The sequence below is a fragment of the Rhinolophus ferrumequinum genome, chromosome 18, assembly GCF_004115265.2.
Source record: "Rhinolophus ferrumequinum isolate MPI-CBG mRhiFer1 chromosome 18, mRhiFer1_v1.p, whole genome shotgun sequence".
Classification (NCBI taxonomy): Eukaryota; Metazoa; Chordata; class Mammalia; order Chiroptera; family Rhinolophidae; genus Rhinolophus; species Rhinolophus ferrumequinum.
In genome coordinates, this window is record NC_046301.1 from 55,869,616 (window position 1) to 55,941,704 (window position 72,089).

Here is a 72,089-nt window from a genome sequence, read left to right on the forward strand (position 1 = left end):
GCCCACTTTAAATATAAATACAATGATAGGTTAAAAGTAAAAGAATGAATAAAGATATATTATGTGATCACTAATCAAAAGAAAGCCAGAATAGCCATATACATATCAGACAAAGTAGATTTCAGAACAAGAACTATAATCAGGCATAAAGAGGGATAACACATAATGATGAAGGAGTCAGTTTATCCAGGGAAAACAATTCTAAATGTATGTGCGTCTAATCACAGAGCTTAAAATACGTATGGCAAAACTTGACAGAACTGAAAGGAGAAATAATTGACCAACTTGATCAACTAGAACATTATATTCAATAGCTGCAGAATATAGTGCAGAATGTTCTTTTTCAAGTACATATGAAATTCATCAAGATGGACTATATTCTGGGCCATAAAACAAGTGTCACAAAATTTAAGAGAATGGAAATGATACAAAATCTCTAACCATAATGGAGTTAAACTAGAAATTAGTAGGCGAAAGATATCTGGAAAATCCCCCAGTATTTGGGAATTAAACAACACAAGCTAAATAACCCATGGGTGAAAGCATAAATCACATACAAAAAAGAAATATTTTGAACTGAATAAAAACAAAAATACAATATATCAAAAACTATAGGATGCAGCTAAAGAAATACTTAGAGAGAAATTTATATCTTAAATACCTATATTAGAAAAGAAGGAAGGTCGCAAATCAATCATCTAAGGTTCCACCTTAAGAATTTAGAAAAGGAAGAACAAATTAAATGCAAAGTAGCTGGAAAGAAAACATAAAGAGCAGAAATCAATGAAATTTAAAATAGAAAGAAAATAGAGAATTGTTTATCTGGATAAAGATATAAAAACTACAGTACCCCATGGATGGTGTTGAGTTTGGCTTCCTTGGAAGTGTTATGCAGACTAATGCTTCTCAAACTGGCCACGTGATATTCAGGGACATGCAAAGTTGCAAGATAAAATTTGCATACTTCCTAGGGTACAATTTTTACTTGAAAGTTAGGGGAAAACATTGTTATAAATATAAAAATCAACTGTAATATACAGATATACCTAGATCTTTTTTATTATATTAAAAAGATATAATGTAAAATTTGCCATCTTAACTATTTTTAATTGTTCAGTAGTGCTAATTATATTCACATTGTTGTGAAACAGAACTTTTCATGTTGCAAAACTGGAACTCTGCCCACTAAACAACACCTGGCCTTTCCCCTTCGCCCAGCCCGTTAACCACCATTCTACTTCCTGTCTCTATGAATTTGACTGCTCTAAGTACCTCATATAAGTGGAATCATATAGTATTGTCTTTTGTGATTGACTTATTTCATTTAGCATAAAGTCGTCAAGGTTCATCCATATTATAACATGTGACAGAATCTCCTTCCTTTTTAAAGTTGAATAATATTCTATCGTATGTGTATACCACATTTTGTTTATTCATTCATCCACTGATGGACACTTGGATTGTTTCCACCTCTCGGCTCCTGTGAATAATGCTGATATGAACACGGGTGAACAGATATCTCTTCAACACACTTCCTTTAATTCTTTTGGCTGTATATCTAGAAATGGGATGGCTGGATCATACAGTAATTCTATTTTTAAATTTTTGAGGAACTGCCATGATGTTTTCCATGGCAGTTGCAAAAATGTGCACAGAATTTTAAAGAAGAAAACAAAGGCTTCTAGGAATTCACTTGCTTACAGAGAGCTAAACTTTGTCTATAGTCCCCATTCTCCAAGGATCAACTTTCAATCTCTTTTACCATGAGGCTCACCCTGGTGGAAAAGTTTGGAAAGTTCTGGTGTAGTGGTTAAAAACATGACCTTCAGAATCAGTGCCAACTGGATTTCTGAATAGCAGATCTGCTATTAATTACCTCTGTGACTCTTGGTAAGTGGCTAAATCTTTTGAACTCTTAGTTATCTACCCGCAAAATGAAGATTCAATAACTAGTATAGCTAAAATGTTTAGCACAGCGCCTGGCACATGGCTAATGCTTGGTAAGTAGTAACTAGTGATATGCTATCATTGTTCTCTGTAATGACACTGAAGACAGTTTCCTCTTCATCATGACAGTGTTACCATAATGTCTTTCTCAAGATATATTTCCAAATATCTATCATGTTCAGCCTTATTTCTCTTCAGGTAAATTTTCCATGTATCTCTAATAATTACTTGGATGTGATGTTTACAAATTCTCAAATTTGTTTCATTCTGTTATAGATGCTTTCCAGTTGGCCTACATCTTTATTAAAATGTGGTGCCCACTCTCATGTACTGCTTTTGTGAATCCAAATGGGTTCAACCATGTTAGCAAACCATTTGGCAGTATGTAACATGACCCTTCAAAATGTCCATACCCACACACTGATACAGTTATTTTCATTCTAGGAGTTTATTTTAAATATTCTCAAATACAAAGATGTATGGACAACAGTGTTCACTGAAGTGTTAAATGTAACATAAAAATGCAACTATGATGAATATCTAGCAATAGGGAAATAATGTAAAAAGTATGGGACTGTTCTACAATGGTTATTTACGTTTTTTTAAATATTATAGGAAGCTTGATTCTGCAACCCATTTGAAATAAAAATAGCATTTTATAATTTTAAGTGGAAAAATAGGATATCGAATTATATATAATTCAGTAATTCTCAACCATATGAAATTATACAGGCATAAACACACCAAAATGCTAATTGATGTGTTTAGTTTTTCATTCTATTGAGATCTTATTATTTGCCAGGTATCGTGCAAGGTTCTGAGGATACAAATATAAACACAGTAAAAATTCTTATTCTAAAATGTCTTGCAATCTAGATGAGAGAGAGTTTTAACATTGTGATAAGTCATATAACGGAAGCGTTGTGTTTTAAGGGCGTGAAGCAGAGGGAGGGCCTCAGTTTTCAGTGAGGTGGGAGGAGGGTGAGCGGAAGAGAAGGTGGCTGAGAAGAACGATGTCTGAGCTGACTTTCGGAGGAGCGCTAGGAGAAGGTCAGGCAGGCAGAGGATGGGAAGGAAAGGGGGGGCGGGGGGGAGCCTTCCTGACTGAAAGAACAGCAGGTCCAAAGACGGGAATGCCACGTGGCATTCTGGAAGTGACAGTGTCTCCCGAAGCAAGGATTTATGGTCACGAGGGGATGTGCCAGAAGCTGGAGGTAGAAGGGTTGGCAGGGTCCAGATTCTTCAGGTGTGTCCAGGCGGGGTGAAAGTTAAGGACTGTGGGCTTGGTCCTGTGAGTGTGCAGGAGGATGTAAGGATGTGAGCAGTACACTTGTAAGTAGGAAGGTCACCCCAGAAGCAGAGAGGAAGGGGCTGTGATCAGAAGCAGGGAGGTGATAAAGAGGGTACAGAAGGAGACCAGGCACGGTGAGAGCCTGAACTAAGAGTGTGACGGTAAGGGGGTAGAGGGAAGGATTGAAACAGGAAGAATCAGCAGAATTTGGTGACTGAATGGAGAGATTTCCAGGTTTCTGGCTTGAGCAGATGAGCAGAAGATGGTGCTATCATTAAGATGAGAGTATGGAAGGAGGGGAAATTTCTGTAGGGGAAGATTCAGTTGGGGGCACTGAATTTAAAATGTGATTTCTTTAAATAATATAACTAAGCTGACTTCTTGACTACAATTAAGTTATAGAACTTGCTTAGGAGCTGTTTTTCATTAATACCATTAGGGAGCATTGGGTCTCTGTGTTTAATAACCCAAGCTGAGGAGACCAATCCTGCTAAAAGTACATAGGCAATCTCAAAAGTAGTGACTGCAATAATATCCTTATACGTGATTGAGTTAAATTTAAGTCCCAGCTATAAAAACATATAAAAATATATGCTTGAATGTAGACTAATTCATTCTAAATTATAGCACATTAATTTGCCTTGAGCATAACTTCAAATTATCATAAGTCATTGCAGTTGCAAGGAGTTTGTTTCATGCATACGTGTTTTGTTTGTATAATGCAACTTTAGATAAAGACTCTACACTTCCCCACCTCCCCTATTGCTAGGTGTAGTCAGTTTACTGGTTTCGGGCCAGGAAATGGAAATTGTACCTATGATTTCCAGGAAATTCATTGGAGGAGTGTGATCTTTTTCTTGACCTTCTCATCTCCTGCTGCATTGAATGCGGGTGTGATGGCTGGAGCTGGAGCAACCACCTTGGATCCTGAGGTGAAGGTGGGAAAATAGGTATGCATAGGGGCAAAATAGGGTGGCAGAGCCTGGATCCCTTACACTATGGTCACCAGACCTACTTCCGCTATATCAAAGAGAAATAAACTCTTTTTTCAGAATTTTTTTCTGGCAGTCACAATTGGATCTAATCATATTGGATTTAATTTCTGTTTTCATTAGTCACATTTGTATAAAATTTTTGTCCTACCCACATCCTGAGATTATAATGCACTAAAAGCACTGGCATGATGGATATAAATAAAAAACTTGTGCTCTTTTGGGAATAAATTATACACCATCAACTAAAGAACAGATGATAGGTTCCACTGTTGTTGTTTGCTGGGGGCGCAGAAGAGGGAGTCATTAGCCCAGGCTGAGTGAGAGTGACATCTAAGCTGAATCCTAGGCATAAGGAAGCTGTTGTCAGGTATGGAAGAGGTGTGGAGAGAGGGCATTTCAAGGATGATACAGAGTCGGTAAAGGCAATGCTTGTACAGCTTCCAGGCAGTGCTCTCTGGGAGGCTAGTGCATTTAGGGAACAGTATGTTATCCAGAGGGACCGGATTACCGGGATTACCGGAAGATGAGCCTGGAATGAACAGGCCATTAGTAGGGGCTTGATTATCAAACTAAGGAATTTGGACTTAATCAACAGGTAATTAAGAGCCATCAAATGATCTGCAAAGATAAGAAGTCTATTCATAGCTTGCCTGACAACGATCACACAGTTCCATATTCAGAACACCACTCTGTGGCCAACAAAATAGTGAAGGGACTCCCTATAGGAGTATTATGTCATTACCACTCTTTTCCAAAGAACTGAAACCATTTTAGGGGCTAAGAGGTCAGAGTTGAGGGAAGGAAAAGAGGGAGAGAGGGAGGGACACACACACACACACTCAGAAAGTATGTGTATGTGCGAATGTTTAATAAAAGCTCCAGATGGTAGACAAGGGAGAGAAGAAAGCCTGAAGACTTGTATCAGAATAGATTTCAAAGGAATGGAAGGAAGAACCAAGATGAAATTTAAAAAGTTTAATTAAGACCCTGGAACACTTACTGCCTTAGGGAAACAGAAAACTGTCTCTACATTGATTTGTAGTGAGATCTTCACACTTTCTTCCTTGGTCTATTTTTGTGGCTTCTATGTGTGCAGGTTCGTGGTACTGGATGTTAAACACTTTTTTGATTCAGTTTCTAGAAATGTTACACGTGGTATTTATTAAATTTCAGATTTACTCTTTATAAATACACACGGGAAATTTTATAATCTATAAAATTATATTTCGTACTGGGGACAAGAGAAGAAAATGGACGCGAAGTGCCTACAATGTGCTTACTACGTGGCTGGCATTGAGCCTGCATTGAGCCTGCATTGCGTCATTTGGTTTACTCCTCACTGGAACCCTCTGAGGTAGGCATTCGGCACCCATTTCACAGAGGGAGCTGGGGGCCTCCAAGATTGGGGATGGTGCCTGGGTTCTTTCTCAGTGGCAGAACCAGGATTTGAATTGTAATCAGCTTGACTACAGAACCCATGTGCTTTCCAAAACACCAAAGAACATTCTGTCTCTGCCTTTCACAGGCTGAGAGAACGTGGGCAGGTTGTGAAGGTGAACTATTACGTTGGTGCAAACGTAACTGCGATTTACAAGGATAAAAACAACGGCAAAAACCGCCATTACTTTTGCACCAACCTAGTAACACCCTTCGTCACTCCACCATGATGTTGACATGATTCTCCTAAGTTACATTTTGAATTCCCAAGGAGAGCTTCTGAGAACCTTGAAATAAGACACCTTCGTTATTGCGTGTTAAGTTTCTCATGGGAAGGAAATATAGCATTTGTATATTTTTTTTCTTGTTGGTAGTTTTATTTGGATGCCTTGAATCTATGCACACACACAAAAAAAGATTCTTCTGAAGCCACTTGAAATGCTCTGGCCTCAGAGACTGAAGGAATAATAGTAATTGTCAGTCAGTTTAAGTCACTGAGTCTCTTTATGTGTAAGCCACATGCTTCGATGAAAGGTCAGGAGTGAAGTCCGTGACCCGTATGCAAAGCTTTAAGAACATAGGAACGCCTCGTTACTCTGCTATTTTTAGTTTGCATCAGAAGTCTTGAATATCTCAAATCAAACAGGACAGTAATCTGTTGTTTTTTTTAAAAAAAAAAAAACTTTTAAAATTCAAGAAAAATATTTGAACACTTATAGTAATCTGCATTTAGTTTTCTTACTTCCTTTCCTGCCTGGGTATTTCATGAAATTGTCATGTACTTGGTATTATGAGTAATAATAGTATTATGAGTAATAAAGCTCTATTATCAGATTATGTGACCCTGCAGTAGAGATAAATAATGGCTGGGAAATGGAACATCGTGTTTTGTGCTACAGCCCAGAATCCCAGAGTGCACACATTCTGGCGTCTATCTTTTCAATCTGAACTTCTAATATTCCTTTTTGCAAAGCTGTTTTGCCTACCAGTATAATGTCCATCACAAAATATGTATTCCCAACTCCGCGCCTTGCTTCCTGCTTGGAATGTGTTCCTCTTTCATCTTCTTGCTTCTGCCCCACTCTTCTTTCATTGAACAGCTCAAATCTCATCTCTACCAGGAAGCCTTGTGGTTTCTTCAAGTCGGTCCTTCCCTGGGAATTTACAATTCTGCTACTTCATGTTGTTTTTGTAATCCCTTAACTTAATGTTTGTGCCTCTATGTAGTTATTTGAGACCAGAGTTGTGTCCGATTAGTCTTTATATTTTTAGCATCCGGCACTTAGCGGGTGCTGAACAAATGGTTATTGATGATTGACAGGCCCCAGGACGGCGTAGATCATGCCCCTGGGCCCCTGGGAAAGCTGGCCCTTTCAGCCGCATGCTGGGTAAAAGGAAGCGCAGCAGGACTCTCAGAACTTCTACCTCCTTTCTTTACTGATCCAGCTGTTCTCAGCCTTCTTTTTTCCGGTTTCTCCTACCCTACTTCCTGACAGTCTTCTGTTTGCTCACACATTGCCAACTATCGTCTACCTCCTGATGCTGATCTTTCAGAGCCTGATGACTCTTGACACTGGACTTCTACTGTTCCCTTGCTCACAGATATGGCGTGCCCTGGATTTGGTTCTGAAATACCTGGACGTGCAGTTTTTCTAGTTCTCTGACGACCTGACAATTATTATGATGCTTGTATCTCATCTGCAAAATGGAGATAACAATACTTCATAACATCACGAGAAATTACTGATAGTGTCCAAAACTTTATCATAGTATAAGAAATATAATAAACAGTTGATAAAATGTTAGACCTTATTATTAGCTTCTCCTATATCCCTATACTTTCTACCACTCGCAGTCCAGGGTTAGCCTCTTTTTTCTCTCCTGTCTGATCTAAGGAAAAAACTGTTTCAGTTCTTTAAAAATCTCTTGCCTTTGTCTTCTCACTTTTGTATTTTCTGATGAGAAGGGTGCTGCTCTCCTTAGCTTTCTCTATTCAGTAGTCCCCCCTTATCCTCAGGGGATATGATCCAAGACCCCCAGTGGATGCCTGACACCACAGATAGTACTGAACTCCACATGTACTATGTTTTTTCCAATACATTCCTAGGATGTTTATTTTACAAATTTGGCACAGTAAGAGGTTAAAAACAATAATAATAGAGCAATAACAATACACTGTGATAAAAATTATGTGAATGTGGCATTATTAAGTAAAATAAGTGTCATTTGAACACAAGCACTGCGATACTATGACATTCAACCTGATAACCAAGACGGCTACTAAGTGACTAACTGGCTGGGAGTGTCTACAGCGTGGAGATGTTGAAAGGATGATTCGTGTCCCAGGTGGGACACAGTGAAATGGGGCAAGATTTCTTCATGCTACTCAGAACAGCACATGATTTAAACCTTATGAATTATTTATTTCTGGAATTTTCCATTTCAGACCAGACAGACTGTGGGTAACTGAAACCGTGGATAAGGGGGGACTATCATATGTGTCTTTCTTCTCGGACTGCTTCTTCTTTATCTGCTTCAGGTTCTCTGAGCGTCTTGAATCTGTGGTTTGATGTTTGGCATTATTTCTAGAAAATGTTCAGTTATTATCTCTTCATCCTGTATGCTGCCTATAAGAAACACACTTTAAATATGAAGACATAAAAAGGTTTAAAAAGTAAAAGGATGGAAGCAGACATAGCATGCTAGTGCTAATCCACACAAGGCCAAACTGGTTTTCTTACAGGCAGCATATAACTGAACCCTGCTTTCCACCCAACAGGCTACCTCTACCTTTTCATTGGCGTGACTAAATCATTTTATATTTTTAAATAATAGCTTTGCTTTATACGTAATGGGTCTGTTTTCTCTGCTTTTTTTAAAATTTAAGTTTTTTACTGTGGTAAAAGCACATAACATAGAAATAGTCACCACAACCATTTTTAAGTGTACAGTTCCGTAGTGTAAGTATATTCATATTGTTCAGCAACAGATCCCCAGAACTTCTTCATTTGGCAACATGGAATCCCTACACCCACGGAACAACTCTCCAGTCCCCCACCCCCAGCCCCTGGAAACCACAATTCCATTTTCTATTTCTCTGCGTTTGACTACTTTAGATACCTTATATAAGCGGAATCACTTATTTTCACTTATTTGTCCTTTCATGACTGGTTTATTTCACTTAGCATAATGTTTTAAATGTTCATCTATGTTGCAGCATGTGACAGAATTTCCTTCTCTTTTAAGGTTGAATAATATTCCATTGTATTTATATATCACATTTTGTTTATCCATTCATCTGCCAGTGGACCTTTGAAGGGCTTACACCTTTTGGCTACAGTGAATAATGCTGCTATGAACACGAGTGTGAAAGTATCTCTTCGAGACTCTGCTATCAATTCTTTTATCAATATATCCAGAAGTGGGATTACTGGATCATATAGTAGTTCTATTTTTACTTTTTTCAAAGAATTGCTGTTTTCCATAGCAGTTTCCCATAGCAGTTGCATTATTTTACAATCCCACCAACAGCGTACAAGGATTCCAATTTTCCACATCTTTGCCAATACTTATTTTTTTATATTAGTCATCTATGGGTGTGAAGTGATATCTCATTATGGTTTTGACTTGTGTTTTTCTACTGATTAGTGATGTTAAGCATCTTTTCATATACTTGTTGGCTATTTGGGTGTCAACATGGAAGAAATGTCTGTTCAAGTCCTTTATCCATTTTTTTTCAAATTTTAAGCCAATTTTATTAAGAGATAATTTACATACAATAAGGCATTTTACTTATTTTAATTGTAAAGTTTTAGAAAGCATAGGAGGTGAAGTATAGCATAAGGCAGATAGTCAATGGTATTGTAACTGTGATATAAGATGTCAGAGGGGTAGTAGCTTGGGGTAGGGGGGGTTATCACTTTGTGAGGGGTGTAAATGTCTAACTATTATGTTGCTTTGTACACCTGAAACTAATAAAAATATGAAAACAATCCTTTTGCAATTGCAACACAAAGAATAAAATACTTAGGAATAAACTTAACAAAGGATGTGAAGGACCTATACACTGAAAACTATAAGACGTTATTAAAAGAAATTGAAAAAGATACAAAGAAATGGAAAAATATTGTGTTTATAGATTGGAAGAATAAACATAGTTAAAATGGCCATATTATCCAAAGCAATACACAGATTTAATGTAATCCCCATCAAAATCCCAATGACATTTTTTCAAGAAATAGGTTTTTTAAATCGTCAGATTTGTATGGAATCACAAAAGACCCCAAACAGCTAAAGCAATCCTAAGAAAAAAGAACAGGTTGGCAGTATCACACTCCCTGACCTTAGCTTGTACTACAGGGCTACAATAATTAAAACAGCATGGTATTGGTAGAAAAACATACACACAGACCAGTGGAACAGAATTGAAAACCCAGAAATAACCCCACATATTTATGGGCAGATAATTTTCAACAAAGGAGCCAAAAATATACAATGGAGAAAGGAAAACCTCTTCAATAAATGGTCCTGGGAAAAACTGGAAAGCCACATGCAAAAGAATGAAATTAGACTGCTCTCTGTCACCATATACCGAAATTAACTAAAAATGGATCAAAGACTTAAACATAAGACCTGAAACAATAAATTGCATAGAAGAAAGCATAGGTACTAAACTTATGGACCTTGGGTTCAGCAGGATTTTATGAATTTGACCCCAAAGGCAAGGGAAGTAAAAGCAAAAATAAATGAATACGACTATATCAAACTAAAAATCTGCACAGCAAAAGAAACTATCAACAAAGAAGCAACCAACCAAATGGAAGAAGATATTTGAAACAACACCTCTGATAAGGGGCTAACATCCAAAATACAGAGGGAGACAGAAAAAGGTATACACATTTTAAGAAAGGAAAAAACTGTATTAAAATTGTAATACTCAATATATACTGATAACAAAAGATCAATACAAGTCACGTTTGACTTCTGCAATTACAAGAGGTGTTCAAAGTGATTACCATCAGCATAATTTTAACACAGTTTTTTCCTTTCTTAATACGTGTATACATTTTTTTGGGCACCCTCTGTATATAAAGAACTTGTACAACTCAACAACAACAACAAAAAAAAAACAATCCAATTTAAAAATGGGCAGAGGACCTGAACAGATATTTCTCCCAAGAAGATATACAAATGGCCAACAGATATATGAAAAAAATGCTCAACATCACTAATTATCAGAGGAATGCAAATAAAAACCACAATGAGATATCACCTCACACCAGTTAGAATGACTATATTATCAACAAGACAGATAATAACAAGTGTTGGAGAGGCTGTGGACAAAAAGGAGCCCTTGTAGACTGTTGGTGGGAATATAAATTGGTAGAGTCACTATGGAAAACAATATGGAGGTTCCTCAAAAAATTAAGAACAGAATTATCATTATCATATGACCCAGCAATCGCTCTTCTGGGTATCTACCCCCACAAATCTGAAAACATTTATCTGTAAAGATATGTGTACCCTGATGTTCACTGCAACATTATTCACGGTGGCCAAAACATGAAAATAACCAAAATGTCCTTTGATACTGTCGTGCGGGAGACCCTGCTCACAGCGCCATGTGTCATGCAGGGTGGCATAAGGGGTGTCTCAGCTCCCGCTCCCCACATAAGAACGCAGGATATGGTGAGGCCAAAAAGGAACACCCACGGAGCCATAGGTAGGGGAGTCATACCACTATACTCTCGCTGGCGGCTGGGTTGGAGACACAGGAACCAGGAGCCACACAATTCTCAACCCTCACTGCTCCACTTGCAGGCTCAGCCACCATCTTCTTGCTAGCTCCCCCTTTCTTTGCTAGCCTAGCCACGGCAGTTATATTAGTGCCCAATGGCTCACTGGTTACAGCTGACGGCCAACTAGCCACAGCTGATGGCCATTTGATCACAGTCGATGGCCATTTACTACTTGAGCCAGCACCTTTCTATGTGAGGCCGAGAGCCTGGAAACTGCTTTTTGGGGCTCTGTCCCCACAGATACATATCTGGATAAAGAAGATGTGGTGCATATACACAATAGAATATTACTCAGCTATAAGAAAAGATGAAATACTGCCATTTGTGACCACATGGATGGATCTTTAGATTATCATGCTAAGCAAAATAAGTCAGACAGAAAAAACGTCAAGAACCATATGATTTTACTCATATGTGGAATATAAAACTGAAAGTAACAAAGGAACAAGACAAACAAACAAAGAAGCAGAACTCACAGACACAGACAACAGTTTAATGATTACCGGAGGGTAAGGGAAGGGGGGACAGAACAGGGTTAAGGGGGTCAAATATATGGTGATGGAAGGAGAACGGACTCTGGGTGGTGAACACACAATGCAACATATAGGTGATATATTACAGAATTGAAACCTATATAATTTTACTAACCTATGTGACCCAAATAAATTTAGTAAATAACAAAATCAAAAACAAAATTGGTCACTATCAGTTGCCGATATGATTATCTCCTTAGAACACGAAAGACAGGCAACTTAAACACAGTTATAACTAATCAGTGTCATCAGCTTTTTTATGTCTCTGCAAACAATCATTAGGAAAGATAACAGGGAAAAAAGGTCCATTCACAATTGTCATGACAGCACATGGATAATACCTGGCACATAGTGGGTATCCAGTACATATTTGTTGAATCAAAGAGTGTATATAACCTCGTATAACGCAAATGATGATGGAGCTGGGGTGGAGAAGGGGGACTTTGCAGGAGCAGAGGTTCCCCAATGATAGCATGCATCAGAATCATCTGGAGGGCTTGTTAAAGCAGATTGTTGGGTCCCATCCCCAGAGTTTCTGCCAGCAGGTCTTGAGTGGGGCCTGAGCATCTGCATTTCCAACAAGTTCCCCGGGGGTCCTGATGCTGCTGCTCCAGGAACCACCACACTTTGAGAACTACTATACTAGAGAAGGATAAAGAAGCTGTTAGCAGGTGGGTTGGAAACTCTTTACACTTGATGGAATGCCAATTCCTATTGACACTGAGGAATGAGTCACTAGTTGCAGAATGAGGTCACTAGTCTCCATCAGAGCTGGAGGTGACAGAAAACAGCTGCAGTGGAATTTAAAAAGACATAAATAACCCAAGGAATAAATTCTAGAGATTAAACAAAAAGAATTGTCATGAAACATTATCAACAGTGTTACTTCTTTCCCCCACCACTTTTTAAATCCTTCTTTTCATACACAGCACGCACTAAGACAGGTGATTCACTCCACTGACGTTGCTTAAAGAAATATTTGTACAACCTCTTTTTCCTCTGAGTGTTGGATGCTGGAGATAGACGGTCCCAGGGAATGGTGGGGAGATGGAACCTGTCATAAAGTCATGTTTACGGAAGGCACAAGTGTGGTCTCCTCCTGGTCAGGCATCACTGAACTATGGGTGGGGATGCTAAGGAAGTACTGATGGCTTCTCAAGCCTTGGGGAAATGATTTCTCATTGTTCCTCATTAAATAAATTGTTCCTCTGATTTTCTGGTCTTCAAGTCATTCAGCTCCCTTTGGGAAAAGAGCAAACGGCAGAACTGAACGTGTGTACTATTTCTCTTTCCAGGAAGGCCTCTCTGGAGCCAGATGGATCTCACTGACCCCCATGGGCCCCTCCTTCTTGGAAAATCTTTCACCGTGATTGATTTCACTTTGGGGAAAGAGGTTCCCCCTCAGGAATGTGTGCTGCAAAGACCCATCCTCCTGTAGCCACAGTACTTAGGTTTTCAAAGTAACACAGAAGAAAATAGAGACACATCTGTCTCAGTGAACCCCTGTAACTATATCAGGACTGGATAGGCTACCTGGTGGTAAACATACTGTGGAGATAAACTCATATTTCAAAAGAGAGAGAGAGATGATCAACCATGTAAAATGACGGTACGAGGTCAAGTAAAATAAAGGCTGAACAATAAGTGATGGATTTAGTGACATGGAAAACAGTAGAAGAAATGTGCTAGAGTGGGGGGGAGGAGTCTATTTATAGTGGGTTTGGGAGTGACTTGGCAGTGAGGAAATTGATTTCATAAGTGTAGAACATTATCAAGAACTTTGATGTGAAGAGCAAAAGAGAAAGGCTAGTACTATAAGATATATTTTTTTTTTCATTTTGGACATGAGAAAATATTTAAATGGCAAAGGAAATGCTCCAGTTGATTGTAGGAAATTAATTGATACTCTGATTTGCCACAAAAGTTGGATTTCTGCAATGCATTTTTAAATGAATGATATATTTTATCAATTATTTATTTTTATAAATTATTTGTTCTTAATTCTGGTGAAATGTACCATTCTTTCATTAGCTGAGTAAATTAAAATTAAAGTAAAATCAAAGTCAGACATATTAATACAAGTTTAGTAAGTTAAAGCAATTTCCTGTTACCAAGTATAACATCACTAAATGTGTGCCTTCTACCACATAATATATCATTTGATAAACACTTAGAACCTCAATGGTATAATCCAACAACCATTGGAACTATAAATACACGACTTCAAATATTATATAGGCAATTTCCTCATCCCTTTTAGTAATTAGACTTAGCAACAACTCTATTATGGCAAGATTAAAAAATATCTATGCCATGAATTCATTTTACGGCTATGAATTGAACACACTTTTTAATATATTTGGAAATTCTATGAGACAAAGTTTATCAAAACATTAATTGGAGAGGATCTCTTCTACTTCAACACTAAGTAAAAAAAAAAAATACTTGCATGTTTTGAAATTTTAAATCAATTGTTCTCTGATATCCCAAGAAAGGTCTTTATTCTACAGGAAATTGTTCAGTGGCTTAATTGACTCTTTCATGTTTAAAAATATTTTAATTTTTAGAGATTTCCAGCCAGGATGGCAATGTAGGTAAATGCTGTGCTTACCCCTCTCATGACCACATCAAAATTACAACAAAACAACAAAACCACCATTATTAAGAAATGCCTAACGTCTAGTTGAACCAAAGCCCTACAACTAAGGACATACAGAAGAAGCCACCTTGAGACTGGTAGGAGGGGCAGAGATGCAGAATGGGCTGGTCCCACACCTGCACATGATATTTTGGTTGCAAGGGTCAAAGGAGCAAAGGAGCAAAGGGTCCCAGCCCCACACCAGGCTCCCCAGCCCAGGATTCCAGTAATGGGGAAAGAAATCCCCATTACTCTGGCTGTGAAAACCAGGGAGATTGTGGCTAGGTGAGACAAGGGTCCCAGGTGCTCCTCTTAAAGGGCTCATGCATGGATTTACTCTGAACTCCAGTGCTGGGGCAGCAGCTTGAAAGGCACCAGGGACACATGAGGAGGAACTAAGATGTCTACCTTCAGGGTGAGGTCTGGAGGGGCAGCATTCTCTTAGATGGAGGAGCTAGCAGATGCCATTATTTCTTTGTGGAGCACTCCCCTCCTGACATGCAGATGCAAGATGCTGCCATATGTGAGTCTCCATCAACCTGGAAAACATCCTTTGTTCACCCCATGCTGGTGATTCCCTGAGACCCCACCCAATGTGTGGGCCCACCCAAGTCACTTCCATACAGTGGCTTTTCCATACAAATGGCCTACCTTGGCTCATGCTGTGGACTCTCCCAAAATCTGTCAAAGGTTCACAGAACACAAACAAGCAGTATTTGGCTTTGACATGTCCCGTACCTCTTGCTGAACAGCCCTAAGCCCAGCACTAGCGACAGCCAGCCTCAGTTCACAATGGAACTCTCAAGGCACCTCCAAGTCCAGTGTAGGTGATTGACCACCTATGGATTGCTTTATGGCTCATGCTGGGTGGCCCAGGACAGGGCACAGGTGGAGGCTGAACTTGGCATGCAGTGGGTTCCTTCCCAGGAGGCCCTGGGGCTGGCATGTTTGTGGCCAGCTTCAGACTGAGCTGGAGCATCACCTGGCCACCTCCAAGGATGACACACTGAAGGGGCAGACTGGGTAGGCACCAGAGTCCTGCTGAAGTAAATCCTGCTCTGCAGGGTCACCTCACCCCTGCAACACAACTCCTCCACTGTAGTCAGGGTCAGTCCTCACAACCAATCAGCCCAAGGGTTAATCCCTTCCATTTATGTGTAAACAGCAACCCAGGCTCAACTACAGCAGGAGGGTGCACACAGCCCACACCAGGGACACACCTGGAGTACCTGTCTCTGGTGACCAGTGAGACTGTACCACTGGGCCCCACAAAACAACTACTACGTAAGGCCACTCTACTAAGAATGGGAGACACAGAAGCACTACCTAATACATAGGAACAAAAACAAGGAGGCAGCCAAAATGGGGAGACAAAGAAATGTGTCACAAATTAAAAAAACAAAACAAAACAAAACAAAAACCAAAAACAGAACAAAACTCCAGAAAAAGAACTAAACAAAATGGAGACAAGTAATCTACCAGACAGACTAAAACACTGGTTATAAGAATGCTCAGGGAGCTCAGGGAGAACTTCAACAAAGAGGTAGGAAACATAAAAATGGAGATAGACTCATAAAAAACAACCAGTTAGAAATAGAGAATACAGTAACTGAAATGAAGGATACATTAGAAGAAATCAACAGCAAATTAAATGAAGCAAAGGATCAAATCAGCAATTTAGAAGATAAGGTAGAAGAAAACACCAAACAGAACAGCAAAAAGAAAAAAGAATTAAAAAATTTGATAGTCTCATTAAATTTTTTTTTTTTTGCTATTTCTTTAAAGGAAAACATAGATTTACCATATGTCCAGCAGCTGAACTCCTAGTGTTGAGTTGCAAACCTATGTCCACCAAATTTTATGTAGTTTTCTTCATCAATACCCCAAATTAGAAGCAACCAACATGTTCTTTAAGAGGTGAATGGATAAACAAACTGTGGTACATCTAGACAATGGAATCTTATTTAGCAATTAAAAGAAATGAGCTATCAAGCCACAAAAAAACATGGAGGAAGCTTAAATTATAGTGACAGTAAGAAGATCAGTGGTTGGAGAGGGGAGGGGTGAATAGGTGGAGGACAAGAGATTTTTGCAGCAGTCTGTATAATACTGAGGTGATGCATAAATAATACCATGCATTTGGTAAAACCCATAAAACTATACAACACAAAGAGATAACCCTAATGTAAATCACAGATTTTAGTTAATAAGAACGTATCGATATCAGTTCATCAACCATAACAAATGCAAGACATTAATAACAGGCAAACATGAGGGGATGGGCAGAAGGGTGAGAGGATTGTATGGGAACTCTGTACTATTCAATTTCTCCGTAAACTTAAAGCTGTTCTAAAAAGCTATAAAATGGCATCTAAATCTTACTCTGTTTAAGTTTTCATTGATTAGGATGGAATTTGAGCACCTTTTCACGTTTTATCCTAATCTAATTACACGTTTTACTTGTATTTAGCCTCTTATTTTTATTTTTTGATTTGTTTTTTCTTATTAAGTGCTAATTTATTAATTTACTGCACTTTTATATTTTTTTATAAATTACAAATTCTCCTTCCCTCAGATTTTAATATACCTTTTAATGTCATTTGTTATTATTGATAAACAAAGGATTTATTGTATGTACTTTAGACTACTGATCTATTCCTTTATGACTTATTTCAATACTCTTCTGCTTATGAAGTTTTCACACTTCAAGAAGTCACATAAATGTATTATTGATATTCATTTCTAATAGTTTTCTGTTTTTAATTTTGCCAGTCACTCTCTTTTCTATCAGCTATTCATTCTGAGGTATTTAAAAAGTTATCTAGTTTTCTCATTTATTACATCATTTACCTTTTATAGATTGATTTGTGATAGATCTATACTGTGAACTAAATTCTCATATTGGGTCGTGTCTGTTTCCCGACTGTCCATTTTGTTCCATTGATCTCTATATTTACGTCTTTCACCGTTTCAAAAGTGGCCTGTCCTCATCATTAATCTTCTTTTACAAACTTTCTTCATTTCCAACTAAGTTGATATTCTTTAACTTTGATCAAGTAATATTTGTAATCACTTTCCTGGAGGTGACTATAAGGGTCTTAATCATGATAATTACTGCACAGAAGTCAAAGGCAGCAATATTTCCATGGCAATCAAAGCTGCAGGAAGGCAGAGCCCATGCCTTTCACCTTCCTGTACTTAACCCTAACCCACTCCCTGGCATACAGTAGGCACTCAAATAGCTGTGGAGTAAATGAAAGATGAGACAGAGAGTCTTCTAGATGTCTACAGAAACTTAAAGATTACCATGGCAAAGAGAAATGGTCCTCAGAGAGAGGAACTAAGACTGTGTAAGTTATAAAGAGACACATTTCAACTCAAAGGAAGGAACTTTCTCTTATATGTGCATAAAATTGAAGACCACAGTCTCTGAGTTTATAAATTCCCTCATGATGCAGAGACCTACTATTGAAACAGAAACTAAGGCTTTTTTTAATGAAGTGAAATAAAACGTAGAAGGCTCTCATTCTTTATATATTCAATTGAAAAGCCTTCATGATCAATGGTGTCTTTGTTCTTGGTTAAAGGGTTTTACAATGGGAATTGCCTCTATTATTCCCTGAAAACGTCTTCTAATCCTTCCTTCATTAAACACGTTATTTATAAAGCACCTATTATGTACCAGGTACTGTGCTAAGTGCTTGGGATATAAAATGAAAAAGAAATAGAAAAGACATAGTTCTTGCAACTTAAAGACATTTAAAGAACTACAACACAATTAGATTGTATGGGGGGTCTGATTTGGTCTTTCTGATTGAGGTGTATTATGGTACGCTGACCATTACGACGATGGTAAAGAGATAAATTGGACAGTAATAGAAAAGTTACTATAATAATAAATTATCTATAAAATCCTTTCCCAATAAACTTCTGAGTTTAAATTGAAACAGAGAATGGTCTATTTCAAGATACTGGCAAAATGGCATGAGGACAAACAAAAAACGTCATGAAATTCTGCAGCTCCCAGTGATCTACTTCTCCCTATTTCCCTGGGACTCAGAGAGACCACAGCTACGAGGCAGATAGGAGATGTTCACAAGATGGTTATCCTTTCACAGGAATTATACAGCCGAGGTGGACTGGCCAGGAGTCAGAGAGTGCAAAGACGACCCCTGAATGGTCTCCTTTGGGGAGACATTCATTTTAAAGAGGTGTTCCAGGTAACAGTAGAAGAATCAGGGAAGGAAAGGAATTGCTGAAGAGATTTTCATCAACTAAAGAAAACAAAACTCAGATAAAACGTTAAGACGTCATGTGTGAATGAGTTTGAAATGTATGGCACATTTCGGTTTTGCCACTATTTTTATATTATTCTTGCCTCTTGACAGGCAATTTCCATAATTTATGGAATCAGGGAACCAAACAGCTATTTCAAAATTCATTCTTCTGGGACTTTTGGAAGACATGGACCTGCAGCCCCTCCTCTTCGGGCTCTCCCTGTCCCTGTACCTGGTCTGTTACAGGGAACCTGCTCATCGTCCAGGCCGTCAGCTCAGGCTCCCACCTCCACACGCCCATGTACTTGTTCCTCTCCTTCATGTCCTTCACTGACATGTTTCACCTCCACCACCATCCCGAAGATGCTGGTGAACATCCAGACACAGAGCAAAGTCATCACGTATGAAGGCTGCCTCACCCAGATGTATTTCTTCATGGGTTTTGCTGGGCTAGATAATTTGCTACCGTGATGGCTGATGACCGCTTTGTGGCCATAAATACATCTGTCACCCCCTGCACTACACGGTCATTATGAACCCACGCCTCTGTGGTCTACTGCTTCTGCTTTCTTGGTTCATCTGCCTGACATATTATTTGTTGCAAAGTCTGATGGTTTTGAGGGTGTCCTTCTGCAAAGAGACAGAAATCCCCCACTTCCTCTGTGAACTTCCTCAGATTCTCAAGCTGGCCTGCTCCGACGTTCCTGCCAACGACATCCTGCTGTATGTTGTAACTGGCCTGCTGGGTGTTATTCCCCTGACTGGGATTCTCTTTTCTTATTCTAGAATTGTCTACTCCATAATGGGCATTTCATCAGCTGTGGGTCAGCATAAAGTCTTTTCCACCTGTGGGTCTCTCTCATCTCTCAGTCACCTCCTTGTTCTCTGGTGCCCACCTTGGGGTGTGTGTACCTCACTTCTGGAACAGCCCATGCCTCCAGAAAGAGTTCAGTGGCCTCGGTGACATACACGGTGGTTGCCCCATGCTGAATCCCTTTATCTACAATCTGAGGAACGGGGACATGAAGGAGGCTCTGAGACTTTTCAGCAGAGGAGCTCTCGGTGAGATCATGGAAGTTAAGAACAACAGAGATCCAAAGTGCTGATAATTAGTGGTCCTGGATATGTAATTTAGAGACACAGAGAAGGGCTATTCATGATATACTAGAAGACATTCCTGAACCAAACACAAACTTGAAGCAGCACACCCAAAGGCTCACCACCTACTAAAAGGGAAAAAATGGCCAACCAATAACTAAACTTCTTGTGAAAATAAATTATTTCAAAGATACAGACTCCTGCAAGCATCAAGAGAAGAGAAAGCAAGTCAGGAATGCAGCAGGGGACTAGAGAGGCCAAGAATGACAACAAATGTTTACACACCAACTCATATTTACCTCTGTGATGTTCCAGCGAGAACACAGCACGACGCCTACTGGACCGTGTTTTCTCCAGTCTACCTGGGAACCATTGTCTGGACTGTCTCTCACACTGACCTCCTCGGCCCCGTAACATTTTACTTACTGCATCTTGCTTTGGTGGTGGCCACTGCCCTATACTGAGGACTAATTAGAAACTTCTGATCTTTGTTGATCCATATGAGCCAGATCTGAAATAAAAGTCCAAAGCAATCTACTTGCCATCTTCCTTGCCTGCTTCATGCTTCACCAAATCTTCACATGCCTGACTCCTCTCCTTCTCACAAGTTGGGCTTCAAATCTAAACTGGCAGTTCCTCAAGGAGGCCTATCCTGACCACCACACTCCTACTCATTCCAGTTTCCATATCTATATCTATCTATCTATCTATATAAACTAGATATATAGGTATATCTATCTGTATCTATCTATTGAAGGTGCCAAAAAATGTATACACATTTGAAGAAAGGAAAAAACTGTATTAAAAGTACGCTGATGGTAACCACTTTGAGCACCTCTGGTAATTGCCGAAGTCAAATGTGACTTGTATTCATCTTTTGTTATCGGTAAATATTATTACAATTTTAATAGTTTTCCCTACTTAAAATGTGTATACTTTTTTTGGAGATATATATATATATATATATATATATATATATATGGAGAGAAAGAGGAGAGAGAGAGAGAGAGAGAGAGAGAGAGAGAGAGAGAGAATTTTGGTATTTTCAGCAATTGTTCATATTCCCTAGTCTGTTAATCCTCTGCCCTTTTCCTCAAATGTTGGTCTGTGGTACCTTTTTAAAATCTTTATTAAATTTATTAGGGGGACATTGGTTAGTAAAATTACATAGGTTTCAAGTGTACAATTTTATAAAACATCATCTATGTTTTGCATTGTGCGCTCAATACCCAGAGTCAGTTCTCCTTCCACCATTATATATTTGACCCCTCTTCCCTCTTCTACCACCTCCCCTCACCCTCTGTTAATCACTAAATTGCCTGTGTCTGTGAGTTTTTGTCTTGTTTGTTGCTTTCAGTTTTATATGCCAAACATGAGTGAAGTCCTCTGGTCCTCTTTTGAGGGGTATCAGAGCATAGTGGCTAAGAGGGCTGTGGGTTCAGATATCTTTATCATTCACTATTGTACAATCTTGCCCAAGTTCCTTCTCTGTGCTTCCATACTCTCAGCCATAATAACAAGGATGAGAATACATTTCCTGAAGCGTGCTGGTGGAGATGAAACGTCACACATCGGAGAGCTCAGAACAGTGTCTGACGTGAGCACTCAGTAACTGTTAGCCATCACACGATCCATGAGGGCCATCGGGGTCCGCGCTGATCACACAAAGGTACCAAGAGCCTGAACAGCAAGCCGAGGCCTCTTCCGTCCCTTTAACCCTGTTAACTACGATAGTTTGCACTGTTATGGGGGTGAGGGGGGCTGCAGGGCAGTGCAGGGGAAGGATCCATGACCAGAATTGGAAAAACTGGTTAGAGGGTTGATCAGGCTAGGGCTGAGACGGGGCTGTGACTCAGAGCACCGAGAAAGCCATGTAGGAAAGGGGGCCCTTGTGCAAGCCCCCCGAACAGCCCTAGGAGCGCCAAATGCTGGCCAGATCTGTAGAGGTCAGGAGATACCAGAGACAGAATCGGACCAGTATGTGGCCCCAGACAAGGGCTCCCTACCGCTGGGCGATGGAGGACAAAGCATCCTTTATACTGGTTCAGCTCCATGGGGAGAGTCTCTTGAACTGAGCGCAAAAATTTAGAGCTTTAAAAACGTGTCTTGGGTTGTCTTGAGGCCTGTTGAACCCTCTTAGTGATCAGTGCATTCAGACGAGGCACATTCCAATGTTTGACCCCACTTAATTATTTATGAGGCGACTGACTGTCTCTAAGCAGCCTCAAATTCTTGATTTGTAAATAGTTGTTGGGTGATTATAGAAGTGTTGTGTCTAATATAGAGATTCTCAAAAGTAGTGGGCGTGTTTATGAACACGGCATATATATCCGTTTCCCTTCTCGTGCCCAAAAGAGATAGATCTATTGGCAGGATGCTATACCCTGGAGAGGTCTGTCCCGGCGGCATTCTTCTCCAGCAGATGTCTGAGGGAGAGATACCAAATAACTACTCCTGGAAAAGTCACTTTATTCAGTGCAATAGTCTTACGACCAACCGTTCTGTGGAACCTTTGGCTCTGGTGACCTGGGCAGATTAGATGAAGCCAAGAGAATAGGACCAGCCTCGTGAGCCTGGAGCACTGATTGTCCTCCATCCTGCAATTAATTCCTGGTATAGAAAATTATTAATCTACCACATGGTTGTTCAACCTGGGTACTGTTGCCATTTACGGCCAGACAATTCTTTGTGGCGGGGTTGTACTATGCATTGCAGGTCATTTAGCAGCTCTGTAACCTTAGACACTAGATACCAGGAGTTTCCCCGACTTTCATGCCCCAGTCATGAACTCTAAAAAAATGTCTGCAGACTTTGCCAAATGACCCTAAGGGATAAATCACTCTTGGATGGGAACCACTGATACACCATGACCCAGAAGAATGAAGGAAAGGAAAATGTAGGAAAAATAAAGTGAGGGGAAGACCCTGGTTTTCCTGAGGTCCAGAACTGAATAGACCTAACATACTGGCCTCTTGTCAAGAGTGCTTGCATGGAGGAGGCCTTGGGTGTGGAATAGAAGAAACACCAATGCCATTTGTTGAACAAACAGATGAACAAATTTTAGTGACCTCAGAATTCCCCAGGACAAGAACCTTGCTTGTTCATTGGTTGCCTGGAAATGATCAGGATTATAAAGGCACATGAGAAAAACGTTTTGGGGTTCACCACCTTGATTGTGGTGATGGCTTCACAAATGTACACACAGGTCAAAATGTGTCACATTGCATATTTTAAAAATGTAGTATATGCCCATTTTATCTGTATAAAGCTATTCCTTCTCATTTGAACACTTGCAATGCAAACTCTGGCCCTGGGGTGACTGCAAAAATAGCTACCATTTCTTCCCTTCCTGTTTCCCGGACCCAGGCCTCTTCTGTGTACCTCTTGAGCACCCTTCCACTCTGGGCTCACCCATGTGACTGCACTGGGCAGCGGGTTGCAGACAGACACGATACAAGCCGGGACTTGAGAAGTACTTGCACAGGGGAGCTTGTACTCTTCTGGAACCTTCCGGATACATGTATACATGCCCCATCTAGATCACGGAGGATGTGACCTGAGTGAAGAGCAAGTAACCCCCAAGCCAAACTGGCAGCCAACTGCAGACACGAGTAAGCCCAGCGAGGCACAGCGCAAATTGTCAAACAGAATTGTAAACTAAATTGTGGTTGTTTTGGGTAGTTTATTACGCAGCAGATATAAACAGGCCCTCTTCATTCCATTCTAAGGGGCACACATTATCTTTCTAAACTGCAAACCTCACCAAATGTCAAGGGATTTTCATCAACTTCAACTGACATTTAAACTGAGACTGGTGTGTAAATTGTGGAGTCTGTGTGTCCACGTGTGCGTGTTATTTAATCTGTCCCATGTTACTCCTCCAGCTTTTTCTCCGACTTCATGGATTATCCTTTTACATGTCAGATTGTTTCCATGACTTTCCTCTCAGAACTGGCATGTTTATTCAAGTCTGATCCTGAACATTATAAACAAGCCTTCTACACTTAGCTTGCATCCCCTCTTCCATATGGCTTTCCGCGAAGGCTCCAAGTTCAACATCCTATCCTTGGGACTTCCAGAACGGATTACCTGGCCATATTAGCTATCTTGTTTATTGTTTATACCTGTCTCTCCTCCTTGACCTTTACTGCTTTAAAGACAGTACCATGTCTGTCTTTCTTCCCAAAGCCTAATTCAGTGCATGGCCCATAACTGATATTCCCTGGTTCCCTAGAGAGGAAATAATCATGAATTGGAGTTACCCAAACATGACACTAGATAGAGCTGGTTCCTGCTGAGAGGCCTCAAGAACTGAAAGCCATAGCGAGAGAAGGAGACTGGGTGAGAATATAATTAGAAATCCCCTCCAGAGAGATTGTGTAAGGTATTATGTCTGTCCCAAGAACTGGCAGGGAAGGGCAATGAGAGTCAAGAGCTCTGGGAAACTTGTGAGTATGTGGAGATGGGAATTCAGTTTCCTTCTGTGCTGCTGCTAATTGAGGTGATGGAGGGACTGTGCACAGAGGGGGTAATTGCCCTGGACTCCCAAGGCTCCTAATTAAAGAAATAACCCCATGTCACTCACTGCTGAAAGTGCTCTCCTCCTCCTCCCCGCAGGCCTGGCCTCCAGGGTACACATTTTTTCGAAACTGAGGAGAGCTAGTCAATGATTGCTACTTCTTCATTAATGAGTCTAGGAAAACTTTTGACGAAGGGCTGAGGAATATTCAGCACCTCCACTCAAGGATGTGCCCAGAAGCACTGCAAGTAGAAAGGAAGAGTGCAGAGATGTCAGGAAGCCAAATGGAGGGCAGAAGCCCTGTGACTGTGGGCCCTTCCCGTCATGCACCATCAGCCCAACTGATCCATCAGTTGATGCAGGCCTGAAAGGCACAGCAGTCAAGAGGAGGTGAAGTGAGGTCTGAACAGAGTAAGCACTCTGACAGAGGGTCCCAGTTTCTAGCTGATAAGCTGACTCTTCTCACCTGTCTTCTGTGGGTAAATCCAGACTGCCTTACCATGGTGTGCACAAGACTACAGTTAATCTATTCAAATCATATTCAAATCTGCCGTCTTCTCGTGTAAGACAGAAACTTTTCTTTTAATTACGACAAATATTAAATCAAAACAACTGTTAAGGGTCTGAGGCTGGAACTTGTCTTTAGGAACTTGTGTTGCTTAAACTGAAGGTTGAGAAGAATTTTCTAGGGCTCCTGTATGATGGGAATACAGTTAAAATAATTGTTAGTCTTAGGCCTTATTTGAGGAGTCCCTAAAAGAACCCAAATAAAACAGACAAAAATAAGGACACTAGAGCAAGCTGTAGCCTCTGACACAATAGCTACAGCAACTGGTAAACACAGGCTAACTTCTAGCTAGAAAAACAAATCACACTCAATGCCTATCTATTGTTGTTCCTTTTAACCAATACATCAAGTCAAGCTTTCAGCAAAAAATTGCAAGACATGTTAAAAGGCAATAAATAAATAAATAAACATCTAAAATGAGAAAGTAAATATCAGAATCAAACTCTATTATGGCAGAATCAAACTCTATTATGGGGAATTTAAAATAGCTATGGTTAACATGCTAACAGTTCTAATGGAAGAAGTGAACATGTAAAAACGTGGGTAATATAAGCAGAGAAAGAGAAACTCTAAGAAAGAATCAAAAGGAAATGCTAGAAAGAATTAAAAAGACAAACAATACCTGAGAACTGTGGGATAATTACAAAAAGTGTAACGTGTAATGGTAATCCCCCAGTTCTCAGATATTCTGTTTGTCAAGAAGAATAAGAGAAAGGACCAGAATATTTGAAGTAATATGGATGAGAATTTCCCCAAATTAGTGACACATATTCAGGAAGCTAAGAAATCACCAAGAAGGATCAATAGCAAAAAAATCTACGTTGAGACATATTATATTTAAATTGCAGAAAAAGGGCAGCCAGTTGGCTCAGTTGGTTAAAGTGCAGTGCTCCTAACACCAAGGTCGCTGGTTCGATTCCCACATGGTCCAGTGAGAAGCAACAGCTTGAGCTTAGAGCTAAGCTGCTGGTAGGTGGCCGGTTGGCTCAGTAGTTAGAGTGCGGTGCTCATAACACCAAGGTCGCTGGTTCGAGTCCCACATGGGCCAGTGAGAGGTAACGGCTTGAGTTTGGAGCTGGGCAGCCAGTTGTCTCAATGGTTAGAGCGAGGTGTTCATAACACCAAGATTGTCGGTTACAGTTCCACATTGGCCAGTAAGCTGCACTCTCCACAACTAGATTGAAAATGACTTGACTTGGAGCTGAGCTGCACCCTCCATAACTATATTCAAAAACAACGACTTCACATCCTGGAAAAACACACTATTCCCCAATATTTCCCAATTAAAAAAAAAATTCTCAGCAAACTAAGACTAGAAGGGAACTACTCAAATCTTTAGGAAAAAAAAATTGCAGAAAAATCAACATACAATAAACCTAGTATTAACAAAAAAAAAAAAAGGCTCATTTACCTGGAAATTTAAAAACCTCTCATTAACTCCTCAGTAAAATGAGAAATACAAACTGAAATTACAGAATTTTTAAAAAATAATGATTTTTAAAACTTACCTATTAGAACGTATGGACTGTATTCTAAAGCAGTGGTCAAGAGGAAATTCACTGCACAAAACACTTGTCAATAAAAGATTAAGTATAAGTTAATTACCAGTTGAACAAAAAGACAGAAAAATAAACCAAAAGAAAGCATAAAAAAGGAATGGAGATAAAATCATGAATGAGGAAAATAGAAAAACAACAAATCTAATTAGTCAAAATTCCACTTTATTTATTTATTTAGAAACAAGTAAATCACTAGCTCATTTGATTCAGGAAAAGAAAAAGCAAATACACACAAAAAAATAGGTGATGACCATCAAATCAGAAAACATTTTAAAAATCATGAGACAACTTTGCTGACCTCTGTGCTAAACGAACTGGACAATTTCCTAGGAAAATACAGATTAACAACATTGACACCATTAAAGTTAGAAAGTTTAAAACAGAGCAATATCCATAAAAGAAATAAACTTTCTAAAAAAATATTCCACTAAGAAAGCACTTGACCCAGATGGTTTTACAGGGAGTTCTACCAACTCTTCCAAAACCCCAGTAACTAATGCTGCATAAATTATTCGACCATTGAAAAGGAAGGAAAAATTCCTAATTCTTATGAGAAAGTATAATACCACTAGGTTGGTATAAAAGTAATTGCGGTTTAAAAGGTTAAAAATAATTGCAAAAACCGCAATTACTTTTGCACCAACCTAATAATACCTAAACTAAATAAAGACAGTACAAAGAAAACTACAGACCAACTATCATTCATGAATATCAATGCAAAACACTAAACAAAATACTAGCAAACAGAATCTAAAACCACATTAGGAAAATAATACATGATGACCAAGTGAAATTCATTCCAGGAATGCAAGATTTGTTGAATATTGAGAAATTTATTAATATCACATACTATATTAATAAACTAGAGGAAAAGAATCATGATCCTCTTCACAGATGTTCAGAAAACTTTGATAAAATGCCACACCTATTCATGGTAAAACATCCAAGAATATAGAATACCTTCTCAACATGATAAAATAAATATATACCTTAGTTTTAAAAGAGATTATGTTAATTAATGGAAAAATAATAGGGACATTACCCCTCGGACAAGACAAGGATGCCCATTATCTCTGCTGCTATTTATCACGGCAGTAGAGGTATCAGCCAAATGCAGACAAGCAAACACAATTAGAGGTGTAAGAACAGGTAAACAAGTAAAGCTATCTCAATTTGCAGACAGTGCCTGGAAAACTACCAAAAAGCAATAATAAATATCAAAAAATAAAAGAATTCAGTGAAATAGCAAGTTATAAAATTAAGACACAAAATTAGTAGCTTTCATATACATAAACAGTGAAGACATAACGGCACAGAAAATCTCATTTACAATAAAGGATTAAATACTCAGGGAAAACAACAAAAACTTGTTATAAGGAAAAATGTTAAACACTCCTGACAAACACTAAAGTAGACTTAAACAAATGGAAAGACATCCCCATTCTTGGATGAGACAACATTATAGAGATATTAATTCTCCCCAAATGAACTCATAAATTTCAGGCAATGCCAATAAAAATACCAACAAGCTATTATCATGGAACGAGACAAGATAATAGGAAAGTGCATATATAAAGAAAAAACAAGCAAGCATAATACCTAGGGAAACACCGAAAAACCATGAGGGGGAACTAGTCCATTCAGACATTAAAACTTACTATAAAGCCTCTGAAAATGTAAACACTGAGTTGTTAATGATAGCCATTCTAACTGGTGTGAGGTGATAGCTCATTGTGGTTTTGATTTACATTTCTCTGCTATCAACAAGACAAATAGTAACAAGTGTTGGAGAAGCTGTGGAGAAAAAGGAACCCTGATACACTGTTGGTGGGAATGCAGATTGGTGGAGCCGTTATGGAAGGCAGTGTGGAGGTTCCTCAAAAAATTAAGAATAGAATTACCATATGACCCAGCAATCCCTCTCCTGGGTATCTACCAAAAAGATCTGAAAACATTTATCTATAAAGATATATGTGCACCAATGTTCATTACAGCTTTATTTATGGTGGCCAAGACATGGAAACAACCAAAGTGTCCTTTAATAGGCGATTGGATAAAGAAGATGTGGTATATATACACAATGGAATACTATTTTGCCATAACAAAAGATGAAATAGTGCCATTTGTGACAACATTGATGGATCTTGAGATCATTATGCTAACCAAAACAGGTCACACAGAAAAAGTCGAGAACCATGATTTCACTGATATGTGGGACATAAAACTGAAAGCAACAAAGGAACAAGACAGACAAACAAAAACTGATATAGACAATAGTTTAGGGGTTACCAAGGGGTAAGGGGGAAAGAGGGTTGTAGATGAGAGTAAAAGGGATCAAATATATGGTGACGGAAAGAGAACTGACTCTGGGTGGTGAACACACAACGTGATGTATAGATGATGTATTACAAAATTGTACAACTGAAGCCTATGTAACTTTACTAACAATTGTCACCCCAATAAACTTTAATTAAAACAAATTAAACACTGTGGCATGGTGTATGAACACGTAGATCAATGGAATAGAATAAAATTCAGAGTTAGGCCAAATACATATAGAATTTCAGTATGTGACAATGGGGACATCTCAAATCTCCGGGGCAAAGATGTACTTTTTAAATAAATGATCTGAGTCAATGTGGAAAAAAGAAACTTAATCCTACCTTATAAAATGCACAAAAAATCAGTTCCAGGTGGATTGTAGATCTAAACGTGTATACTAAAACAATTAAACTTGAAGAAAAAGTAGAACATGTTCTTGCCTTCAGGGTAGTCAAATATTTCTTACACAGGAACAGAAGAGTACTGTCCATAAAGATTAGATGACATTAAAATTAAGAACTCATTTCATCAAAAAATACCAATTAAAACATGGAAGAGGGCCGGCCCGGTGGCTCAGGCGGTTGGAGCTCTGTGCTCCTAAGGCTGAGGTTGCCGGTTCGATTCCCACATGGGCCAGTAAGCTGCACCCTCTACAGCTAAGATTGTGAACAATAGCTCTCCCTGGAGCTGGGCTGCCATGAGCAGCCGGAGGTCGGTGTAAGCTGCCGTGGCTGTTGTGTGCTGCCAGGAGTGGCCAGTGCCCAGCATGAGTGGCCAGCAGCCAGAGTGAGCGGCCATGGGCTGCTGTGTGCTGCCGTGGGCTACCATGTGCTACCATGAGCGGCCTGTGGCCAGCATGAGTGACCAGCAGCCATTGTGAGTGGCCAGCAGCCGGCGAGAGCTGCCATGAGCTGCTGTGAGTGGCCGACCAACTGCCTCAGCCGGGGGGAGCGCAAGGCCCATAATACCACCATGGGCCAGGGAGCTGTGTCCTATACAACTAGACTGAGAAACAACAGCTTGAACCAGAGTGGCAGGGGTGGGGGCGGAAGAAGAGGACAGAAGAAAAAAAACATGGAAGAAACAAGCCACAGAGTGGGACAAAATATTTACAGAACATATCCACCCATAGGGCTGACATCTGGAATACGTAAATCAGGCAACTTTAGTGCCATCTTATTCAACTCAATAAAATAGCTTCTTGGAAAACAAATTTGCACAATCACTTTGGAAAACTGGCATCATCTATGAAAAATAAACATATGGATCCCATATGACCCAGCAATTTCAGTCCAGGGTACACACCCATGAGAAATACATATATACTCGTGCACTATCAGAAATGTTAAAATAGCTCATAGCAGCATTATTCACAAATAGCCCCAAGGTGAAAAGTCAAATGTCCGTCAACACAACCTGCTAAAACAACTTGTGGAATATTCAAATAATGGAAGACAGTAAAATGTATTAGCTAGTGATACTCAAAACAGTATGGATCAGTTTCACAAAAACATTCGGGAAAATTAAGACACACAAAAGAACATATGCTGTGTGGTTCCATTTGTATAGGATTAAGAAACAAAAAACCCAAGCTATGTCAGTCGGAATATTGGTCACCTGTGGAGAGTAGAGAAGGGTTTGTCATTTGGATGAGACAAGAAGAGGTATCAGGAATGCTGGTAACACTTTTTTTGCCTCACCACATGGATGTGTTCATGTGATCATTGAGCTATACATGTATGAATTAAGCACTTCTGCATTTTAGTAAAACCTGTTTTAATGTTACCACATATACACAAAATGTCATTATACAAACACTGTAGAAATGACTTTGGCATTATACTGATAAATGCAACATGCACAGACCTTACTACCCAGGAATTTCACACTCCTGGAAAAACTCACCAATCCTCCAGAGGGTATGTATACAATTTCTTAAAGCAGCATTGTTCATAACTGGGAAAAAGGGAAACAGTCCAGGAACTAACGGTACATCAGCAGTAGAGAAAGTCAGTAAGTTGTGGGATAATGAAACCAAGAATCACTATCTGGAAGTTATAAAGAAACCACGGCTATCGTCATCAAGGTGACTCTTATTAATAGTCTGCCCACCATTTTATCTAACTTGAATTCTGCAATGGCCTTCTAACAAGTTTGTTTGTACCTTGTTCCTCTATTTAGCGTATCAACCCAGAAGCCACTGTGATCCTTTAAAAACAGAAACCGGATAGTTGTCACCCTTTTCAAAACCCTCCACTGACTTCCCAACACATTGATCATGAAAGGCAGAGCCCTTCAAGTTAACCCACAAGATGTCCCCATGATCAGGATCCTGATCTAGCTCTGACCTCATCATCTTCTGCAACCCGCAAGCCTGATCCACGCCATCACACTGGTCCCTTTGTCCCTAGCACGTGGCTATCCCCAAGCACAACTGTTCTTCATGGCCTCTGAACTGCCCAGGGTGCTGCTCTTCCCCACATTACAACACGGCCTACGCTTGCAGTTCCTTTACAGCTCTGCTCAAACATCCCCTTAAAGGAAAGACTTTCCCTACCTGCCCCAGAGCTCCACTAAATCCCACATTCCTTCTCATCATCACCCTGCTTCATTTTTCCTTCATTGCACTGACCACCATCTGAGATACAATATATTTACTCATTTATCAGGTGCCTCAACCCCATGTAGAATGTAAGCACCACAAAGGCAAATATTCTGATTCACTGTAGGCTTGGGGCACAGAACAAGGTCTGACCTATAAGAAATACAGACTCTGGAGCCAGACACCAGGGCTCAAATCCAAGCTCTGCCACCTACCTGCTAACAGGTTGACTGCAGACAAGTCACCTATACTTCTCTTAGATTTCTCCATATGCAAAAGGAAGACACTGATGGCACCTGCTTCTTAGCGTGATTGTGAAAATTAACACCATTCTTCAATACAAGAAGTCAGGAAAATAAATGTTTAAATACATCAAAGATTTGAAATACCACTTAAAAACTTGGTTTAAAAAATTTAAAACTCCATATCCAACAATTAAAAGCACAGCAGACACACGTGTAGCAGTTATAAAAGCTCACTCGTGATCAGGTGAACGGATTACAGACAGCATCCAGGGGGTAGCTGAACCCTCCCCCATCAACAAGAAAAACAATTAAATAGAAATAAATGAACTATCCAAAGCAGCTTAAACCCATAATCAGTTTTATTTTTCTCATGTACTAGGAAGTCTGGAAATGACAAATCCACGGCTAGTGTGGACACTCAAAGAAGCCACTGGGGAGGCCAGAATCATTTGTGATTTTCTGTAGGCTCCTCCTTAGCCCGTGGGTTACATCCTCTTGGTCACAAGATGGATCTTTTCACACTAGGTACTGGATCTCCTTGCAAGGTGAGAAGTAGGGAAAGGGGTAAAAAAAAAAAAAAAAAAAAAATACGAGGAAGAATCCAGGTAAGAATGACCTTTTTCAAGACCCTTCTCAGTGCCCACACAGTAACATCTGCGTATTTGTCAGTGTACGACACGGACTGTACTAGTTGCAACTAAACCTGATTTTTAAAATAGCATACCATACTAGTCTGACAAAATCTGGGTTTTCTTGATGTGGAAGATGAGATACTGGGGAAGCAACTAGAAGTAGATGCCACTCCTGGCTGGACAAAAAGCTAAGAACATCCTAAAGGATCCATCTAATGAAGACCTCATCTGATCACCATTCATTTAAATTAGATGCTCGCAACAAACAGGTACTAAAAATACCCACATTACACAGCACATAAGATTGTACAGAGTTCATTGGTCAAGAAAGTCACCCAAAGTGAAATTAACACACTATCAAGAATGAAATAAAAATACTACACACAAACCTTTTGGGATGTGGCCTAAAGGTAATTTAGAGCATAACCTTAAAAACAAAGGCTAAAAAATTAATGAGCTAGGGTCTGTTTTCATTATGAAAAACTGAGAAATGCAATTTCATATTCACTAGAAAATTCCATTGGGGTGTGAACGAATTCTCGTAAGCACAAGTGAGGGGGCCGTAGCTGACATCATCTCCACACAGGGATTGTCTGAAGTGTGGGTTCTCATGTTTCCTGAAATGATTACATTGATTATAGTTTCAAAGTTTTAAATAGAAATTTCTCCTACTGTGAGTACTCACGTTTCACAAATTGGAAGGCCAATGTTTCTCAACCTCTCATTATTTCGGGGTATGTAATTCTTTGTTCGGGGGGGGTAAGAGGGGGCTCCTATGCATGTAGGATATTTAACAGCATCCTTGATGTCTTCCAACTGCACGCCAGTAGCACCTCCTCTAGGTTTAACAACCAAAAATGTTTCCAGGTGCTGTCAAATGTCCCCTGGGGAGCAAAATCACTCCCTGTTGAGAACAGCTCCTGTGCAAACAGGGGTTGGCAAATTTGTTTCTGTAAACGGCCAGACAGCAAGTATTTTAGACTTTGTGGGCCACACATGGTCTCTGTCACACCTTTTTCTTCCTTAAAAATGTGAACTATTCTTAGATTATGGTCTGTACAAAAAACAAACAGCTGGCTGCAGTTTGCTGTCCCATTATTGACTTTTCCATGTTCCTTACTTCTGTGTTATTTCTCTCATGAGGAATACAGTGAGACTAAGAAATGTTGGCCTAGTTGTTGAATTTACAGATTCTCCCTACAGTGCTTATTCGTGTGCCCAGAAGGTGCAAGCTGGTGCTAAAGTCATTTCAACATTAAATACCAGGCTAGGATTTCTCTCCCTAAATTCTCATGTTAAAAGCTGAATATACACTGATGGCTTCTCCACACCAGTTATATGTTTTCTCCCCGTGTGGTGAGTTCTCATAAATCTCCAAAGTGATGAAAAAAAACTCACGTCTTTTCACAATCATTACACAAATTGTATTTCTCCCAAGTTACATGTATTCTTTTGTGTCTGTAAGATGAATTCATAAAGGCTTTCCTGCCTTCCTTACACTTATGGGGTTTCCTTCTACTCTGAGCTCTTATGATTCTTAAAGAGATGTCATTGGAGCCTTCTCCACACTGATGACACAAAGAGTTTCTCTCCCCGGTGAGTTTTCACATGACTCCGAAGAGATGAATGATCGCTGAAGGCTTTCCCACAGGCCGGGCATTCATAGGGCTTCTCACCAGTGTGTATTCTCCTGTGGACGTTAAGGTTGGAGCCTATGCTGAAGGCTTTTCCACAGTGATCACACTCGTATGGCTTCTCTCCTGTGTGACTCCTCATGTGTGTCTTAAGGGTTGACTGGTTTCTGAAGGCTTTCCCACACTGTCTACATTCAACGTGTTTCTTTACAAGATGAATACTCATGTGCCGCCTCCGGGATAAATAATCACCGAAGATTTTCCCACAGGCAGCACATTCATAGCGTCTCTCTTGAGTGTGTATTTTCCTGTGTGCAGTTAGGTTTGAGCTTGCACTGAAGGCTTTCCCACACAGATCGCACCCGTATGGTTTCTCTCCAGTGTGAGAATTCATGTGTGTCTTAAGGATGGACTGGTTTCTGAATGTTTTCCCACACTGCCGACATTCGACAGGCTTCTTTACAATATGAATGCGCATGTGTTTTCTCCGCGACAAGAGATCACCAAAGGATTTCCCGCATTCTTTACATTCGTATGTTTTCTGTACCATGTGGTTCTTCTTGTGCAAATTAAAGTTAGACTTCCATCGAAAGGCTTTTCCACACTGTGTGCATTCATAGGGTTTCTCTCCAGTGTGATTCCTGACATGCTCTTTGAGATGAGAGGGATGCTGGAAAGCTTTCCCACAGTCATGACATTCATAGGGTCTCTCTCCAGTGTGTGTTCTTCTGTGTGCAATGAGGTGGCAGCTCCTGCCATAGGCCTTGCCACATTCGTCACACTTGTAAGGTCTCTCCCCAGTGTGAACTCTCATGTGGATCTTCAGGGCCGAGAGGGTTCGGAATGCATTTCCACACTGACTGCAGTCAAAGGGCTTCTCTGTGAGGTGAGTTCTCGCATGACTCCTGAGGGCGGAGGGATCATTGAAAGCTTTCCCACAGGCACTGCATTCATAGGGTTTCTCCCCGGTGTGTATTCTCCTGTGCCGGGTAAGGGAAGCACTTGTGGTGAAGGCTTTTTGGCACTGGTGACATTCGTGCATTTTTCTCCCATTGTAAATGCTCACATGTTGGGTTAGATGCGACCTGTTCTTGAAAACCACCCCACAGTCCCTGCGGTGACAGGGCCTCTTGCCAGTGTGCCTTCCCATCTGTTGAGTAAGATGAGCACCCATGTTGAAGACTTCAAACAGGTGAGCATAGTCAGTGGATTTCTCTCCGAGACGAGTTCTTTCCTGTTGATGGAGAGATGAGTGCTGACTAAGGCATTTCCCATATTCATTACATTCCTAAGAATCATCCCCACGTAAACTGACAAAAATTGAAGTACATCAGTATGACAAATGTCACAATTTAAAGTGCAAAAGTACTGCTTCTGCCCCATCTGGGCTCTATCAAACAGAACAGGTAAATGCTATGCCCTAAGGCTCCGTGTGTGTAACTTTATAAAGCTTTTACACACACTTGAACTGTTTAAATCTGAACTGAGCCTCAACACTCAATATCTGAGACACAATTATAGAAATATTTACTCATCAAAACTCTAAGTGGAAAAATTTGGAATTAGATTTAGGGTTTTCCTCCAACTTGGTAATATTCACTGTCCCCGACACTGTTTCCTCTTGGAGAATGCCACTTGCCTGGTTTTTGGGCTGCTTTTGTAATTTAAGCTGCCCCAGTCTTCTCCTAATATTGAAGACCTAGAATTACCCCAAGGAAATCTTACCATTGTCACATCCCTGGATGTTTCCTTCCCAAGAATATCTTCCATGAGAATGGACCATTTGGTTTTAGATGGAGTTTCCCAATCTGAAACGAATTGAAAAAAGATTTACTTGTTGGAAAAAGAAAATGGTGGGATGATGGTGACAAAAATAGGTGAATTTCTTTGCAAATATAAATCCTAAGATAGGTAATAGGAAAAGGGAGAATGCACACATGAGTAAAAATGACTGAAAATTTTGGCTGTGTGAGATATGTGGCAAAGACAGGGATAGACATTTATGTCAACTCACTAAGAAGTAATTCTTCAAAGACTGACATTGATAATAACAGAAAAAGTATAATCAGGAATGTTCAATATGAAAGGATAGGAGAAAGTCCACATGGACATGTCAAATTTAAAGGTGAAGAGAATAACAACACCAAAGAGAGAATGGAGAAGCAGTGAAAGAGAATGAGCATTTTTCAAATTTCCCTTGGTGACATTTCCTAACGGATCTCCCTCCACCTCAATCCCTGGGGAGAACTGACACTCAGCAGCATCTGTGTTTGCCTCGTGCTCACCGGAACAAGTGCCTCCGTGAAGTCCCGTCTCCTCTGTCCTCAGCTCCTCTTCTTCCTCCAAGTGGGAGATGAGGCTGGGTTTGCCCACTTGACACCCTACTCACGGGGAAAGACACATGTTGAGGGAGGATCGTGCAGAAGACACGTGTTCTGAAGTCAGAGTTCTGAAGATGGACAAGACTGACTTAGGAGCAGCAAAATGATGGTGACAAATTTCTAAGGGACATAATGAAAGGCTTTCATAAAAAGTAAACTCACAAATACCCACGTTTTGCCCTTCAAAAGACTTCTTAACTCAGAAATTAAGGATTTCTGAACTCAGAAACCTATACCCAAGCTCAGGCATACTTGACAACTTCCAAGGTCAATGCAATACTGTGTTTCCCCGAAAATAAGACCTAACCAGAAAATAAGCCCTAGCATGATTTTTCAGGATGACGTCCCCTGAACATAAGCCTTAATATGCCTTTTGGAGCAAAAATTAACATAAGACCTGGTCTTATTTTTGGGGAAACATGGTAGACAGATCTCAATATCCATGAGGAGACACACGGGGAGTAGGTACCAGGTCCGCTTGTTGACAATTGTGTTCCAAATCCCCACACAATTCTTGGGTTATAGCAAGTACTTAAAACAAAAACATTAGGTTCATGAATGAAGAAATGATGCCCGTATTACCCACTGAGGCGAGGTTGCTATAGTTCTCCAGCATCACATCCTTGTACAGTTTTCTTTGAGAAGAATCCAGCAAGGGCCACTCCTTCTCAGTAAAGTCCACTGCAACATCCTGGAAAGTCACGGATTCCTGCAACACCACACACATTTGGGGTCAGTGAGAACCCAGCCTGTGTTCAAAGATGCAGAAGCTACAGACTGGGTATGAGAGGCTCAAAACACAGGATTTTCAGTGTGGGGTTCTGGTGGCTCAACGTTTATTCCAGAAGTCAGTCAGCAGTTGTCTTCTCTTCCCTGTGAAGTGATCTCATCCTGTCTCATTGCTTCAAAAGTAACTCTGATGTGGGACTAAAATCTCTGTCTACTTCCAGCCTGGCCTGAGTGCTTTGAGCCACATTATGAGAAAAACATTGGATACATACATCATTTCCCCTAACAACCCTAATACCAGGACAGACTCACAACATTCTTTAGCTCTTTCATTGATAAACCTGGACGGAGATCTAAAAGAATTTTAACATGAGATATTGGGCTATTCTAGGAAGTGCCTCTCCCACCCTCAGGGGCCCTAAGATCTTGGTGTACCTGGGAACCAGCATTAGTTGGCATATGAGGCTCTAGGTCATTACAAGCAAACAGGTCCACATCCTGGTGACAGGAATGATCTTTTGAAGAAAGAGGAATTTCTGAGTCCTGGGTGGATGTAGCTAGAGAAGACAGGATCCGTGAGAATTCAAGCCTGCCGGACACTCACAAACCAAGAAACTACCCAAACTAAGGGTGCAGTGCACAGCCCCAAACACACACACACACGTTTTGCAACAAGCCAAAGCAGCCCTGCTCTAATTCAAGGACAGGAAAAAGGGAGGTTGGCCAATATACCCATAAACAAAGCGATGTTATACTCTCAATTTACAAGTGAAGAAATGAAAGCTCTACGAGGTAGAGCTTTACTTGCTTTGCTCAGATTTATCAAAACGATAAATGGGATAGTACGGGGTTACCCACACTTGTGTCCTTCCTTTCACACCAACTGCACACACTCCCTCTCACCCCAACTCACAAAGACCCTGAATCAGACAGCCCCCTGGGGGACCTCCCTGGGCTTTGCTCCCACTGCTTCCCAGTGGGAAGCAGCCCTCCCCTGACAGCCTCCCCTGACAGCCCTCCCTCTGGCCTTGGACACCCCTGACCTTGGTGAAGTGGCAGGGGTCACTCAAGCTTGATTTCTGAGAGCACTCTTCACCCCAAGAACTTACCACATGTGGGAGAGAGACCAAGAGCTGCCATCCTGTGAGGATGATGATAAATTTGCCCAAATAACAGGGCACTGGCACCAGAAAGCTACTCTCTTGCTCTCATGGGACACACTGCGCAGGCATCTGCAGTCAACGAGAAAAAGGCTATTAGGAGAAGTCGAAGGCTTTCTATCGCTCCTGCTCACAGGACAATTCTGACCTTTGCTTTCCAACATTTCCTTTTTTGAGTATCAAGTTCTGTCTGATCCCCAAGCCTTTACCTTATTTAGGCAAAACCTCCAGGCAATGTGGTATAAAGCCCTGACCTGTCTCAAGGAAGATTCAGGCTCACTCCCCCACGTAACTTGTCATCAAGTACAATTCTGTGACACCCCTCACTCATTATGCACTTGGGCCCCAGACTTCTGTTCTTCAACTTCAAGGTTTGCCATGGTTTCGGATGCTTGTGGCAGCCACAGAGAAGGTGCATCTAGGAACGCACGTTCCAGTCTCCACACTCCACACCAACATACACACCTGTGGGCCAATGAACAGGCCTTGTTACTGCTACGAGCAACTTTACCTTGCAGGCAATGGTTTAGAAATCTGCTCTCTGGACAAAACTTCTACACAACATTCTTCTCACATGAACTCTTTCTTTCACTTCCGAGAGGATTCCAGGCCACCCATATTTCTACCATCTTGCTAACAACAAATTCTTCTTCTTACTGCCCCAACTATCCAGCTGAGATTCATCAAGACCCATCACTTCTATTTATTTGTCCAAATTCCCTTAACCCTCTATTATAACCCTGAATGAGCAAAAACCCAGCACTGGATGATTCCAACCATTTGCTTCCTCCCTAAAGGTACTTCTAGGAAGACCCGTGTGCACAAAACAGGTAACCTTCAAAACTCTTAAGTTGCTCACCCTAAAGGACTAGGCAATCCGACCTTCCAATCTCCCAATAACCATGTAAAAATCTCAACAGTTTTTTTCTGAATAAAAAATTGTCTTACCATTACCCTTACTTTCAGCAAATATTCTTATATTCATTACACAGTAATCACTAAACGTACAAGAAAGAACTGGAAAATGAAACTTAAAAAACAATTCCACATGATAGTGTAAAACATGTAAAATGTCTCCAAATAAAAAGTTGTGTTAAGACTTTGACAATAAAACTTTTGAAATACTGCTGAAAATTAAAGACCTAAATAAATGGGGAGGAATATCATCTATAGATACAGCACAGTTCCTAGCAAAATCCTGGCAGGCTTCTTTTCTGGAAATTGACAAGCCAAATCTAAAATGTGTACCAAAATGCAAAAGATCTAGAAGAGCCAGAACAATGTTAAGAAAGAAAAACTTGGATGATTCATACTAACTTTACCACAGTAATGAAGAGTTATTGGAATAAGTATAGACAAATATGTCAGTGGAACAGAACAGTTAGAAATAGGTATGCAAATGCACAAACAATTTTCAACAGGAAACAAAACAATTCAATAGTTTAAAAAATTTTTTCTTTAAAATTATAGTTGACATGCAATATTATATTAGTTTCAGGGGTACAACACTGTGATTTAGACATTTATATACCTTATGAAGTGGTCACCCCAATAAACATAGTACTCATATGACACCATATATCATTATCACAATATTACTAACTTAACAAAACAAAAAAGACAGCAGTCTTTTTAAAAAATGGTGCTGAAATAGTCAGTGGGGGTTAAAAGTAATTTTGACTTCTATTATCATTACACACACAAAAATTTAAATTTAAAAAAATCTTTTTTGAGATGAATCAGACAACAAAACATAAAATCCAGACTATTCTAATGACCTGTGTTACACAACAATATTTTAGACTAGACACAAACAGAATCAGACCTAAAAAAATCTATTCTTAGACTTTACCAAAATTAAAAAATTTTAGTCATCAAACAACATCAAGAAAATATGGTATATAGCCACAATGGAATACTATTCTGCCGTAAGAAAAAATGAAATATTGCCATTTGCGACAACATGGATGGATCTTAAGATTATAATGCTAAGTGAAATAAGTCACACAGAAAAAGTCAAGAACGATATGATTTCACTGATGTGTGGTATATGTGGTATATAAAACTGAAAACAACAAAACAAGACAAACAAATGAAAAAACAAAAACTCATAGTCACAGACAATAGTTTAATGGTTACCAGAGGGTAAGGGGGGGGGGTAGATGAGGGTAAAAGGGATCAAATATATGGTGATGGAAAGAGAATTGACTCTGGGTAGTGAACACACAATGTGATATATAGATGATATTACAGAATTGTACACCTGAAATCTATATAACTTTACTAATAATTGTCATCCCCAATAAACTTTAATAAAAAAAGTGAGAAAGCTGGCATAAAAACAGACACATAGATCAGTGAAACAATTAAGAGCCCAGAAAAAAACCCATGCACACAATTAATGACACAGGAGCCAAGAACATACAATAAGCAAAGAACAGTCTCTTCAATAAATGTGTTGGGAAACTGGGCAGCCACATGCACAAGAATGAAACTGGAGCACTATCTTACATTATACATAAAAACAAACTCAAAAGAGACTAAAGACTTGAATGTAAGACCTGAAACCATAAAAGTTCTTGAAGAAAACACAGGCAGTAAGCCCCTTCACATCGGCCGTGGGGATGATTTTTTAGATTTGATACCAGAAGCAAATAAAACAATAGCAGAAATAAACAAGTGGGACTACATCAAACTAAAAAGCTTCTGCACAGCAAAGGAAACCATCAACAAAATGGAAAGGCAACCTACCGAATGGGAGAAGACATTTGTAAGTCATATGTCAGACAAGGGGTTAATATCCAAAACATATGAAGAACTTGTACAACTCAATACCGTGTTTCCCTGAAAATAAGACCTAGCCTTACAATCAGCTCTAATGTGTCTTTTGGAGCAAAAATTAATATAAGACCCGGTCTTATTTTATTATAAATAAAAATTTTCTTATAATAAAATAAGACCGGGTCTTATATAATGTAATATATAATGTAATATAAGACCCAGTCTTATATTAATTTTTGCTCCAAAAGATGCATTAGAACTGGTTGTCCAGCTAGGTCTTATTTTCAGAGAAACAGGGTGGAAAAAAATCCAATTAAAAAATGGGCAGAGGATCTGAACCGACATTTTCTCAAAGACATACAAATAGCCAACTGGTACATGAAAAGATGTTCATCATTAACCATCAGAGAAATGCTAATCAAAAGGATGAGATATCACCTAATACCTGCTAGAATGGCTATTATAAAAAAGATAAGAGCTATGGGTTGGCCAGGATATGGGAAAAAGGGAACTCTTCTGCACTGTTGGTGGGAATGTAAATTGGGACAGACAGCCATTATGGAAAACAGTATGCAGGGTCCTCAAAAAATTAAATATAGAACTACCATATGATACAGCAATTCCACTTCTGGGTATTTATCCAAAAATGGAAACACTATTTTGAAAACATCTCTACCTCTATGTTCATTACAGCATTATTTACAATAACGAAGACATGGAAGCAACTTAAATGTCTATCAGTGAATGAATGGATAAAGAAAATGTGGTATATATACAGCTATAAAAAAAAAATCTTGCCATTTGCGATAGCAATGGAACTTGAAGGCATTATGCTAAATAAGCCAACAGAAGAAAAGTACCTTAGGTTCTCACTGATATATGGAAACTTAAAAAAAACAGAACACAGCAAAAACCAAGGTCATGGATACAGAGAACAGACTGGTGGGAGTGGGTGAAATGGGTGAAAGAGGTCAAAAGGTACAAACTTCCAGTTATATAATGAACAAGCCTGGGGATGTAATGTACAACACGGTGACTATAGTTAATAATACTGTATTGCACATTTGAAAGTAGCTAGGAAAGTAGGTCTTGAACATTCTCATCACAAGAAAAAAAGATTTGTAACTCTGTATGATGATGATTGTCAACTACATTTATTGTGATCATTTTGTAATATATAAAAATATTGGGCTGGCCTGGTGGCTCAGGTGGTTGGAGCACCGTGCTCTCAACACCAAGGTCGCCGGTTGATTCCCACATGGCCCAGTGAGCTGCGCTTTCTACAGCTAAGATTGTGAACAACAGCTCACCCTGGAGCTGGGCTGCCAGGAGCAGCCGGTGGCCAGCGTAAGTGGCCGGCAGCTGGCGAGAGCTTCCGCACCAACCACTGGTGACCGACTGCCTCAGCCGGGGGGGAGCGCAAGGCTCCTAACACCAGCCTGGGCCAGGGCGCTGTGTCCTACACAACTAGACTGAGACACAGCGGCTTGAACCGGAGTGGGGCCAGGGGAGGCAGAAGGGGAAAAAAAAATAAATCAAATAATTATGTTGCATACCTGACACTGATATAATGCTATGGCAGTTATACCTCAATAAAAATAAATGAATCAATAAATAAATAAATAAAATAAAAAGGCAAGCCACAGACCGGGGAAAAATATCTGTAGTATATATTCCTAACAAAGAATTCATATTCAGAATAAAGCACTCCTATAAATAAAAAAGTACCAACTCAAAAAAAATGCTAAACTTAGCCCTTCTCAAAATTTAATAACCTATAATAAGCGTGGCAAAAGGTACTTAGTATCATTAGTCATTAGATAAATACAAATTAAGTGACATAGCATTTCAACCCACTGAAGTAATCAAAATAAAAAAAGACCATCTACATTAAATGTCAGAAAGGATGTGGCATACCCTCAACTCTCAAATACTGACGGTGGGAATGTGAAATGGTTCAACCACTTTAGAAAATAATTTGCCAGTTTCTTAAATAATAGTACGCCTACCATTTGACCAAACAATTCCATGCCTAGGTATTTACCCAAGAGAAGTCTTTAAAAATATGTCCACAGCACTGATTCATAATAGCCAAAAGTGTAGGCAACCTAAATGTCCATCAACAAAAGAACATATAAACAAATTTTGGTCTGTACAATGGAATACTGCTCAGCAATAAAAAGAAACGACTGAGACACACAACATGGCTGAATCTCTATGTTGACCAACAGAAGCCAGACACAAAAAATGCTCTATGATTCCAATTACAAGATGTCCACAAATAGACAAAACTTTAGGCCGATACCAAAACTTGTTTTAGTTGATAGAAGTAAAAAAAAATGCTTGCCTCAATGGAAGAATACGAGACGGATATAGACTGAAAGAAGTGAGAGGGAACTTTCTGAGGCAATTGAAGTTTTCTACATTTTTAATTTTTTTAGTGGTTACATAATGTGCAAAGTGTGATCAAACAATAATGTGAATGTTTAAATTAAAAAAAAATTATTACAGAAGACACATTGCCAGTAATCCCCCTCACAACACTTCCCCTCGCTTCAAACACACTTATCCCATCATTCTTGCCACTTTCTGAAGCAGTTCTGGAGGTCCTTTTTCCTGAGTGTCTTTACTTGCACTGTTGTGGCTGCCTTGATGTCCTGAATCATTTTGACTTCGGGGAAGAGCCAAAAGTCTCAGGGTGCCAGATCTGGTGAATAAGCTGGATGTGGACACACCGTAATGTTTTAATTTAACAGAAATTGCTGTATACCAGAAGTGATGTGTGACAAGGAGTGTTGTCATGATGGAAAAAGATTTATGGCACACTTTAAAACACACCTCCTCTCAACCATAGCTCACATCCAACTGACTGCACCAAACAAGTTGAAACTTGTCTGTTCCTAAGGTTCGACGCACTGCTTCCCGTATAGAAGATCCCTACCTTTCTGTTGGGTGGCACTTGGCAGCAGCATTCACTATATTTGTGATCACAACAGAAAGGCTCCGTGTCATACATTGCTTCTGGTACGGCAATTTCTGTCTTTTACTATAATAATTTTTTTTTTAATTTAAACATTCACCATAGATTTTGATCACACCTTGTACACAACTGTCAAAAAATTGATCAAACTGATCACCCAAGAGCTGTGCATTTTCTTATAAATTTTACCTTAAAAATTTAAGGGAATCTTTTTACTTTCTGGTCTCTGCAAAAATTCCTCCCACAGTTGATCTCCTTCTCTCCTATTACACACAAGGCAATGTCTGCCCTCCCTTCTAAAGCCAATTTCTTCACAGTAAATAAATATGTAAATACATTGAAAATGTTCAGAGAAAAAATTGGGATAAAAAATACTCAAATCAAAGGAAGCTGGAGAAAAAAGAAATTGAAAAAGATAACACATTCAACAACCAAATATATTAACACATAAAATGCTAAATGGGTTAAATGCTTCAACTACAATAGATATTCTCAAAATGGATTAAAAATAATCCAGTTACATGCTGTTTACAAGAGATGTCTAACACATAAGAATATAACAAGACCGGAAATAAAAAGATATACAAGGCATGTTTTTCGAAAAAAGTTGGTTTAAATATATTAACACCAGACAGAATAGATTAAGGCAAAAAGCTCATAAATGAAAAGCATAATTCAAGAAAAAGCTGTATATACTTGTGTATATGTTATAACATAGCTTCAAAAATTTGAAAAAAATTTAAAAGGGCAGAACGCTAAGGGGAATGGATAAAGCCACCACCAGAGTTCTCACAAATATAGTTCAGGAAGATAACTCAATATATGCAGACTGAATAGGATGAGACAGTATTTCCTAACTGTAAAATCCAGCCATACAAGCACAATGTGTCTCAGAAAATGGCATCAATCTCTCACAATGCAATAAACAATAACCAGAATATAACCAGAAAAATGTCAGAGGAGTGAAAATTAAAAGAGAAACTTTGAAATAATTCACATGTCAAGAAAGTCATACTACTCAATAATATTTAGAACTGAAATGTAATACAATACTACACACTGGACTTTGGGATGTGACAGATACCCAATGTAGGAAATTAGAAAAATATCCTAAAAAAAGCAAAGAGAAAAAAATCATAAAAACAGAAGTTATGAAACAGAAAACATACATATTATAAAGTGGTTCAATCAAGCCAAAAGTTGTCTGATAAAAACAAAATTGACAAAATTCTGGCAAAGATTTATTTTTTTAAAAAACTCCTATATTTACATATGTGAGTAAATATAGGAGTGAAAAAGTGGACAACATTACAGATGTAGCAAGCGTTAAAAATATTATAATAAGATCACGTTATTAACAACTTTGACTATACAATTTAAACCTTAAATGGAATGAATAAATTCCTGAAGGAATTTTTCTTACTATAATGAAATAGAGAACTTGGATGCCCTATGATCCTAAGGGAACTGAAACAACAGCTTTGAAAATTACCATAAAGAAAACTCCAGATCTAAATGGGTTTTCCTGGTACAGCTCCCTTTATGGAACAAGTCATTCTACTTCTAGGCAAAATACTCCAGAGTTTAGAAAAAAGAAGGAACACCCCACTCCATTTTATGAAGCTGGCATAAACCTTACACAGAAAGGGAAAACTACACGCCAATTTCACTCAAACATAGATCCAAATCACCAAATAAAACATTAGCAAATAGAAGCCAAAAATGACACAACAGTAAGTGTCCTTTCCAGGTAACTTATTTACCAATGCATATTTAATGGAACATTAGAAAACTCCATTGGTATAACTCACCACACTACAATCAGACAAGAGCATATTATTCACTCATTCATTCCTGGAACACACAGTACTATCACAGGCCAGACATCGTTTAAAGTGCTTGAAATATATCAACTATAAAATATTAGTAAGCCCAATAAATATCAAGAGACTAACTCTCAAAGTAAACAACAATGTGGAAGTGAATTCTTAAATCTAGTTATAGGCTATTTACACGAGAATCAACGAAAGTTAATAAAAACAGACAAGTGCACCGAAAAGTTTAAGTATAAAAGATAGTCAAAACATATGCTACCAAAAATAAAACCAGTGTGCCTGTATTAATATTAGACAAAAATTGACTACAAAAGGAAACTGACCAGAAAAGCAAAAAGAAGGTAGTTTATTCTGCAGCCTCCAATTCCCGAGCCTCCAAAATGTTCTGAACTCTTTCCGCCGGTCTTTTCCGTCTCCACCCCAAGGTGTCAGTTTTTTTGACCCGACCACCAGTGTCTGCCCCACGTCAGGACCCAATTCAGTGGTCCTAAATTTCAGTCCTCGCTTGTCCCAGGTCCCGGTCCTGTCTAATTCCTCCCTGCCTGTGGGCCTCTGGAGTCTCCTCAGGAAGGCTGGGGATAAATGAGTAAAGCGGGGCTTACCCGACTGAGGATAAAATTGGAGGAAGCGGTGATCACGGAAGCTGTCATCGAAGGGATGAAAAGTTCAAACAGAAGGTCCAGTCTGCCGCGGGGAGGTGGAAGGTCCCAAACAGTTCCGAGGAAACCACAGCAGAGGTCTCCTCCGCCCATCTGTACATCGGAGATCCCATCCCCAAAGTAATGGCTTCCGCCTCACTTCCGCCTTCTAACTCTCACGGGATTTCATTGGCGGCTCTAACCCGGAAATGCTGGGCACAAAGAATTCTGGGAAATGTAGTTCTTGAGCTTAGACGGGCATGGCGGAGGTGGGTTCTGACTGTGAGCACATTTCCCTAACTTTTAATTGTTTAACTGCTTCCGTACTCAGTTCTCTGCCCTCTGGCTTCTTTTCTTCTTATAATTATTCGCTCTTCGGTAGCAGCGAATCTCACTGCTTTAAGTACTGTTTACTGTGGACGAAAAAGGGACCACATGCTAAACCTGATAAGTTCAGGGGAGGCCAGCATGGCAGGCTCTACAAACGCAGAGACAGAAATTAACCACATAGGATGGTCTCAACATAAATGTGGGTCATGGAGAGTAGTCTCAGCCTAGGCCTATAGCTTCCTTGACGAAGATCAATCTTTACCTTAAGTGAGCCTGTCTATTGTCTTTTTGCCTCCAAGATAACATACCCTTGGACAGTCAATGCATTTCATGTAACCTACTTATGTCTCCTTTTTTATTCTAATGTATAAAATAAACTGCAAAACTGCCATTCTCTGGAGTAGTGTCTTAATCTGTTGAGATTTTGCTTCCCAGCAATTGTCAGTTTGTCTCAAATAACTCATTAAATTTCTTTACAGGTTTGGATGTTTCTTATATCCACAATACACTCAAGACTCAAATATCCATCCACTGCCTCACAACTCTACCCTGAATTCCAGGTGGAATGAGACATTCTCTCACCACTTGGATATTTTATAATGTTGACGTATGAAATGTACAAACCTGTAGAAAATTTGTATAAAAGTTTATTTGAGCCAAACTGATGACATATGCTGGGGAGCAAGGACTTAAATACTCCAGAGAATAACAGTTTTGCAGTTTCTTTTATGCATTTGAAATTAAGGAGGGGACATGTCACGCGGGGCGTCCGGCAGGGTCTCAGCTCCCGCTCCCCACACAAGAACACAGGATATGGTGAGGACAAAAAGGAACACCCACGGAGACATAGGTAGGGGAGTCATACCACTATAGTCTCACTGGACGCTGGATTCACACGACGTGCGACGTGCTGTCCGCTTTGCTGCTAACCGAGCGACTCTCCTCGACTCGACTCCCCAGCTCAGCCACGGCAGTAATATTAGTGGCCCATGGCTCAATGGTTACAGCTGATGGCCAACCAGCCACAGCTGACGGCCATTCATTACCCGAGCCAGCACCTTTCCATGTGAGGCCGAGAGCCTGGAAACTCCTCTGTGGGGCTCTGTCCCCACACTCCACCCCTACAGGGTCTTGTCTCACAATCTACATGACAAGTGTCTTCCACAATGGTCCCTGTGCCATATTAGCCTATCGGCACCTACGGACGAAAAGAAACAGTAGTCTTAGGAACCAACAATGGCAAATCCCTTCCATCTGGGAGGATACACGCTAGCTTTTTGTCCTGGGAAAGGAGGGTTGCTGCCACTGGCACCTTTCCCAGTTTGTGGTACCAGACCTTTATGGCAGTGCTTGGGGTCCCTTGCATAGTTTCAACATGTAACAGAACAGGGGACCCCAGAATAGGCCATAGTGAGAGCACATAGGTTCCCCACAAAATCATACCAGTATCGGGACCTCCATATATTACAGTCACTTGCGGTGGCCACTCAGCCACCACCTCTGGTGTCACTTGCAAATCATGAGTCAAACCGGCCCCCCATGGGGCTACCAGGCCCAACCATCGACAGTGGGGGCTTTTGACCTGCGAGGGCCAAGTCCATTGCTGTCATTCCCCTGCTTTCAAGTATGTGGGTGCTGGCAGCAAAATGTTTCCATTTCTGCGGTAGCCTGGCTTTAACAGAGTCTCAGTGGTGGTAACTTATAATTGTTCGATGTAGCAGAGCTTCTACTGGTGCGGGCCCTCCCTTCCATGGTCTCTCATTCAGGACTCTCAGGACGTCCCATAGACACGAGGCCCAGTCACGCATCGTGGGAGGGTGTTTTGACACCTGGAAACCTTGCTTCAAAAGGCCATTATAGCATTCAATCATGCCAGCTGCTTGTGGGTTATACGGAGCATGAAACAACCATTGCACGCCCATCCTGGCAGCCCAGCGCTGCACTTCTTGCCCAGTCAAATGAGTACCCCTGTCACTTTCAAAGACTTGGGGGCGACCATAGAGGGCACACAACCGTGTAAGAGTGACCACTGTATGCCGCTGATCCGCAGCTGGACACGGCCAAGCAAACATCAATCCCGTAGCAGTGTCCACTGCTGTAAATGCGTATATCGCATTGCGGGCCTTAGGCAGGGGTCCAATGTAATCCACTTGCCAGCGAGTGAGGGGCACCCTCCCTCACGTTATCTGGTATGTCTCCCAGAGGAGCCTCTGCCTTTGGGGGCTGTCCTGGGCACAGACGGCACAGTCATAGCAGGTATCTGCTATCTCCTGCCATTTCAAAGGCAGACCCCAGCGTCTGCTCACCTGCCACATGGTTCGGCTTCCAGCGTGCTGCAATTTCCTATGCAGCCAATGGGCTACATCAGTGGCAGGAGCCCGTTCTAACCATCGGACCCGTGCTAGGGCATCTGCTTCATCATTACCTGGGGACACTAAGGGGGAGTGACCTGTGACATGCATTAGGGTCACCTCCTTTCTCTGCTCTAGGTCCCAGAGGTCCTGCCACATGGCTTGACCCCACAGTAGAAGGTGTCCTACCAACCAGTTTTGGTGTTTCCACGTAGGGAGCCACAACGTCAGGCCCCAGAACACCACCCAGCTGTCAGTACAAATAACTAGGGGCCCGGGCTCGTGGCTGATTATCATCCACACAGCCCGTATCTCAGCCCACTGGCTACTCTGGCCCGTCCCAGTATCAACCCAAATTGTGTCTGTTTTGGGCTGCACACCAATAGCCGTCCAAACAGCTGCAGCCCCTCGGCTAGAACCATCAGTAAACCAGGCATCCTCAGGTACTGGGGGCTGTCCTTCTCTGTAGGGTGAAGGCTCCAAGTCCTCCCCTCTAGGCAGAGCGCTTGGCTCAGCCTGGGCTACAAGCTCCACAGGCCCTAGGACCTGTTGTAGCTGTGTCCTTAAAGGGCTTGAACTAAGGGTGCTACATTGCTCCAAGTAGGCACCCCACTTGGCGAGGGTGGTGGTCTGTGCCACCCCCGTTTTGGGTCCCTGGGTCCATGTACGGACCCACCCCTGGACGGGATAGGTTGTTCGAACCAACACCCCTGCCGTTCCTGTGATGGCTTCTGTGGCCACTAGGGTTGCGAATACAGCAGCCAGCTGTTTCTCTATTAGAGAGTAGCGGACCTCCGTTCCCTTCCATAATTAGGACCAAAATCCCACTGGCAACCAGAGATGCTCCTGCCGTTGCCAGAGGCCCCGTCCGTACCCCTCTTGGGTTACGTGAACATCAAGTTCAAATGGGCGGCCAGGGTCCACTACTTGCAGAGCTTGTGCCTGCTGCACTGCCCGTTTTGTGGCAACGAAGGCTTGCTCTACAGCCTCTATCCAATCCCCTGAGGCCCCCTTTTTTATCATATTGTATAAGGGCCTTGCCATTTGCACTAAATGGGGTACAAACACCTGCCAATATCCTAGCAGACCCAAATACGTCTGCAGTTGGGAGACCTTGGTCGGCCAGGGAAAGGCTGGTATCTTGTCAATAATCGCTTCAGGTATGACCTCTGTCTTACCTGACCACACAACACCCAAAAACTTGACAGATAAGCCAGGGCCTTGGACTTTTTCCTCATTCACCGCCCAGCCGCGTGACTTCAGGTGGCGGAGAAGAGAGGGAGCTGCTTGCTCTAAATCAGAAAGAGAATCTGATGTTAACAGAATATCATCGACATAATGAAACAAGGCCACAGAGGACGGGCGATCCCACTGTGCCAAATCCTGGGCCACGAGCCCGTGGCAGATAGTGGGGCTGTGCAAGTATCCTTGCGGAAGGACTTGAAAAGTTCACTGCCGCCCATGCCAAGTAAAAGCAAACTGCTCTTGACACTCGGGTGCAATGTCAATGGAGAAAAAAGCGTTGGCCAAGTCCTCTACGTAGTGATATGTCCCCAGGCGGGCAGTCAGACGATCCATCAAATTGTGAATTGAAGGTACTGCCGCGTGCAAAGGTGGCGTCACCTTATTTAACTCCCTATAGTCCACAGTCATTCGCCAGGTCCCATCTGGCTTCTTGACCGGCCATACTGGGGAGTTAAAGGGACTGTGTGTCGGCTTCACAATATGTGCCTTCGCCAATTCCAATATTGTACGACCAATCTCCTCCTGCCCTCCTGGCAGGTGGTACTGTCGCACTGTAACCACACACCGGGGCTGTGGCAACACTTGAGGAGGGTGGTGAGCATGCCCGCGTGTCACCGCTTTCACCACCCGGATCCGGAGACGGAACTCTCCTACCGACATCTGTAAGCTGAGGCCATGTAGCACATCCACCCCTAGAATATACTCCGGAACGGGGGAGACATACACCTTGTAGGTACGAGGGGGAAGCCTCCCTATACCCAGTGGTAAGGAAACGGCTTTCACAGTCACAGTCTTTCCCCCATAGCCATCAATGCAGATTGCTGGTCCAGGGAACAGTTCTGGGTTCCCATAAATAAGACTGCAGTCTGCACCAGTGTCAACTAGGGCCAAAACCCTCTGCACATTAGAAGGGGACCAATGTATGGATTGTTCCACATGGGGCCTCCGGTCCCTGCTGTCCCCTCTGACCGGGTACCTTGGCCCCACCTCTAATCAAGCCGAAAGGAGTCGTCCTCAAGCGGCTGCATGAAGTCCTGGAGGGACACAGGTCGCGCTTTCCCAGACTTCTCCTTTAGGCTTCTCCGGAATTGCTGTTCCAGACGCAACTGTTTCCAAAGTTCCAGCAGGAGTGCATTTGGTTGTCGGTCTATTTTCTTCCAATCGACCCCTGCTGCCACGAGATCACGCCACGTCTGTGCGCGTGTTACTCTCTGAGGCCCGCCACCTCACCCCTTTACTTTTGATTTGGGCTTCCAGGTCTCAACTGCGTGGACCTCCTGTCTCTGGCCTTCCTTCGCCTCTGGCTTTCAACATCCCCTAGGGTGGCCATGGCAGTTGTGACTTCATGGATCCATCGCCCCACATAGGGTGTAAGAATGGCAACCAAGGATCCAAAAGCACTCGCAAGTGCAGTATCCAAAACCAGATCTCTCATGTTGGCTGTAAAAAGCTCGTCATCCGGCCCCTGCATATTAAGGTTGAACATAGCATGACTCATACCCATTTCACGAATGATTTGAGTAAGTTCCATGTATGACTGCCATTGACTCACAGCATCTGGCAGCTCGCCAGCCTGTCCCCATACTGTGCGTACCGCAGCAGTGAGCCACTCCATTAGAGAATGGTTGCCCTGGTTGTGGGCCAACCTGTGGCAGTTCTGTAACCTTTGTCACAGGGACGGATGCACTGTCACAAAGGCTAGCTTTTCCATCTCACCCGGGGAGCAGAAAATGTTGTCTGCTCCCTCATCCCATAAACGTAGTAGCCAAGCCGAGACTGGCTCTCCAGGGCGCTGTCGGCACTGCCTCCCCAGCTCCTGCAAATCAGTGGGAGTGTAAGGGATGTAGGTTGTGAACTCAGCCACAGCTGGGTTTCTGGCAGGGGCCCAAAGGTTGCTCACGGTTTACCCTTTGCTTCAAGATTGGCCGGGCTTGTGGGTTGGGAGCTACATTGTCTCCACTCGCTTCCTCCGCCTCTGCCTCAGGGTCTCCACTGTGGGGCCCCGCTTCCAACAAGCGGACCCGAGCTTCCAGCGCTTCCAACCAGGACACCTGGTCCGGCACCTGGGCCATTTCATTAAGCGCACTTTCCGTGTTGAGACTCAAGGCCGTGAGGAACATCCAGCCCACGCGGCCGGCTGTAGCCTTCTCCTCCTCTGGCAACCGCTCAGCCAGAGCCTGCAGGGCCCTCTCCACGCTGGCCGGAGAGCTGTCCACGTCCTCCCACCCCTCCTTGGGGGTCCAACTCCTGAGAACAGTGGCCACCGGACGCCACACACTGTGTGGGGTCACACATCCTCCTGCCCAGAGTCAGATTCCATTCCTACCCGGTGGGAATCCTGCTCGCTGTGCCAGGTGTCTGAGTGGGTGGTGGCCTCAGTGTATAATGTCCACAACCCTCGGAGCCAACAGCAGAAGCAGATCAACAAAAGGAGGACAACGCCTTTCATGGCCAAGAGGGAGGTGTGCCATCTGGAGGCTCGAGTCTCCCAAGCAGACCGTGCCTCCCGCTCCCAGCGTCGCTCCTCATGGGCCTCCCGAAGCTGAACTTTTGTACGCATAAACTGCTCCACCATCCTTCGGTGAGTTTTGGCCGGCACCATACCCTGCTCACTATGCCATTTGTCATGCGAGCGTCCAGTGGGGTCTCAGCTCCCGCTCCCCACACAAGAACACAGGATATGGCTAGGCCAAAAAGGAACACCCACGGAGACATAGGTAGGGGAGTCATATCACTAGTCTCACTGGACGCTGGATTCACACGACGTGCGACGTGCTGTCCGCTTTTCTGCCAACCGACCGACTCTCCTCAACTCGACTCCCCAGCGCAGCCCCGGCAGTTATTTTAGTGGCCAATGGCTCAATGGTTACAGCTGACGGCCAAGTAGCCACAGTTGATGGCCATCTACTACCCAACCCAGCACCTTTCCACGTGAGGCCGAGAGCCTGGAAACTGCTCTCTGGGGCTCTGTCTGTCCCCACAGGACAAAAGGAATATTGGAGAAAGCAAGATGTGGATTGAATTACCGGATAGTTAACAAGATCATATGCTCTCTTGAGGTTCAACACCCCCTTTGAAGGGTATTACTTCTGTCATTTCAAAGGTTTGTTAACCTAGATCCACAAAAACAATGAACAGGGCTGGCTTAAAACCTTTCACTAAAAAAGTTATAGGCCTGACGTGTGACTACCTACCATGACCTGCCCAGTTAGGAACTTAAGTTCAGATCACCCCGTGAGGTTACTCTCCATAGAGCCTCTTTTTTCATCCACAATAGACACTTTAAAATGCCACAAATCAAACTTCTGACTTCACCTTTTCAAACTCAAATAATAGCAACTCCATCTTTCCACTTCGAAACCTTGGCAACACCCTCAACCCTTTTTTTGTCTCATCAATCCATCAGGGAATGTTTAGTTTTACCTTGACTGGCAAGCCAGAACCTGGTCAGTTTGCCAGAAATGTTTTCCTTGCTCCTGTGTCAAGAGAGGTCCTGGTGGGTGTGGGGACAGAGCCAGGAGTGCAGTTTCCAGGCTTTTGCCCTCACGTGGAAAGCTGCTCACTTGGGTAGTAAATGGACATCAACTGTGATTGGATGGCCATCAGCTGTCACCAGTGAGCCATTGGTCATTAATATAACTGCCGTGGCTACGCTAGCAGCAAATGGGGGGCTAGCAAGGAGATGGTGGCTGAGCTAGCAAAAGTGGATTGCAGTTAGCACGGCGGATTGCAGCTAGCAAGTGAGGTTGGTTGGCAGAAAGAAGTGGACGACAGGTTGCGGATCGTGTGGCTTCTGCTTCCTGTATGTCCAACCCAGCCACCAGCGAGACTATAGTGGTATGACTCCCCTATCTATGGCACCACGGGTGTTCCTTTTTAGGCCTCACCATGTCCTGCGTTCTTATGTGGGGAGCGGGAGCTGAGACCCCCTCATGCCACCCTGCATGACACATGGCGCAGCAAGCAGGGTACGGTGCCGGCCAAAGCTCCCTGAAGGGCGGTGGAGCAGTTTGTGCGCATGAACACTCAGTCTCAGGAAGACCAGGAGGAGCAGCTGCTGGAGAGCTGGACCCCCGTGGAGGGGTGGGAAGACTTGGACGGTTCCGCAACCAGCATAGGCCGGAGAAAATGAAGGTCGTTGCAGCCCTGTGGGCTGGGAAGTGCTTGCTGGGGCCCTCACCCCCAGGTTGGGGAGGACTTGGAGCCCTTGCCCTGCGGAGAGGGCACACATTGTGAGGGTAACGCACAGCCCTGGCGAATGACTGTGGACTATGGGGAATTGCCTTCCATCCCTCACCGCTTGATTGTTTGCTTGGGAACATACCATCATGAAGTGAAACTGGCAGATGTTTGCTTTTGTGTCTCTACCGGCCGCCTTTGAGAATATGTGAGAAACCGTATTTGTGCCCAGGAAATCTGGCTCTGCCCAGAAAGACTGATGTTACCCTGAGAAACCCTGGCTGTGCCCAGGAAGACTGGCTGTACCCTGAGAGGCCCTGGCTGTGCCCAGGGAGACTGGTGGTGCCCTAAGAAACCCTGGCTGTGCCCAGAGAGCCTGGCTGTGTCCAGGATATTCACCTCCAGGCTCTTCGCACAGGGCCCCTTGTGGAAGACGCTTGTCGCGTAGATTGTGAGGCGAGACCTTGTAGGGGTGGAGAGTGGGGACAGAGCCAGGAGTGCAGTTTCCAGGCTTTCGGCTTCATGTGGAAAGGTGATCACTCGGGTAGTAAACGGCCATCAACTGTGATTGGATGGCCATCAGCTGTGGCTAGTTGGCCGTCAGCTCTAACCAGTGAGCCATTGGCCACTAATATAACTGCGTGGCTACACTAGCAGAAAATGGGGGGCTAGCAAGAAGATGGTGGCTGAGCTAGCAAAAGTGGATTGCAGTTAGCACAGCGGATTGCAGTCAGCAAATAGGGTTGATTGGTTGGCAGAGAAGCAGACAGCAGGTTGCAGATCGTGTGGATCCTGTTTCCTGTGTCTCCAACCCAGCTGCCAGCTAGACTGTAGTGGTATGACTCCCTATCTATGGCTCCATGGGTGTTCCTTTTTGGCTTCACCATATTATGCGTTCTTATGTGGGAGCGGGACCAGAGACTCCACATGACACCCTGCATGACAGTGGGTCTCAGAAAAATCGGGTTTAGTGTTTTGTGGTGCTCTTTTACAGTACCTGAGCCAGAAAGTTAGGAGGCACAACTTCCAGGTGAGGGCTTTTATCTGGGTGAGGAGCACTTAGAGCAAAGAGAAGTCCTAGTACAAATCCTAATCCTAACTTCGCCAAGGTGGGCATCTCTGGTAAATTGCCTATTTTTCCTTCTGTAAAAATGAGCCACTTCCTATAGTTGTTGCAAGACTCAAATGAGAAATGTAAGTAACTCTGATTACTGCTCAGCAGGGACAAGAAGGAGATGGAAAAAGCCCAATACAGAGAGGTGAGCAAAGATGGAAAGACCTGGGGCAGGAGGTGCCTTGGGTTGAGGCCAGGGAAACTCCAGAAGAGGTTAAGGATAGGATCACCAAGATCTGGAGCCAGGACAGAGGAGGAAGAAAGGAAAAAGATTCATTAGCATTCAGGCAGGACCTGGGGAAACCGGGTAGTTAAAATCGGTGAAAAATGCAGGGTCAGGATCAGAGCTTGTCTTATCAATGCTGAATCCCAGTAAGCTTACAAGGATTAATTGATGGAATGAATGAAGGGGGAAAATATCACTCAGTTGACCCTTCAAAATTAAGAGGAGGAAAATTCTGCAATACTCCCCCAACAATGGAAAGTATTATTAAGGTAAACAGCACCCTGGAAGGTTTGAGAAACGTCATGCACATCCTGTTTCTATATAAATAGTGTAGAGAGATAAAATACTGATGGGTTAATACTGTTGAATATCCCACTCCACCTTGTAAATGGCTTTTAGTCAGTCATTCACATTGCCTAGAGAAGCTAGAAAGAGATAGTCGACTTATTTTTTTTAATTATTTGCGTAATTACAATGAACATACAAAAAGTCCACAAATACATTTTTTAAGTGAACCCCCCTAGGCACAAATCATAAAAAGGGCACATGCTTATGAAAAGTCGATGGAAGTGGAGCCATTTTAAAATGGATCCAGAGCAGCCATTCTAGAGGCACTGCCTTGTACGTCTGGTTCCTTGAAAGTTTGGAATATTTGAACTGGGCAAAATAACCTCTGGACTGGGCCATAGCCACGTGGTCTTCCAAACAACTGTAACACTAACAAAAGCAGACAAGAAGAAGGGTGAAAACGGTGGTTTAAGCCCTCACTGCCAACCAGAGGACAGAAGACTTAGGCACTGAGCCTGGCCGACCCCTCCCACTCTTAGGGAAGAGTGGATTAGGTGCTGGCGTCAGTGCATAGCTTCCTAAGGGGAGTACTTCAAAGGTGACCATAGTGATATTCAGAAATGAGGTATACGGCACTTTTTCTAGGATGAGTTCATGAACTTAATTGTCAAACATCGTGATAGGTGTCCTGTCTCTGCCCAGAGAAAAGGAGCATCCTGATTTACAAAGATGGAGGGACACAGAGAGAAACCTAAACGAACGGAATTGCTCAGTTTTCCTTGTATCCTTTTGTGCCATCAAACTTTCCCACGACTTTCCACTCTTCATCAAAACTAGCACAAAGATGGTCAGGTTTGGACTTTCAGAGATGACGTCATAGAAATGGCTGTGTAAGGTGAGCTTCTTGAAATCTCCCCTGGAATTCACAACAAATTGAACAACTACAATTCCACAAAGGACTCCCTGCTCAGCAGAGAGGCAAGACTAAGAGATGCACAACTAAAATCCTCTAAAGGTGGGCAAATTGGATGAGCAGGGGAGAAGGGAAGTGGGAAGTGCGGAGATGCAGGCCACGCAGACAGGACTCAGACTGGAGCTCGGAGCTCCAAGCTCCCTGCATTCCAGAATTACTGCAGCCACAGGAAAGGGAGGAATTTGGACTGCTAGCACTCCCCTTATGGCCCACAGTCCCACCTGTGCGAGCACTATATAGTACGGCTGAACCCAATGCACACGGCAGAGACCTCGGAGCAAAGACTGAGGGAAGAAGGGTGAAAACGGTGGTTAAAGCCCTCACTGCCAACCAGAGGACAGAAGACTTAGGCACAGAGCCTGGCCGACCCCTCCCACTCTTCCAGAGCTCACCCTACCCCTACCTGCCCAGTGCTAGAAGTGGAAAGGTAACAGTGTCAGATCAAAAGAACAGAATATTTGCAGTTCTGAGAACTGCAGCCTGCAGCCATGGACTTGCAGCCCACCTAGGTCCAGCAAAGGGCAGGAAACCCTGGGTGCAGGACGGGCTGTGCTGATGGTCGCCGCCATTGGTCATAGCCACCTCTCACAACCCACCCCACCCCCACCCCACCTATCTGGGGGAATCTCTGCAGGGGTAAACAAAGCTGCTGAAACACAATGGCCTTGAATCTGATACAGGAAGAGTTTCAGAACTTCAGAAGCTCTCCACATCCCCCAATGGAGGCAGTGCTCTGAGACCCAGGCAACCTGCTCACAGAGGAGAAGCCCACTTTCCAGGGAATCCCCCCACTGTGTGAGAAGCCGGAACAGGGCAGATAAAATATAACACTACAATATGAAAGAGAATTAAAGGCTACAGTTGGAAAGAAAATAAAGCATTCTGCCAACACTTAATGGAAAGCAAAGGAAAGACATCTTCCCACCAACCTGTTGCAGAAGCCACTCCTATAGATGCCTAGGAAGAGAAATAATAATTCACTAATTGCCATGAATAAACAAGGTAACAAGGCAGCTCAGAAGGAAAATGAAATGTCTCCAGAAAATGAACTTAAAGACATGGAAATAAGTGACTTAAATGACAGAGACTTCAAAATTGCAGTTCTGAAAAAAATCAACGAGATGCAAGAAAACACAGACAGCTAGTTTAATGAACTCAGAAACACAATCAAAGAACAAACTGAACATTTTACCAAAGAGTTTGAAATTTTAAAAAAGAACCAAATAGAATTTCTGGAGATTAAGAACTCAATAAAAGAAATGAAGAATGAAATAGCCAGCTTAGGTAGTAGAGTTGACCAGATAGAGAAAAGAATCAGTGACACTGAAGATAGAAATCTGGAAATGACACAGATCGAAGAAGAGAGAGACTTGAGAGTTAAAAGAAATGAAAGGACTCTACAAGAACTTTCTGACTCCATCAGAAAGAGCAATATAAGAATAATGGGCATACCAGAAGGAAAAGAAAGGAAGAAGGGAACAGAGAGTATACTCAAACAAATAGTCGATGAGAACTTCCCAAACATGTGGAAAAAACTGGATCTTCGAATCCAAGAAGCAAAGAGAACACCTAATTACCTCAACCCCAACAGGCCTTCTCCAAGGCACATTGTATTGAAGCTGTCAAAACTCAACGATAAAGAAAGAATCCTCAAGGCAGCCAGGGAAAAGAAAACGGTAACCTACAAAGGAAAGCCCATTAGATTATCATCAGATTTTTCAGCAGAAACTCTACAAGCCAGGAGGGAGTGGAGTCAAATATTCAAAGTATTGAAAGAGAGAAATTATGAGCCAAGAATAGTATATCCAGCAAAGATATCCTTTACATATGGAGGAATAAAGACCTTTCCAGACAAATAGAAGCTGATGGAATTTTCTAACACAAAACCTGCACTACAAGAAATACTGAAGGAGGCTATTCAACCAGCATAAATAGGGATAATTTGTGGCAACAAAAACATAAAAGAGGGGAGAGTAAAGGTCTGAACTGGCATAAGGGAATGGAGAAAGTAAGCGGGCTGAAGAAAATGGAATACTCTAAATATGAAACTTTCTTTTACGTAAACTTAATGGTAACCACTCAAGAATCCAGAACTGAAATATATAGCATAATAAAAAAAGAAACAGAGGGAAAAATCATAGAACACCACCACACTGAAATAATAGACAGCAACAAAAAGGCAAAGAAACAATGGAGACACAGTCCTACCAGAAAACCAAAGATAGAATGATAGGAAATCCACATATGTCAATAATCACCCTAAATGTAAATGGACTGAACTCACCAATAAAAAGGCACAGAGTAGCAGATTGGATCAAAAAACTAAACCCAACCATATGCTGCCTCCAAGAGACACATCTCAGCTACAAGGAAAAATATAGACTCAACGTGAAGGGGTGGAAATTGACACTCCAAGCAAATGGTATCCAGAGAAAATCAGGTGTATCCATACTGATATCAGATGAAACAGACTTCAGGATAAAAAAGGTAACAAGAGACAAAGATGGACATTTCATAATGATAAAGGGGACTATACAACAAGAAAATATAACAGTCATCAATATTTATGCCCCCTGATTGCCAAAATATACTAAGCAACTACTAACAGAACTAAAGGAAGAAATTGACCAAAACGCAGTTATAGTACAGGACCTAAATATATCATTGACAGCTATAGATAGATCATCCAAACAGAAAATAAATAAAGAAATATCAGCCCTAAATGATACATTAGATGAAATGGACATAATTGACATTTAGAGAGCACTTCATCCTAGAACATCAGACTATACATTCTTTTCTAGTGTACATGGAACATTCTCAAGGATAGACCATATATTGTGACATAAAACTAGCCTCAGCTAATATAAGAAGATTGAAATCATATCAAGCATATTCTCTGATCACAAAGCTTTGAAATTGGACATCAACTGCAGAAAGAAAGCAGGAAAAACCACAAATATGTAGAGATTGAACAACATACTTTTTTTTTTTTTAAAGATTTTATTGGGGAAGGGCAACAGGACTTTATTGGGGAACAGTGTGTACTTCCAGGACTTTTTTCCAAGTCAAGTTGTTGTCCTTTCAGTCTTAGTTGTGGAGGGCGCAGCTCAGCTCCAGGTCCAGTTGTCGTTGCTAGTTGCAGGGGGCGGATCCACCATCCCTTGCGGGACTCAAGGAATTGAACTGGCAACCTTGTGGTTGAGAGCCCACTGGCCCATGTGGGAATCGAACCAGCAGCCTTCGGAGTTAGGAGCATGGAGCTGTAACCGCCTGAGCTACCGGGCCAGCCCTGAACAACATACTTTTTAAGAAGAAATAAGAGGAGAGATCAAAAGATATTTAGAAACAAATGAGAATGAACATCCTGCCAGAATTTTGGGGATGCAGAGAAAACAGTTTTAAGAGGAAAATTTATATTGTTACAGACTTATCTCAAGAAACAAGAAAAACCCCAGATAAATAACCTCACGTTACACCATAAAGAACTAGAAAAAGAAGAACAAATGAAACCCAAAGTCAGCAGAAGGAAGGAAATAATAAAAATCAGAGCAGAACTAAATGAAAGAGAGAACAAAAAGACAATAGAAAAAATTAATGTGGCAAAGAGCTGGTTCTTTGAAAAAATTAATAAAATTGACAAACCCCTGGCTAGACTCACTAAGATAAAAAGAAAAAAGACACAAATAAACAAAATCAGAAACGAAAGAAGGGGAAGTTATCACAAACGCCACAGAAATACAAAGGATCACCAAATTCAATAACCTAGAAGAAATGGACAAGTTCTTAGAAACATATAGCCTTCCTAGGCTTAATCACGAAGAATTGGAAAATCTAAACAGACCGATCACCAATAAGAAAATTGCGTCAGTCACCCAAAACCTTCCCCAAACCAAAAGTCCAGGACCTGATGGCTTCACTAGTGAATTCTACCAAACATTCAAAGAGTATCTAATACCTGTCCTACTCAAAATTCCAAAAAGTTGAAGATGAGACAATATTCCCTAACTCATTTTATGAGGCCAACATTACCCTGATACCGAAACCTGGTAAGGATAACACACAAAAAGAAAATTACAGACCAATATCTCTGATGAATACAGATGCAAAAATCCTAAACAAAATTCTAGCCAATCAAATGCAATAATTCATTAAAAAGGTTATACATCACGACCCAATGGGGTTCATACACCACATAAACAAGATAAAGGACAAACATCATGTGATTATATCAATAGATGCAGAAAAAGCATTTGACAAGATACAACATCCATTTATGATTAAAACACTTAAGAAAATAGGTATAGAAGGAAAATACCTTAACATAATAAAGGCCATATATGACAAGCCCTCAGCTAATCTCATAATTAATGGTGAAAAACTGAAGCCCTTCACTCTATGTTCAGGAACATGATAGGGCTGTCCCCTATCACCTCTGCTTTTTCCCCCCTCCCCTTTTTCCGCCTCTCCCCCACACTCCAGTATAAGCCATTGTTTCTCAGTCTAGTTGTATAGGACACATCTCCCTGGCCCAGGCTGGTATTATGAGCCTTGTGCTCCTCCCTGCTGAGGCAATCAGTCGCTGGTCGTCAGTCAGCCACTCAAAGCAGCTCATGGCAGCTCTTGTCGGCTTCCGGACACTCATGATAGCTGCTGGCCACTTACACTGGCTGCCACCCACTCACGCTGGCCATCGGCCACTCATGGCAGCACACAGAAGCCCGCAACAGCTCACGCAGACCTCCAGCTGCTCAAGACAGCCCAGCTCCAGGGAGAGCTGTTGTTCACAATCTTAGCTGTAGAGGGCGCAGCTCACTAGTCCATGTGGGAATCAAGCCAGAGACCTTGGTATTAGGAGCTCGGTGCTCCAACCACCTGAACCAACCGGCAGGCTCTGCTTTTCAACATAGTGTTGGAAGTCCTAGCCAGAGCAATCAGGCAAGAGAAAGAAATAAAAGGGCATCCAAATTGGGAATAAAGAAGTTAAATTGTCACTTTTTACAGATGACAGGATGCTATATATAGAAAACCCTAAAGACTCCACCCAAAAGCTATTAGAAACAATAAACAAATGCAGTAAAGTTGCTGGCTTCAAAGTCAACATACAAAAGTCCATTGCATTCCTATATACTAACAATGAAATATCAGAAAAAGAAATTAAAAAAACAATTCCTTTTGCAATTGCAACAAAAAGAATAAAATACCTAGGAATACACTTAACCAAGGATGTGAAAGACCTGTATACTGAAAACTGTAAGACATTTTTCAAAGAAATTGAAGAAGACACAAAGAAATGGAAAGACATTCCATATTCATTGATTGGAAAGATCAACATAATTAAAATGGCCATATTACCCAATGCAATATACAGATGTAATGCAATCCCCATCAAAATCCCAATGACATTATTTAAAGAAATAGAACAAAAAATCATTAGGTTTGTATGGAACCACAAAAGACCCTGAATAGCCAAGGCAATAGAAATGAACTCAATGTACAGAATTACACATTTGTCAAAATACACATTTCTCTCTCAGCACAAACAGACTGTGTACTAAGTTTGACCACAGCGATGCATAAGACAAGTTTCAATAGATTTCAAAGAATTAAAATCATGCAGAGAATGTTCTGTGGTCACAACACGACTATACTAGAAAGGAAGACCCTCCATACATTTGGTTATTAAGAAGTGCACTTCTGGATAACACAAGGATTAAGTAAAAAAAAAAAAAAATCTCAATTGACTTATTTCAAATATATTTCCCTGTGTAGATTCTAGCAGAAATGAGAACAAAATAAAGAGAAAGATGGGGCCGGCCCGGTAACTCAGGGGATTGGAGCTGCCATGAGGGCCAACCCATGCCCAGTGACCCGCTGCCTCAGCCGGGGGAGCGCAAGGCTCATAACACCAGCATGGGCCAGGGAGCTGCGACCTACATGACTAGACTGAGAAACAACGGCTTGAACCGGAGCGGGGGGCGGGGGAGGCGGAAGAAGGGGGGAAAATAAATAAACAAAGAGAAAGATGAAGATTCCTCAAAGAGGAGAAAGTGAAATGAAAATTGATATAATCAATATATTAACGTGGAAGCAAATGAGTGTTCACTATAAGTTTCGAACACATGGATTGTACACCTGATAATTCTTATTTCCCCCCAGCTTGATTGAGATATAATTGACTGTTTCAGCACCCAGTAATTATCCATTAAATTTTACTAGTGCTTAATACACATACATATTAAATTATCTCATATATCCCAATATCACTATTAAGTGTTAAATATTATTCTGCCCATTTTGTAGATGTCAGACTGAACTCACAGAGTTAAATTAGTTGATAAATGACAGGTCGTAACACAGGACAACAGGATTTATTGTAAAGCTATTTGACTTGAAAGCCCAGGAGAATTGAACTATGGAAGAGTCGGGGTTTGTGGCATACCCAGTATTTCATTTTCTTTGACTCTGGCTGAAAAAGGCGCCACATACTAAATCTGACAAGCTCAGGGGAGGTCTGCATGGCAGGCCCTACAAATTCAGAGACTAAAATCAAGCACATAGGACTGAACATAAAAATTCCTAACTAAAAGTGGGTCATGGCAGGTAGTCACATCCTAGGCCTGTGGCTCCCTCGGCAAAGGTCCATCTTCACCTTAAGTGAGCCTGTCTATTGTCTTTTTGCATCTAAGATAACATGCCCTTGGAATGTCAGCGTAATCCCTTTTTCTGGACCCCTCAGGGCACAACCCACCACACCAGAGCAGGAGACCACAGAATCCCTCATTGTTTTCTTATTCCCTGAAGACCATCTCTAAATGCTATAAATGTTCATTATTAACTATCCTGTACCCACCAATGTAAAAGAAGTATGTGTCTCTTCAGTTTACTCTTCATCCAATCCAGAGCTTGTCTCACTTTGCTTTCTCCCGCCTCCTTAATCTACCACCAAAGGACTTCATGTAACCCTCCTTACGTCTCCTCCTTTGATTCTAATATATACAATAAGCTACAAAACTGCTAGTCTCTGGAGCATTTTCTTCATCCGTTGAGATTTTGCTTCCTGGAAAATGTCTTCAGTTTGGCTCATATAAACTCATTCAAGTTCTCTACAGGTTTGGCCGTTTCTTAGGTCTACAACACATCCTTGAAGCCCACACCCAAGGCCAAGGACAGAATCATGAAAAGGAAAATGTTCCAGAGATTAGTTTCCTTAAGACTCACTTCACGTCCCCTGTTCCTCAGACTGTAGATGAAGGGGCTCTTGGTGGGAGTGACCACCGTGCACGTGACTGAGGCCACTGCCCTCCTCCTGGGTGAAAGAGTGGCTGCACAACTACGGTGGACTCCAACACATGTCCCATAGAACGAGGAAACAACAGACAGGTGAGACCCACAGGTGGAAAAAGCTTTATACTTTCCATCAGCTGATGGGGTTCTCAGGATGGAGGAGACAATTTGAGAGTAAGTGTCGTGCGGGGCGGCCTGCTCGCTGGACCAGTTGTCATGCGGGGTATCCTGCCGACTACGCCAAGTGTCGTGCGGGGTGTCAGGCGGGGTCTCTGGTCCCACTCCCCACATAAGAACGCAGGACATGGTGAGGCCAAAAAGGAACACCCACGGATCCATAGGTAGGGGAGTCACACCACTATATTCTTGCTGGTGGCTGGGTTGGAGACACAGGAACCAGGAGCCACACAATTCTCAACCCTCACTGTGCCGCTTGCAGGCTCAGCCACCATCTTCTTGCTGGCCCCCATTTGCTGCTAGCGTAGCCATGGCAGTTATATTAGTGCCCAATGGCTCACTGGTTACAGCTGATGGCCAACTAGCCACAGCTGATGGCCATTTGATCACAGTTGACGGCCATTTACTACCTGAGCCAGCACCTTTCTATGTGAGGCCGAGAGCCTGGAAACTGCTTTTTGGGGCTCTGTCCCCACAGTAAGAGAACATTATCCCCAAGAGGGGACCAACACCCAAAAGGCTAGTCACTAAATACACCAGTATGGTGTTGGCGAGGGTGTCAGAACAGGCAGGTTTGAGAGGATGAGCTAATTCACAGAAGAAGTGGGGGATGTCCGGGTCCCCGCAGAAGGACAGCCGCAATGTGATCAGAGCGAGCAGCAGGGCATTCATATAGTTAATGAGCAAGGAGAGAAAACCACCAGGCCACGCGGCGGGCCTCGTGATGACCACATAATGCAGAGAGTGACAGATAGCCATGGAATAGTCATAATGTTACCAGAGAGTGAGTCCTTCTCGGCACAATGTCCAGGTTCTTGGCGTCTCGAGCAAAGAACTGAATGAGACTCAGAAATAACGTGGTAAAACAGTAGTTTATTAGAAGAGGTAGCACACTTCAAAGAAATAGAAGCGGACCTGAGCAGTAGAGAATGGCTCAAGGGCCCCGACTCATGAGGCCTTGGTGGTTTTCATCTTTTTCTCTCAAATGGGCTGTTCCTTTCCCGGCGTGGGACCACCTGATTGACACCTGTGATTCACAAGAGGCTCTTACCTCATCTTTTTTAAACTGCACAGGTTTGAGAGGCCAGTTTGATCTAGTTGGGTATCTTGTACCCATTTTTTTTTTTTTACTTTTTTTACTTTTTTTTTACAATGGAAAGGGGAAGTTTCAGACAGAGAGGGAAGGTCTTCTGGGCAGGAATGTAGAGACCTGATGCCTATCTCTAACTGCCTGCTTTGTTTTCTCTTAGAAAGATGTGATCCCCATAAAATCTCTATGGGAAGTTGAGGTACAGGAGGTCTGTTTTTCTGTATCTACTTCCTGCTGGACAGGGGCATAGAGCTGTCCCTACCTATTGGGGGATTCATGGAACTCTCACCCTATCTGATCTTAGATGAGAGGCAGGGGTCTCGAGATCTGCCTGGAAGACCGTGCTGGCTTCTTTGGTTAGGACTGGCAATCTTGCTGGGGTATGCTCTGTATCCCCAAGTCCCCTGAATGAGGAAAAATAGATTTTAATTAATAAATCTATTAGCCCTATAGGGCCTGTGGCCATTCAACCAGTCATTCAGTGGCATCAGTTGTCCCAGAGCTGGGCCCAGAATGGGTTGGAAAGAACATTAGGCTTCAGAGATTACAATCAACAAGTATACTCGCTTGGGGGGATGTTAAAACCTCTGTGGTTTCTGGGATGGCTAAGAGTTAGGTCCGGAATGGCTTGGGGTTGTTGGGAAGTCACAAACTTTTAAGTAGTTATCTGAAACAGGGATGAGAGATATTCTGTGATTCAGGCTAGGAGCAATCTTTAGTCTAGGACTCAGAAACTGAATAGAAGAGTAACCAAAGCGGGGGGCTAAGGAGCTAAGAAACTAGGGAAAAGGAGACTTAAACTTTCTATAGTGAGGAAGGCTTACAACTTTTTTGTAGTGAGGGAGCTCTCCCGTATCAACCAGTCATCACAGTCAGCAGTAAACTGTCCATACATATAAACACCATGAAAAAATATATCTGAGTGAGGCAGCCTGTGTAGGTGACGGCTTTGTTCTCTGTCTGGATAGTCACATCTTGGGGACTATAGTGGAGGTGTGAGACATATCAACCAAGGACAGGTGGGAGAGGACATACATGGACGTGTGCAGGTGAGAGTCTGAGCTGAGGACCCCGATGATGAGCAGGTTCCCCAGCGCGGCGACCAGGTACATGGACAGGAAGACCCCAAAGAGGAGCATGTTCTTAATCCGTTGTTGAGATTTTGCTTCCCAGCAGTTGTCATCAGTTTGGCTCAAATAAACTCATTGAAATTCTTTACAGGTTTGGATGTTTCTTACATCGACAGAGCCGAGGAGGAAAATCCTTGAACAATCTTGAGGTTTTATTTTTTTCTCATCTGTGTAATGAGAATAAGAATATAGTGCCGACATTCAAGGAATGCACATGAGAGAAAAAAAGAAACTACACAGCAGAGTGTGCACACATTATTTATATTATTTATATTACTGTTAACAGGTCTTGAGAAGATCCTGACAGGATTCCTCACCTAGAAGGGTGTGTGTTTGAGGGGGTAGGGGGAAAGGACAGGAAGATAAAGGAGAAGGAGGAGGAAGACGAGGCAGGAGAGAGAGAATATCTAGGCAACCACACCTGTGAGTTGTGAGGAAAGAGGAACATTGTGAAAATTCCACGAGAACCCTCGATCACATCAAGAAGCAAGTTGAGGGGAGACCGACCTCCTTCCCTTGAATCCCAGTGTCTCCTCTGAAGGATTGAATTTAAAACCAGCTCAGTGAGGACAGAGTAGCATATGTCCCCTCCTGCCCTTCCTGGGAAATAAAGAGAGGGGTACCTGGGAGCAGCCGGAATCCTTAGAAAATGTTAGAAAACGTTGATTCCTTTGAGTAAGGAATTGGTGTGTAAGGCTTGCGGGGAGATAATGAGGCTCGTCAGGCAGGTTGAGAAAGTGAGTGCTTTATTCTGCGCTCCCCGGCGAGGTTCACTGGTCCCGCAGACGGGGCGAAGTCACGCCCAGGGTAGAGGGAGGGAGGCATATGTGCGGTTTTGGGGGTGGGGCTTGGTTGAGTGAGGTGGCAGATGAGCAGGCCCCCCACCCCAGCACAGATCGGGCGCGAGCGGCTGTGTCCGGAGTTGCTTATCGCACCAGCGGTCTGCTGCCTTTTCTGGGAAACGCCAGAGGCCTCAGTCTCTGTCATGCGGGGAGGGGTCTGACTTGGCAGAGGGGCATGACTTGGCTCCTGGCCGCTTTGACCGTGCCCGTAGTTGACCTAACAATTGGTCCCTACAGTTTCAGGGTCAGAGAAAGAGGTAAGTGGAGCCAGAAACAACAGTGAATCCAGTGCCAGAGCCTTGGAAATATACCAAGTAGTTAATGAAAAATCAGGAGTGCCTTTAGACAGAAATTCTCAATCTTGACCAGGCATCAGCGTCACCTGACGGGTTTCTTAAAACATTGCTGCGCCCACCCCAGAGTTTCAGGTGAGGCCTGAGAAGTTGCATTTCAAATAACTCCCCAGGTAACGCTGATACTGCTGGCAGGACCGGCTGGCTGCGTAATTTTCAGGTCCCAGTGCGATATGAAAACGTGGGACCTCCTTGTTCAAAAATTTCAAGACAGTGACAAGAGAGCATTAAACCAAGAGTGTCCTTCTGTGCAATTGTCTGGGTTACAATACCATGAATCCAGCTCTGGCTGCTGGTCTGGGGCAACATTCTGAGCACCATTGATTTAGATTTCCTACTTAATTAACCTAGGACTACCTCCAGATGTGAATAATAATAGTAATTAGCAATAGTAATAGTAATAATAATGGTAGTAACAATAATAATAAAGTTGCCCTCTTTCCTCCAGAACTTACAAGGGATTTCTGTATCTCCAAGTGACCCCAGAGAAGATCACAGAGGCTGAGTTTCTCTCTAGGATGTAAATGTTGAAGACTAATTGGCCTGTCACGCAGGGTGTCAGGCAGGGTCTCAGCTCCCACTCCCCACATAAGAAATGCAGGATATGGTGAGGCCAAAAAGGAACACCGACGATGGAGCCATAGATAGGGGAGTCATACCACTATAGTCTCGCTGGCGGCTGGGTTGGAGACACAGGAAGCAGGAGCCACACGATCTGCAACCTGCCGTCCACTCTCTCTCCGCCAACCTCACTCGCTAACTGCAATCCGCACTTGCTAGCTCAGACACCATCTTCTTGCTCGCCCCCATTTGCTGCTAGTGTAGCCACGGCAGTTATATCAGTGGCCAATGGCTCAATGGTTACAGCTGATGGCCAACTAGCCACAGCTGATGGCCATCTACTACCCAACCCAGCACCTTTCCACATGAGGCCGAGAGCCTGGAACTGCTCTCTGGGACTCTGTCCCCACACAGGTGTACAAAACAATGTAATAGACATTTATCATTTATATCGCTCACAAAGTGATAACCCCCCCGCCCCCAATCTACTACCCCTTTGACATCGCATACAACCGTTACATTTCCACTGTCTCTATTCCTAATGCTCCACTATATATATAGTACTCCACTTTTTGTAACTATATATATGTATAAAATTATAGGTGACATTCGCTATTGTTCAGCTTCAGCTTCAGGTGTACAGTGCAGTGATCAGGCATCTACATCACCCCTGAAGCGGTCTCCCTAATAAGATAAGTGTCCATCAGACACCCTACAAAATCTTTACAACATTATCGCTTATATTCCCCAAACTGACTTTCGTACCCCCGTGGCGATCTTGTGGTTACCGATTGTGCTTTCTAATCCCCTCACCTTCTCTAGAGAGACAAGGTACATTTTCCCTGGTCTGGCAGGTGTGATGGTGTTTATAGGGGACAGGTGGTCTTTTTACAGTTCTTTCTGGCCCTAGGGGTCTTATCTCCAAAGCTCTTTATTAGCCAAATCGTCTCTCTTCATTCCAGTCCTGCAGCGGAAGGAAACTACTGGCTTCCTAATTAGCGGTGTGCCATTTCCTTGCTCCTGTCCTTTCTGATCCCACGTTAAGGTTCACAGTCCAGGACCGATTGAAAGGCCCAACAGCAAACAGTGCCTTTCACTGAGTACCACTCACTTTTTCAGGAGGCAGCTTCCCAAACATCAGTCATTCCTGACTGTCTCCATGGCTGTGGCCAATCCTCTCCTCCACTTGAAAGGGACTCTCAGTTGGTTCACATTTTTAACTCAGCCCAATCCGGAGCAAAATGGTGTGTGTGTGTGTGTGTGTGTATATGTGTGTGCTGGTGAGAATACAGTTGACCTTGAACAAGGGGGTTAGGAGCTCTGACACCCTGCACAGTCGAAAATCTGCATATAACTTTCCCCCCAAAACTTTACTACCGTGTTTCCCCGAAAATAAGACCTAACTGGAAAATAAGCCCCAGCATGTTTTTTCAGGATGACATCCCCTGAACATAAGCCCTAATGCGTCTTTTGGAGCAAACCTTAATATAAGACCAGGTCTTATTTTCGGGGAAACGCAGTATTCATAGCCTACTGTGGACCGGAAGCCTTAGTGATAACATAAACAGGCGATTGACACATACTTTGTATGTTACAGGTGTTACATACTGTATTCTTATAATAAAGTAAGCTGGAGAAAAGAAAATGTTATTAAGAAAATCATAAGGAAAATACATTTACAGGACTATTTTTAAAAATTTATTTTTAAAAATCTGGTGTAAGTGGACCCGCACAGTTCAAACCTGTGTTGTTCAAGGGTCAGCTGTACTTTTTAATACACATTAAAATATGTGGTCTTCAAAAAACTCTCTGCATCCTGTTTTGGAAATGACATATCTCTACAGCTTCTAGATTTTTGCTTCAGGACACCTGCTAAGGCAGCCTCCTCTGACACACATTCTAGGTAAGCGTTCTTGGTTTGGGGCTCTCTCATAAGTGGCACTCACCTACAATTACACTGAGATCCAGGACTTTGGCAGTTATTTCATGAGAGCCCACTTCACCCTCCAAACTACAGCTCCAAGAGAACAAGAACTTAATTTTTGCACATCATGGCTTAACAGTGTCAGACCCAAACTTAATATAAGATCCGCTCTTATTTTACTATAATATAAGACTGGGTCTTTATAATATAATACAATATCGTATGATACCGGCTCTTACATTAATTTTTGCTCCAAAAGACGCATTGTTGCTGATTGTCCAGCTAGGTCCTATTTTCGGGGAAACGCGGTACTGGTATGAATCAAGAAATTGTTCCAACCTATGAGTTAGGTGCTATTATTATACCCATAATGGAGATGAGTCAGTAAAAGGTCTGATTTACATTGTAAATTCTTCCACCACATTCAATTTCAAGCTAAGAATTGGCAGTCACTGAAGGCAGAGTTGGGAAGAGATTGCATGATCGGCTCTGCAGAATAGACTTCAGCTCATCACCTAAAGGGATTCTCTATTCTTCAAACTCCCCAAGCTTATTCATGCCTTCAGGCCTTTGTACCAGCATTTTTGGCATTTTTCTCTTGAAGCTTCTCCCAGACCTTCCCATAGTTGGCTCTTGTAATTCAGGTTGTCAAATTAAAAAAGAAAGCCCCTTTAAACATTAGTAAAGAAAGACTGTATTAAGCGGGGCTATTGCAACAGGACGCTGCACAAAGCATAGGCCAGAACAGGGAAAAAGTGGGTGAACAAAGCTTAAACATTCAGAGGCAAGTAGCTGGGGAAAGAGGAAGGGTCGTGCTAAAAACTGCTACGTTGGTGGGGGTGTATCTTGAAACTTAACAAACTGTTAAATATTGCGCTAACAGGAAAGATGAGGCCAGAAATGTTTGTTTGTCACCAACAAGACAAATAATAACAAGTGTTGGAGAGGCTGTGGAGAAAAAAAAAACCCTCATACACGGTTGGTGGGAATGCAGATTGGTGCGGCCACTATGGAAGGCAGTGTGGAGGTTTCTCAAAAATTAAGAATAGAATAACCACATGACCCAGCAATCCCTCTCCTGGGTATCTACCCAAGAAATATGAAAACATTTATCTGTAAAGATATATGTGCTCCAATGTTCATTGCAGCTTTATTTACAGTGGGCAAAACATGGAAACAACAAAAGCGTCCTCCATAGATGAATGGATAAAGAAGTTGTGGTATATATACACAATGGAATACTCTGCCATAGGAAAAGATGAAATACGGCCATTTGTGACAATATGGATGGATCTTGAGATTATTATGCTAAGCAAAACAGGTCAGACAGAAGAAGTTGAGATCCATATGATTTCACTGATATGTGGTATATAAAACTGAAAACAACAAAAGAACAAGAAAAATAAATGAAGAAACAAAA

The 72,089-nt window shown here is 42.0% G+C and overlaps 1 protein-coding gene and 2 pseudogenes across 1 annotated transcript; 1 reads left to right on the forward strand and 2 right to left on the reverse strand.

The window, feature by feature from the left end:
• Positions 1 to 19,043: 19,043 nt before the first annotated feature.
• On the forward strand, positions 19,044 to 20,022 carry LOC117038503 (olfactory receptor 7D4-like; annotated as a pseudogene).
• A 13,850-nt stretch (positions 20,023 to 33,872) lies between these two features.
• ZNF317 (zinc finger protein 317) lies at positions 33,873 to 46,739 on the reverse strand. Its single transcript, XM_033134854.1, has 7 exons — positions 46,564 to 46,739; positions 38,315 to 38,437; positions 37,641 to 37,762; positions 37,059 to 37,185; positions 36,381 to 36,476; positions 35,821 to 35,903; positions 33,873 to 35,329 (listed from the first exon to the last, which is right to left on the reverse strand). Exons 2-7 carry the CDS (start codon positions 38,343 to 38,345, stop codon positions 34,010 to 34,012), a joined length of 1,779 nt encoding a protein of 592 aa, XP_032990745.1. The 5' UTR covers positions 38,346 to 38,437; positions 46,564 to 46,739; the 3' UTR covers positions 33,873 to 34,009.
• Positions 46,740 to 64,436: 17,697 nt separating this feature from the next.
• On the reverse strand, positions 64,437 to 66,998 carry LOC117038504 (olfactory receptor 7G3-like; annotated as a pseudogene).
• Between the last annotated feature and the right edge of the window lie 5,091 nt (positions 66,999 to 72,089).

What these genes read in the sequence shown, in the direction of transcription:
- ZNF317 (XM_033134854.1), bottom strand. Translation starts at nt 38,345, where the DNA reads ATGGCAGCTCTTGGTCTCTCTCCCACATGTG. An exon ending in TGGTCTCTCTCCCACATGTG is followed by an intron (nt 37,763 to 38,314) that starts GTAAGTTCTTGG and finishes TGTCTTCTCTAG; the next exon opens with CTACATCCACCCAGGACTCA. An exon ending in TCACGGAGGCACTTGTTCCG is followed by an intron (nt 35,904 to 36,380) that starts GTGAGCACGAGG and finishes AATTCGTTTCAG; the next exon opens with ATTGGGAAACTCCATCTAAA.